The sequence below is a fragment of the Chiroxiphia lanceolata genome, chromosome 3 (genome assembly GCF_009829145.1).
Source record: "Chiroxiphia lanceolata isolate bChiLan1 chromosome 3, bChiLan1.pri, whole genome shotgun sequence".
NCBI classification, from domain to species: domain Eukaryota; kingdom Metazoa; phylum Chordata; class Aves; order Passeriformes; family Pipridae; genus Chiroxiphia; species Chiroxiphia lanceolata.
The window spans coordinates 106,569,708-106,641,796 of NC_045639.1; the positions used below are offsets into that span (position 1 = coordinate 106,569,708).

At 40.8% G+C, this 72,089-nt stretch overlaps 1 protein-coding gene across 1 annotated transcript; it reads right to left on the minus strand.

Moving 5' to 3' along the window:
- Nucleotides 1-17,556: 17,556 nt before the first annotated feature.
- On the minus strand, nt 17,557-25,704 carry OSR1 (odd-skipped related transcription factor 1). Its single transcript, XM_032684469.1, has 3 exons — nt 25,365-25,704; nt 19,289-19,981; nt 17,557-18,781 (listed from the first exon to the last, which is right to left on the minus strand). The coding sequence occupies exons 2-3, from the start codon at nt 19,933-19,935 to the stop codon at nt 18,646-18,648; spliced, it is 783 nt and encodes a 260-aa protein (XP_032540360.1). The 5' UTR covers nt 19,936-19,981; nt 25,365-25,704; the 3' UTR covers nt 17,557-18,645.
- Nucleotides 25,705-72,089: the final 46,385 nt, after the last annotated feature.

Sequence of the window (72,089 nt, forward strand, 5' to 3'; positions counted from 1 at the left end):
CTGAACATTGTGGTTACAGAGTCCTCGAATCCAGTCCAAAGCTGTGGTCTACATGGATAAAGTGCTGCACACACACAGGTTTCTGCTGTTGTTATCACTTTTAATACAGATTTTTTTTTCATCACTTACATGATATATATTTTCTTTTACTAAAAGTAGAATGGAGTGCCCAGAGTAAGGTCTGATCCCAAATGTGAACTAGGACTCGGTCTACAAAATAAAACCCTGAGAGAAGGACATAATAACATATAAAAGATTGCAGCCAAGAAAATGAAAATAATATACTTTCTACTGAGGCTGGACAGACAAAAAAAATAGTATGAAGAAACTGAAACATAGAAAAGTCATGTTGGGCCTCAGGTAATCACATTCAAACAGAAGTGAAGTATCTGGGGAAACTGTAAACTTTCCCTTATAGGAGGTCTCTAAAGTAGATTAGAACTACTTCTGTCAGAAATTAGAGAAATACAGCACTGTAAGGCAGGAGAAATGTAGGTGATTTGTTGAGATCACTCCCAGCTCTGTGATTCTGTAAGCAGTTAGTGTGTTGGTGCTTGGAGGAGGAAATGGGATGCTCTGAGTTTCCATCTTAGAATGATATCTTAGAATGGTGTTTCCATCTCAGAAAGTTTGTCTAGTTGCGTATTGGAGAAAATGTCACTACCTTTGTTTTCATTAAAGAAACTAACAGTGTTTTGGTCAAGATCTTTTTTTTCTCAGTTCCCTGAAAGTATTGGAGCAGAGCAATGCCATCCAGCACTTTGAATAGTGATGATTTCTACATGAGAACAACCACAGGACTAAGTCAACAAAACATCCAGCTGGTCCAGTATATGGTCTCCAGTAGTGTCCAGTAGGAAAATGCCCATGGATGACCAGAGAGAGCACAGTGAACCATCATTCCTGTTACCTTTTTCCTTGCCTCACAAGATTTTATAAACCTTTTCCAACCCATTAATTTCTTTTACTGTAATGCACCATACTGCCTCACATTGAAATACATGATGGAGAGAAACAATGGCTCAGGTCTTTTATCTTTTTTTGTAGGAACTGAATATTTTCAATGGCAATAACACCATTAACTGTAGTGAGTTAACATCGCTTATTAAATATTTGAAACCCTTTATATGAAGACCTTGCAGCCCTGTATCTCATTATTTCCTTTCATGGGGAGGGGAGCTTTGGATTGTGTCCAAATTCAACATTTCATCTTCTAAATGAAAGTCTGTAAGTCACGATATGCCATGGAGGTTGACTACCTACCTTACAAATCTTACCTACCTTACAAATGCCACAGATGAGAAGCCATATTTTTAGGTCTGCATTAAAAAATAGTAAATTTTCAGTACTTTATAGCAGTGGAAGCAAATTTCTTCTTGCAATTTTATTGGTACAGTTACACTCTAGACACAAACTATCCTGACCTATGCTGAGCTGGAAATAAAATTTCAAAATTACCTTTCACATGAACTGTATTTTCCCAACAAGACTATCTCATTGAAGTCTTATCTCAGTGCACCAGAAGTGAAAACTGTGAACCCCTCAGCTGAACTCAGCTCCAGTGTAGTTCCCATCAAAATGCATTTGTGCCTTTCCAAGAGTTTATGAACTTGTACAGAGTTTCTCCAAGTTCCTGTTAGTTCAGCCATTTATGGGCCTGAGTTTCAGAGTTTCAGCTTCCAGAAGCCTCCCCCTGCAAACTCAGAGCTAAACCAAATTCACCAGCTGAATCTCATCTGTTTTTGTATTTATTTATGTGTGTGTATTATTGATTTATTTATTGGTCCTAGAATAGAAGGGGTATGAAATCCCCTGCCTGCTACTAGATTTTGTTAAACACCACCTGCTGAGCCAGGCTTACTGAAAGAATTGCTAAGGCTCATGTTCTATCCTCCTGCAGGAGGTGGTGACCATTTATTTCTTTTCTCCATTTTCTCTCCCCAGCCTTGCAACAGCACATTACAGTGAACTTGCAGTATCTCCTTCTGCCCATGATCTGAGCAGTCTCATGAAGTTTTTCAGCTCTCGAGTTCCTAAAGAAAATTCTGATTTGGCACAGCTTCAAGTTCTTCTTTTAAACACAAACACTATCTTCCTTGCTTTGGCACTCTCCTTGTTTTTTCTGTCAGCCTTTTCTCCTCCCTTCCTCCTTGCTATGTCTGCCTTCCCTCTATCTCTCACTCAATTCCTCAGCAAATAAAGCTAACACTAAGAAATATCCATGTTTACATGGTGATTGTCTTAGCTTAGAGCAATGCTACTGGGCAGCATCATAAATAAAACACTGTTACAGGGTGCTGTCAGACTATCTCTATGTTGCTCTTTCCAAAACTTTTATGGGTTTCTCTCCTTTGGAAAATCGTTTTACTTCTTTTCTATATTTCCATGTGTTCTAATTTTGTAGGTTTGCAATGATGTTGCTTAAGGCTTTGCCTCACTTCTGCATTGATTTTAGGGAAACTCTAGAATTTGAGACTGAGCGCTGCAATCTCCAGCAATGGCAAAATACTTTGGTATGACTTAAAACTTTCTATAGTAACTAGGTGCTCAGAAAAAACATCTGTATCAACATCAGGAACATCAGTGCAGAGAGACCAGAGCTGCGGAACGATACTTCAGGCAGCTCCACTCCTAACACAACACATTCTGCAGTACATACCCAGTCTCCCAAGGAACTCAGAACACAGATCTTGCATCTTCAGGCCTCTGGGTGTAACGGAGAGGAGCAAATGATGTAACTGGACTTTGTCAACCTGTTACACAAAAGTCCTGACAAAAGGAGGCTCTTTTGAGCTTCCCAGTGTTTCTTAAGTGTACCTGACCACGCGTAGTGAACTCTCACCTAATGAAAGAGAACTATTGCAGTCTTTACTCTAAAAAATCCTTGCCTGGTAAAATTAAGGCTGCAAGAAACTGCTACTCTGCTTCTATGGTAACTTTGCGGTTGATCTCAACTCTGTGGGCATTTTCCTCTTTGGTTAAGATAAATGAGGTCTGCGGAAAGCTCTCTGAAGGTGACAGATATTTTATGGACAAAATAGAACTTGCAGACTGTATTTGGTCTTTTCAGATATTTTTCTGATGTGTATATTAATCTACTAGATTAAAGAGCATTAACAAAAAATTACCTATTACCTTTTAAATAGCAAATTATCAAATATTAAATTACAACTATAACCTTCTTGTGTCTTTTTTTTTTCCTTAGGGGCTACATCTACTACTTATGATGGTTTCTTTCATCTACATTTGTATTTAGTGGTGTTCACAGGAGCAACTGATTGCTGCATTCATAGTGATTTATGTGTAAAGGGAAGCACATTCATATTAAGCATGTAATGAGAGCCCTGGAACATTAGTTTACATTTTGCTGGCAATCACAGTGACTTTGGCAACAGATTTTAGATGACCTTGACATTCATGTCTAAAATACATACCATAGCTATGTTCAGCCTTCACGCAATCGTTGATCTTTTAAAACAGTGAACATAAGATAAAGATCTGTTGTGGTTCTCTTCTCAGCTCTCCATAACATTTCATAAATAGGTCAGTTTTAGCATGTTTATATAAATTGATTCCCCTTCTGGGAATGCTGGGTTGTGATAAATAGTTCTTTCCAATTAGTTCAGTGGGGGTTTTTTAAATAGTTAAGGATTACTATTACAACTAAAAATATTTTAAATGTGAGTATCTTCAAAGTCAAGAAAATGTTTTCTGTCTGTTAGTGACAGATGAACTGCAAATGCCTGCTCCTGTTCCCTTTAAAATCAATGTTTTAATCTGTATGCATGTGGATTTCACCTTTTTGACAATACAGAGCAAGATGAAGATTTAGTCCTGCAACACAGTGCCCACTACCACGACTCATTTTAACCATGAGGAAGGAATGATTGAGACCACTGAGGTTCTTTGGTTTGTAATCACTGCACTTAACAGACTTCTACAGGCTCAACCATGTTTTGTCATATTTTGTTTAGAAGTCATTCTGTTGCCTTATGGATTTGTACATTCCTTTAGATGCCAGCCATCCTTTTAATACTAATTAATAACCTTTTTTATTTGATTTTGTTGTCAGGTCCATTTCTAGAAAAAAATTAGCATGGAAAAATCATGTCAGCTGGTGATTTAGTTGTCCAATAACCTCCCTCAGCAACGATTGCCATGAGATGTATCAGAAGAAGATGTAAAAAGTGGTAAGAAATCACACAAGGCAGAGTGGACTCATAGTTTTTTGGCCATTGTTACTCATGTTGATGATTATGTCTTTCTTCAGAATACTTAACAGAATGATGGTGACAAATCCTGTACCTTGACTCCTATTTTATCATATCATTGAAGCTTTAGGGGAGAGAGAGAGGGTCTGAGTGAGTCTAGATCTGCTGCTCACTTTGTGGTGGGTTATATCTGACAGCAGATAGAATCTCTGAGACATGCCAATTTGATTTTAGGTTGTGCATCTAATGCACATGTTGCCAATTACGGTGGTGTATGATGTCTTTCTAGGAAGGAGGTTTTTCTCTCTCCCACCAGGTGAACATGCTAACGACAAATTTTGCAAAAGTTTTTAAATCTAGGCTCAGTCATGTCTTAACAGCCTGCATGAGTAGGGGAATATCATTCGAAGATTATCTCTGACTCTTTAGAAAAAAGGCATTCCTCTCCCACTACTCTCATATCTAGTCTCTTAGTAGTGCTCTCAGACTCCCAGGGAACAGAGCAAAAGCTCCAGGTTTCAGATGGACTTCAGTGTTCATGTGTTTATACAGCTCTGATCAAGCAAGGAATTTCAAATGTCATTTGCGAGTGCAAATGCTAGGACCACACTTACACGGAAACCAGAAAATCCCCAAACAAGCTCTCAAACAAGTGTTCAGACACAAATAGATTCCACCTAGCACACCAGTGGAAAAAAATACAGAAGTACCAGGGAGCTTAGATTAGTGTTCAAGTGGATCTACTCTTAGATGCAGATACTGTTAGATACTGACAACGCATTTGCCTAGGGAGGATGAGGAGCTGATGTTTTCCTAATCCAAATCTTCTAGTCAATGGGAGCAGAGAAAGGAAGCTCTACCTAGCAGAGTGAGGCAAAGCCTTTTCCAGATAAGCTGCAGTGATTATCTAACTGCTGGGTTATTTGTTCATTGAGCAAATCTCACACCTGTTGCTTGTTTTAAGTTCTCTATTCCAAAAAGACTTTCCTTGTTTTCCTCTATCTCATCACTTCTGGAAGCCTCCACTATCGTATACTGCATCAGCCTGGCTCCACAACCACACCAAACCATCACAGATAGGACTCCAAATGAAACTTTCACCAGACTTCCTTTTAGCATGAGGGTGGAAAAGTCAGGATGCTTATCTTTCTAAGGATATATTCATGATATAACACCTGTACTTCCCAGATTTAAACAGTCTCCTGCAGATATCACAAAAGATTGAAATAATCACATCCCTAACACTGTTGGTTTTTTAACAGCATGTGAGATAAGACTTTTTATTTTATAAATGCAAATTTAATTGTTCATTGTAACTGTTTATTCGTAAGTTCTAGTTGGTCTCAATCAGAGACCAGTCCTTGACCCACTTCACATGCTGGCACAAATGTAGCTCCAGAATCACGTTATCTAAGGAGCTAAGTCCATCGGCCATGAGCAACTTGGAGGTTACCCTAAGCCAATACAAAATATTGAAGCTAGGTTCTCTAGGGCCCAGACCTATCATTTGACCTTTGCTATAGGGAAAAGAAAGAAGTTTATGCATGCAACATATAACTCACAGTCTAGCCAGCCTACGCAGACATTATGTCTACAGAATATCAATAAAAAATTAAGTAAAACTATTTGTATTTTCATACAATATAGATGAACATTTGAAAATATCTATATATTTAAGTAAAAACTTATATTGAAAATTCCACCAATTGTAAAGTATTTTATCCCCTATTTTAAAACCAATTTTTGCAACAAAAGCTTGGGTGTGGATATTGACTCAAAAATAAATTCTGAAACATTCTGGCTTGGCTGTAAACCCTTCAGCATGATCATGATTTTTGCTTCTGAATACATGGATATTTATTTGACCCTTGCAAGACACTCACTGCTCTGTGTCTGGAAATAAAGAAAGAAAAAGTAAGGCATCCGGCTTCTGATTTGCTGACATGGGAGGAGCAACCAAGCACCATCCAGCCACCATATGAATACAATAAGTTAAGCTTCACCACTATTGCTGAGTCTAACTCTAAACACTACACTTCCTCCTGCTGAATGACCCCTTTCCACAAGCTCCCAAGTTTCACAAGAAAAAGGGCAACATGCAAACTATGTTCAAGTCCAGCTTGAATCTAACCCAGTTGGAATAAGAGAAGAGAATAAACTGCCACCCACACACAGTTTGCAAGCAGGAAATAAAATTCAATTGCTTTATTTATGTATATTTATTTCTTTATAAGTATCTGCATTCTCTATTACCAGAGAAGGGATGTCTGTACGTTAGTCTGGGGAAAACACTGCAATTCATTTTGAATAGAAATGTTCCTTTGTTTTTTTCATTAATTAATATCTTTAAGCCACAATTTCCATGAATTTTACTGGCACAGTAAATGCAGACACCACATTTAAAGGATAGATATGTGAGTATTTGTAGAACCCAGAATTGCAAAAATATTAATTGGAAATACTACTCACACATCTAATCAGGAAAATGGAACACTGCCAGACAGCCAGTCCAGCCAATGATAGTTTGAAAAACAAATATTGTCTGTCCACAAACAATTTACGTAGCAAAGATCATCTGGACAACATAAACATTATAATACTCTCATATAGCAAATATTTATTCATTAATTTGACTAATTTTGTATTATGCTTTAAACAAATATTCTGAATATATTTTTATTTTCTCAACTTTTGCCAAACTTTGGTTACAGATTGGTGTATCTAAGTTACAGACCTAAACACCAAACAACACAGTGTGTGGCTTGATATGCTGTGCGTATAGAAACATCAGTGCTAAGTAAAAACAGTGGTTGGTTTGACTTAAAGGCTTTGATTAATTTTCTAATTCAAATCCTAGATCACAAATGCTGTTGATTTTGGTGTCTCTTCAAAAGACACGCTATCTAAAAAAATGAGTTCAAGTGGGCAGATATATGATTGTTAAATTGTCGCTGTGAACTCTTTCCATGACAAAGAAATGAAAAAAAGAAAAGGTGCTCAATTTGAAATATTATGAAGTAGTCTGTACCAGAAAGTGGTCAAGTCTTTGGTACAACCAACTCACTATCTTAACGGCAATTCCCATTTTGTAGTAAATTTCCTTTTGGTAAATCAATCCTCCCTTCATATCAGCAGAAAAGGTAGAAGACTTAAACCTCAAATTACTTCCCTCAATTAGTTTGTCAGCATTTTGAGGGATTAATCCTTCCCAACATCCAAAAGTCATAAAACTCTAACTCAAATAGTTGAGAAAAACTGTAAGCACCACCATCTAGGCAAGAAGTTCCCCACAGGTCACGAAATGGTACATGACAGCAACCAAGGAGCCGTGCATGCACCTATTCATACATGCATATTCAGGCAGGAATTACTGCCCTCGGCAGTGCCAATTTCAAGAGTGGTACATATTCTCAACACGATTTGGTAACTCTTGCTTCTGACAGCAACAACATAAAAAAAAAACCAAGATGGATTCACAATATTTTGGAATTCGGGAGCCAGACTTTAGCACGTCTTAACCACTTTTCAGTGCCCAATAATTATTTTTTTTAATCAAAAGTAGGGAGACAGGTTATGAATTCAGGATAAGTTTTAAAGTTCCTTTGTATGCCTACAACACAGGCAGAAGAAAAACTACACTGTTTTAAATACTGTTCAAATATCTCCATAAAGTGAATAATTTCACTCTAAATGTATTTAAGTTATATTTCTGCATTTTTTTTCATTTATGTGATGTATTTTCATGTATATAAATTCACAAATTTTTCTTCTGAAGGCTTTTTAATATTTGAACTTTTTGTAAACTGTTCCCTTTCAATCTGTTATGTAAAATATCTTATCTGTGTTCCAAGAAGTTATTCCATAATGAATTTTTTACTCCAGATCAGGAAAACAGCCTTTATTAGGACTAAACCCAAGGTATTTATGGCTATACTAAGTCAAATGTGTTTATTTGCATTTTTTCTTCCTTTGTATCTTGACACAAAAAAAAAAAAAAGGAGGGAGCTGGGGAGTGAATTCCCCATGGAGATCTCCACCTACTGCGTGAGAAAAAATACTATTTGTATGAAGCACTTCTATCAGTTTGTGGGCCACTGAGATCTTTGATAACCAGTTAAAACAATGAATAATCTTTCCTTCCTCAAAACAAGAGACAGCACATGGGTGAAACAGCATCTGAGAGCTTTCTTTAGATTCTACAACATTTCACTATTGAAGTTATTGAAAGGTACGAGAAAATATATCAGTATTTAATGACAGTGAGATACAAAACTTTCTATGTCTCAGATTGACCTCCCAGTATTTTATCAGCATAAGATCCAAATGTGGGAACAACATACAGTTTACATCACTTCTCTTACCCCAGCTTGAAAACGAGGCTAATTAATGTTTTGTAATACTGCATCTTGCTTTCTCTATAGCTGGGGATTCGTTACAGCAGTTGTGTTACATTGACTCATAGGGTTGAATATCTGAATTAGGATTAGAGCCAAATAAAGAGTTGCTGTGCCACAGCTCCCTCAGCAGAGCAGCAAATGATGCTGAATGCCTGGACACTTTAACATCAGTGAGTCTATGGCATTTGTTTATTCAAAACTAGACTGGGCTGCTGACCTAGTTTGCTCATTAAATTAATGGAAGTTGGAGAAACTAAAAAGAAAATCCTAAAGGGGTTTCATTTCTGTGCCTACTTGGTTGGATCAGTAATTCATTTTGTTTTCATTTCTTTTCTCCTGGCTGTATAACTAGATGAATTTGTTTTAGATTATTTTCCTATTAACTAAAATTTCCCAGAGGTTCCTGGTATTTGCATTCAGCTATTTCAGTAGCAGATATAACATTGCATTGAATACACCATCTACTAAAACAATGAAGTTGTAAGGAAATCAGACACATGTTCTCTACAGATGTTTGACCTAAAGCATATTGGACTTGCCAAATCCACCTTTGGGTCACACTCTTCTCCATCTGGAGATCTACAAACACGGGGCCAAATGCAAGGAGAGTTTATAAACTGGGTACCCTACTAAAGTCAACTAGTAATCTTGAATTTAAGTGCCAAAATCAGTGCTGTCAGTGCTAAGCATTTGCAACCAACAAAGACTTCAGTTGAGACTTTCCGGCACTTTGTATCTCTGAAAACTGAGACACCATGAGTTTGGTGCATACTTAAGTTTAGAAGTTTGACTTTGGAATTCTTACTTTCAAGTCCCTGTTCACATATCCAGGTTTAGCCAAACCTCTCTTGGTCTTTCGTCTTGCATATTCTCTACAGTGGCAGAAATGGGTCTGAGAAATATGCCAGTGCCAGACAGACTTGTATCCAACTTTTCTGCCTCTTTGCTTGGCCATGGGATTGCATGCTCACTGGCATGCCCACCAGAGGGGCTTGTTCTCTTGTTCACTGTTCAGTCCCTTCTGATGCATCTCATTGCTCTCACAGGACTGCCAGCAGTAATGACAGTTTTATCCTCATGATCAGGTTTATCCATGTTCATTCTACTTTTGCTAGATTGCTATTGAGGGGAACTTGCCTACTGCATCCCAGAACAGGCCAGTATGTTCCATCTACCTAGGACATGATAACTGTATAACAGATATTTTCCCCAAACTCAGAAGACACAAAATTCCCATCTGGAAGGTAATAGAAGACCTCAGTAAACTAGACAAGTCTTAAACCTAGTTTAGAACTTGAACTCTGTGCCAGAGGAAAAGAGCAGGAGACTTTGTGGATCACAAGGATTCTGAGTAAGTGGCACCAAGCCACTGAGTCCTCCTTGCTGACTCTTTTATACTGAGTGAAGCCTTTGCAGGAACTTAGTTTTGTTTCCATAATGCGATAATCAAGCTGATACCAGTTCAGTAGAAAGGTTCTGTTTTGGGACATTAGTGAATCCATCTGATTTCCTCTTTCATTTTCCCTAACAGAGGTAATTTCTATTATTATCTTTTATATAGTTTGCATATTTGATTAAGTACATTGGAAAGTTAAGGAAACCAAGCCATTCATTTAAACATTTCCTTTGAGGTGCATGAAAAAGGGAGTTTGATGAAAACACTGTGTCACTATGAATGTTCCTCCTTCCCCATTTTGAAAATCTAGTTTTCATTTTTGCAGCACTTTGAAATGAACTTATTAATCCACCGAGGGAAATAAACAGCTGGAAATAAACATTTCCCAACTGCTGCAGAGACACTATTTCCTAAACCATATCCAAGTGGTCACCAAATAAAAGCATAAGAGAAAACCAGTCCTTGGCCTGACTCTATGTCTGTGTTAATGAAGAAATGAACAGTAGAGGGCTGGATGAATCTTTCTTCTTTAAGGATCATCAAATATCCAGCTTCTTAATTATTTATTGGTTGCTAAGACCAGCAGCCAACACTGTGCTCAGAGCTGTTCAGGGCAGCCTTCACCACAGAGTAAATTTGGCATACCAGTAGTATCCAGCAACTCCCTTGACAGCCAGCCGCGCACTTGAGGCCAGTGAAAGTCAGAGATGTTTCTAAAGTGCTAGAAAAGTTGTTTTCCAAGGGAAGTACATTTTAAGGAAGAACGCAAAAAGAAGTACACAATAAGCAACAAAACAATTGACTGACAGTTTGAAGGGAAGTGGTGGGAAGTGGCACATTCTCGATGGTCTGTGATTTCTCCTTCTGCCACAGACGATGTTATTTTTCATGTCCCTTTCAAGAACAATTTCATCAACCATGATCTGTGTGTACAAAGAAATAGAGGGACAGAAGAACCTGTAAGCCCATGGCCAATATAGTTTCATTCATAATGCAAAATTTCCCATTTGAAGTGGAAAAAAACATCTTGTGTACAATAAGGAATGTTGGTAAAGTTCAGATCAAACAAATTCAAAATAAAAATTAGCTGTCCTGTCACCATGTTTAGTTAAAATTAAACTCTCCTCACAGGAAAAAAAGTATCCTTAAAGCCTCGTGACAGTATGGCCAACCACATTAACCACTGAACATACCCCAGTGAGACCAGCTGAATGCCAGACTGGAAGAGGTACCAGCATGAGGCTGCAGTGTTCACTGCACGCAGCAGAGACAACCAGGTAAGAGTAACTTTGAGAAGAAACATGGAGAGCTGTTATTCTTAAGGTTTGAGAATTCAAATAATAAAGGATGGAAGAGCCTGAAAAAGAATTTTCCTGAGCAGAGGAAGAGTCCTACAGCCCTGTATAGCTGTTTATTGTTGCCATCCTTCCTCGTTCTCTGGCGTGCAGTGTAGTCCTTCCTCTGGATGTGTCTCTGACCAGTCTCGAGGGCTGCGGCAGGTGAGAAAGGACAGCAGGATCATGAACACACTCATCAGTATGGAGTTACTCCCTAAGGGTAGCATTAAGCACACAAACCTCTCCTATCTAATATAACTTTAGATGAGATATGCTTTTACCTACTTAAATATTTCCTTAATGGGAAGTTTCTCTTCTGTTCTCTGAAAATGTACCTGAGACATGTTTTTTAGACTGGTACTGAACTCCTGGAGAATGAATAGATAAAGAGCAAGCCTCAAAAGAATTTAAAAGACATATATAAACTGAAATATCTTCACATACATTTGGAAGAAAGGCATGTTGTGTCTGGACAATTCTTCAATGGAAAAAAATGTTGTTAAATAGACTAATCATTCACCCATAACATGTGATTTGAGCAGCCCCAGTTAGAAACCAAAAGGCCAGAAAAAGAAGAGGTGTCATGATGAGAGAAGAGTGGAAATTATGAGGTTGTTTGAAACAAGCGAAGAAAGCAAGAGGGTGAAGAGATTAATTAATTCAGAGACTTGGAAAAAGACAGGTTTGTGTTGAGTTTCATTCTGGAAGACATGAAGTTGAGCTTGATGCAGATGGCCAAAGGGTAGCAAAAAGAAGTCCAGATTAAAATAGAATTATTAGGTCCAGTGATGTGACAAATAAAACAGTTGCAGTATCATGTAGGTAGATTAAAACAGAGATGAATAAGAGGCAGAAACACAAATTGAGAAATGAGGCAAGAACTCTAACAACACTAAGGAAGCAAAAAGATAAGAAGAAGGAGTATTAACAAATGTGATAGGAGAGGAAAAAAGGAAACAACATTACCTGAGAAATATGAATTGAAGAAGAAAACACAAAAGAGGAAGACTGAGTATCAAGTCTCTAGTACTGGCTGTTGAAAAGTCCGTAACAATTTCTTTTTTCTTCTCTCCTCAGTTTATCCTTAGTATGAAATATGGACAAATAGAGACAGAAGACAAATTGATAAAATTAAACTTAGGAAAATTAAATAGTGACAGAATGTGATAGTGGGTCTCAGTAACGTGGATTTTGTGGCTGCAGCAAAACCATCACTAGACCTAATGCACAACTTCTGTTGTAAAACTAGAATATCTCCACTTGATTCAGCCAAGTCAAATTGCTGTAAAAGAGATGAACAAGCCCATAAGTTCACATTTCAATATTCTACACATATAACATTTAATCTTCAGTATTTTTACGTAAGTCCCATCACCCAAAGATCCAGTAAAGACAGAAGACAAGTTAAAAAACAGGAAAAGAGACATGACACTCATCCCCTGGGAAATAGCTGAGGTGCCTCATATGACCAGAACACACATTGTGCTGCTCGGACTTAGCAATACAGTTCTCTAGCTGTTCAAGTTAACTTGTTCCTTAGAAGATACAATAAGAATAGAGAATGAATAGATGTTGCAAATAATTTAACTGATTAGTAGTGACAAGCTCTGTAGACAAACTTGATAAGCACTGACACTGATCAGTCTGTTGATTTGTTTTATTTTTCAATAGCCACTGAGTCAGGAACCATGATGCTCATATAAACTTCTGTATATGCTTGGTGCAATATTAGACTCCAATAAAGCACAAGCATAAGGTGCAGGGGGAGTCAGCACCAGCAGCTAAGTCACAGGTGGAGGACAGAGTGCACCTCTTTAGTGATTTATCATGTTCTCATCAGGTGTAATTGGCAGTGGAACATTGCGGCCCCAGAGAGCAGTGGTGAGGGAAATGCGGACTGGAAGTGGCAGAGACATATGAGCATGACAGGGACCCTGGAACAGCTAGGTCTGATAAAAGACAGAGCCAAACGGCCCCAGAAGAGCACTGTGTTGAAGCCACTGTTCTGCTCACAGGCCTCCTGCCAGTATACCCACAGGGTGCTGCCCTGTGTCATGTAAACATGTCTTCTGGGTATCCGTAGCACGATGCTGAATTGAGCCACACAGACAAATACAGTGTGTCATCAAAAGCTATGAACATTTTGAGGCAGCTAGGTTGCTGGTTTTCTGAAGTTGGATGCTGAGAATACTTCTGCTGCTCCTTGAGTTTAAATAAGGTAAGCTTGACTATGCAAAACAAGTCAATGGCTTTGCTTGTGTCTCTCAGACTCAGATCAGAAGTGATTCTTCCTAAGTCAAGGGAAGCTTCCTTCACTGCAGCTCTCTGAGCAGTTAATCACATATGTGGCCAAACTCGGTCCTCGTAAAACCCAATTGACTTCATTCAAAAAACTCCTATAAAGATGACTGATGTCATTGGAGTCCCACCAGGGATGAATTTGGCCCATGCCATTCCTCCTGTGTAGTCACTGGATAGGAATGTAGAGAAGAAAAGCATACTGGACTCTAGGACTCCATCTCTCAGCAAAACTGCCAGGGCTGGAAAAGAATTACACGTGAATATAAATTTGTCTTGCACACTCCATTAGATCTCCCAGATCAGCCCCTGCTTTCAGCTGCCCAGGTACGAATTAGAGTTTCTCCTTTCACTACTGAGAGTTGAGCAGGAGTTTCTACATCAGTGTGCCTGGTCTTTTGGGAGCAAAATCAGCAGCATTACCCCCAATTTACAGATGAAAAAACCAGAACAGGGAGCTGAAGTGATTTGCTTCAGATCACATGTGGTGACAGAGGTAGAGAAGGTATTGAAACTTAAGTACTTACGGCTCCTCGCCACTCAGGTCAAGTATTCCTGTGATATATCTTTTTAATTTCCCCCTCCTTTACCAGTCTCCCTTTTCCCCTGCCCCCAAACCCATCCACATTGTCTGTAGCCACACAACTGGGAAGCTGGGATTAATCCATCCCTAGGGAAACTGGGATTAATATACAACTCATACAAAACTTCTAAAAACCTAATGATTTGTGGTCCCCTTTTCAGAGGCACATGCAATCCACAGCTGAACAGTAACTATTTGCTGTTCCAGTGCACATTTAAGAGACACTTTTGCTCTGTTTCACAAGTGTACACTGAAGACCCCATCTGACAGGATTTCTTCCTGCATCCAATAAAAAAATAGGCTGAGTAGGCTGTGCAGAATCAGGCTCTTGTGGAGTAGTAACAGTTTATGGGCAGAAAAAGAATGACTGGAATGCAAAAGGCGGGAAAGAGAGAAAGATGTGCCAACACATCTTTACATTTTCCTTCTGAACTGGAAATGGTTAAAAAAAAAAAATTTAAAAAAAAAATTAAAATCTGTGTTTCCCTTGTAAATCTTGCAGGAAGAGGCAACTAGAGTCAAGTGTCCAGTTTTTGACTCTTGCAAGTTCCCATTCAGTGATGTTTTTATGATGAAAATGCAAAATTTAAAGCAACTGTGAAAACAGAATCAGCTTTCAATTGGCAGACAGAGGCCTAAGTAAGTTTTATTCACCGCACAAATGTCAGATTAAAACACATGCAAAGATAGAAAAGAACAAAAAAAAAAGAAAGGGAAGGTAATTAATCATTTAAATTATTTGTGATCCTGATTCAAAATGCACATTTCCCATCTAATTCCTTTTATTTATTTTAGGGGTTAGTATGACTTATCTCTTCTGACTGTCATGATTTCATCTCTACTTTGCTTTCCTTGGAATCCCTGGATTGATGCTGCCTAGCAAATTTCAAAACAGTGGAGGGAACAGGCGAACTGTTCCCCAGTGCAGCTGAGAGCGTGAGCAGATAGATAGCCTTTGTTTGCACCAGAGCGAAAGTGGCCTTCTGGGAGGAGGAAATACACACACGTATTAGTGTAGTACAAATGACATTAAGAGGTTGTGTGTGCATCCTGTACCCCGTATCCCCACGTAGTTTTAATACATCTGTATTTCCAATTATGTCAATTCTGGGGATTTTTTTCTTTTTAACTGCACATAAAAATGCAGGTCCAAAGAAATTCTTGACAGTCAGATCTCCAGATTTCAGCCTTACAAATAAAATGCTTCTCATGTCCACCTGGGAAAAGTGGTTTGTCCACCCTCGCGACCCCGCAGTTATAAAGGTTCCCAGGAACCAGTAACTGACACGGTTTCTTACCTCGCCACGGGTGTTTCAGTATTCCGATGTTAAGGAGATGGTGGAGCGACCGTGGGAAAGCCTCGGTGAAGTGACTCTCCCGGAGTCCCTTCCTCCCTCCCCGTGGACCCGACTCGGATTTCTGCCTCGTAGTTACGACCTCTGAAAACCTACTAATTCCAAGTGACAGAACCTTTTACCTTCTCCCTCCGCGACAGAACCTCGGAAGCATCCCTGTTCCTTTATTTGGTGCCAGGAGCGACACAAGAGGGACGAGGAAGTTCATCGAGGGTATTCTCTCTGAATCTCCCTTTAGAAGTGCATCGTGGAGGATGAACCATCCAACCCCGTGGGCTGCCCGATAACGTCGTGTCAGTGATCGGGTCTGCGGGTCCCCCTCTGCGAGGGGCGGGATGCGAGATGCGGTGCCCCTGGCCCGGTAGCGGGGCACGCCGGGGGCAGCCGAAGGTCTCCCTCCCGCCGCGCGGCCGGGGACGTTCGGCGTGTTCCACGGAGGGCAAGGCGACGCCTCTAAACCCCCCAGTGGAGGAGCGGGGAGGTGAGGAGGACGACACCTTCAAATCTCCTCCGAGAAACGCTGCCGAGCAAACGCATCCCGGCCCGGGTGGGCCGCGCGGGGCTAGCGCCGCGAAGGGATGCTCCTCGTTCCAGCGGGGCTCCCTGCAGGAGGCGCCGGCGGAGCGGCGCGCAGGACTCCGCGTCCTCCCACGCTAGTCCCGCGCTGGGCTAGCCCGAGCTGCCTGCAGGTTACTGCGGGCTTCACCCTGCACTCCCCGCTTGTTGCTTTACAGATGCCTTTTCTCAGATGCAAAACCAAACGCATTCTCGCGGTTTGGGAAGTGAGTGGTGGGGTGGGAAGCAAAGCCAAAGCAAGCCGGCTTCAAACGTTGCTCATACTCCCTGCCTCCGGAGCTGGATGTGGGTACAGGCAGAACCTCGTATCCCGCGCTCCCCGAGGGCCTTTCCACGTTAGAGGTGGGTCTGCAGCCCGTCCTACAAGTACTTCTACGTTAGTTACGATGCGCTTGAATGGGTGTCCAACAAATAAGAGGGGAGAGAGGTTTCTCCCCTCCCTCCCCTTATATTAAATGAGCTACAACTGTAACTTTTTCCCCTGTCGTTGATAGGATTCTTTGACCAAATAAAGAAATAATTTCTAAAAGCGGCAAGGGGAAAAGGGGAAAAGACCTGCACTGGGCCGAGATGCTGGAGGCAAAACATCCGCGCCCCGGCCACATAGGAGCAGCCAGGCAGCTCCGGCGTCACCCTGGCCTCGTCGCCGCCCTAATTTGGGAATTTTGTAAAGAAGGAGGCTTTCTTATTGCGGGGAGGCACTGACTTGAGGCAGAAAGAAGGTTTAGGGTTTGCCTAGGGGACGAGAAAGGACGGTAAGAGGCGCTTCAAAGGCTCAGGCAGATCCCCCAACACTGAGCACTCTTTCCCTCGTCTCGATCCAAAGAGGTTTCGCAGTGGAATAAACATCTCTGATCTAAGACAGCTGCCGGGAATCAAAGGCCGCCCCAATCAGCGCTGAACCGGCTGAAGATGTGACTGAAAAATGCCCGCTCCTGACAAGCGCAGGGAAAGGGGTGCGAAGGCGGCTCTCCCCGCAGTGCCTCCAGACTCTGAGAGCAGCACCAGTTCACCCATTACTCATCTGATTTGTTTTATAACACTTCTGACACCTAATCTTATCAGCTAATACCCAAGATTTAGTTACCCAAGACGATTTTTTTTTTCCTCACTAGGAGCAAAATTATTTGACTCTCTGCAGATCTGTTTACTTTTGTCAGCCTAAAAAAAAAAAAAAAAAAAAAAAAAAAAAAGAAAAAATGGAAAGGAAAAGAAAAGAAAATTAGGAGGGGTAAAGCTAATGCATAAAGAAAAGATCCAGACTTTCCAAGACTGGTAGAAACAAGTACTGAAACTTAACTAAAAAAAAAAATTAGAAAATAAATAGGTTCTTAATATTGAAGGAGAGGGTTTACCACAGAAGAGACCAGAAACCAAATGAACACATATGTAGTCCATGAAGATTTGCCTGTAAAATAACAATTTATTTTAATACTTAAAAACCACACACAATCCAGTGATAAATGTCAATTACCAATAATCAGCATAAAGTGCCAAACAGCCATACAACTTTTTTTTTTCTTTAATAAACAAAACTTATTGGAATGTCTCTTAATTTGAATACACTGTTCAGAAAGCCAGCATTTAAAAAAATATGCTCTCAAGTTGAGATTTGTTCTCTCACACCAGGACATACGAAGACTTTAAAGTACCACTAAAACCACGTTGTGCATATCGTCAGTCTGATGTACTGCCATCTTTCTTTCTTTCTTCTGTTTTTTTTTAAATAAGTCCACAAGTTACAAACTTCCTCACAGCGCACTAGACCACAAAGTAATTGAAAAGGTCTCCATATCCCATCAACATTGATCTGTCACGAACACCAGGGACCTGTGGGTCTGCATTTTCTACTGCACGATAGGATTCCCCACTTGAGAGACTTAGGTCATTTCCAAACATTAATCTTCCTTCTCCTTTTCTGAAAACAAACCAGCAAAAGAGATTTGCAAGTTGCCCTTCTCTTTGTCCTAATGGTGCTGTGATGAGAAACCACCATTTCAGTTCTTAATTTTCTTCTGGAATTCTCTGTATTTCCTGAAGTGTAAAAATAAGAAGCTTTATACAGTCAAAAAAAAGTATAAAATAAGAGGTTGGATTTTTTTAAGTAATACTTTTGGAAGCTATGATTTTGGGGTTTTTGGGGGGGAGAGGGATTGGGAAGAGGTGTCTTGTGGGGTTTTGTTTGGCTTGAGAGAGATTCCTGTCCAACACATGAGCACCACCTTTTGGCATAAAGTTTATCAAAGCCACATAAGTCAGCTAGCACTCTCTGTATCATTCATGTATATTTTTAATTCAAAATAATCTTTTTACCCACGACTTAGGAAGTTAATTGCTTGGATGGGGGATTGCAGGGGTGTGGATTTTGCCCTTTTTAAAGTACAAACAACAACAAAGCACAAAGTCCAGTGCTCCCATCCTGAAAGTTTTGTTTCTGCTCTGGTTTTGGTGTAAAGTCTGAAGGGGAAGAAAAGTTCGTAGAAGTTGGATATTCAACACTTAATTTTGGCAGGTTTCAGTTCTTTTACTTGCGTGTGCAGTGTCTTGTGGACCGCTAGTGTTCTGGACTGGCAAAATCCTTTCCCACATTCTTGACACTTAAAAGGTTTTTCTTTAGAATGGATATATCTAGAGAGAGAAAAACAATTGAGACATCAGAAATAGCCGGCCACACTCAGCAATGAGTTACCTAAGGAAGAACATGCTGGAGATGTTTTACACCTACTGATGAGACAGAGAGCTGGTGTGCCGGGCTTGGGTAATTGTCTGTCTGTGTGTATGCAAGAGGAGAGGAGGGTGTCAGAGGCTTACAGGGTACTTTTCTTAGGGATAAAGAGTTTCTCTCTTACTTTGGGATCCTCAGGCTGTGTGTTTTCCTGACACTTCTGGATGAACTCAAAGGCAGAGGACACAAGACACAAATGGAGCATGAAAACCTCTGTGGAAGCTAAGAAGGAGGCTGTGAGAGTTGTTTTTGTGGAGTGAGTGAGGTATGTCTTCCAAAGCGAGTTACCTAAGCTCCTCCACCAGCAGTGGGCAGAGGAAAACTTAGAGGGAACACTGTAGTATGTAGATGGGTAACTGGGAGAGTACAAACACACAAGGAAAAAAGGAAAGGAGAAATAAAATAGTTACCTGTGATCCCTCAGGTGATCCTGTCTTCGGAAGGCCTTGTGACAAATGTCACATGTGTAGGGCCGTTCATCTGTGTGGGTTCTTTCATGGATCAAAAGGTTGTAGGACTTGGTGAAGTGCCTGCCACAGAATTTACACACAAACTCCTTCTTGGTTTTGGACGGTAACCTTCCCCGCGTGGGTTTCTTCTCTGGAGAGAGTTTAGTCACCTCAAGCAAAGACCCCAGCCCTGCAGGTGAGCCCTGACTGTCTGCCTGTCCCAGTTTAGAGTGGTCCTCTTGTGTGGCAGCCACTGCTAAGTTGGCAAAGTCAAAGCGGGGTTTGGCTTTGAGGGTCACATTGGTAGCCTCTTGCTTGGGCTGGATGACATGCGGAAAGAGTGGGAAGGTTGGCAGCTGGAATCGTGCATCCACCAGGCTCGAGACGCTGGGCACTTTGGAGAAGGAGGAGCGGGGCAGGTGCATGGCTGGGTACCCCAGAGTCCACTGGTGCAGGTGCACAGCGTGCAGGGCACTGAAGCCGTAGAGGTTGGAGAGGTGGTCGGAGGGCACAGCGGGCAGCCCATTGAATGCTTGCAGGAAGGAGTAGTTGGTAAGCTGGAGGGAAGGATGGATAGGCACTGGGGCTGGCAGGGTTTTACTTCCCATGGTGGCCGCTCAGGAGGAGGATCTTGGGAACAGGGGAGGAAAATATCTGCAAAATAAAGAAGGAGGGGGGAAGAGGGAAAGGTAGATTTATATGAAGATAAATGCAGAGGAAATTTCTGACTCACCCCTCATTAATGTCTTTTTCCAAAGTCATGGGAGGGGGCTGCCTGGGACTTACAGAGGCCTGACCAGCTCTTGGCTACAAGCGTATCCCCAGATTCTCTCTGTCCCAATCTCTCTCTCGTGCACAAAAGTTGTACTCCATCCACAATCATTCACCACTCAACAACATCCCTTGCTATGCAGACTCCAATGATCCTCTTCATGGGACCACCAAGAGATGCCATTTTGACCCACAAAACCCGGGCTTCTCCCATGTAATTTAAAATCTCTTCCTGGGTCACCTCAGCCTTTAGAAAATAGTGGGATACTGCCCAGTATGTCTCTCCACAAAAACTGCCTTTAACCCTGACTCTTGAGGTGATGCTGGGAGGGGGTGCAGAGTTTGCTGCCCCTGGGTTGTTTGGCTCCTTGCAGTCTGGCCTCAGCCAAGCCTCTGAGGCGATGGAGGCAATTGGGTGCTTGGAACTGCATATCCTTCTTCATTCAAAAAAAAGAAAATAATTTTAAGGGAAAAAACATTATGGGGAAAATACCAGCCAACAACATTCCCTCTTGTGTACTGCAAAAAGAAATGGTAAAATGCTGAGTTTGGGTGATGAATCTGAAGTGCCATTTGCTCTCCCCAGGGGGAGGTGCCTGGCTTCAAGCCCACATCCTAATCTAGGCAATCGCTTAATTAGAAGCCTTCAAAAGGCAAAAAGGCAAGGGCTCCAGAGACCCTTCCCATGGGACACCCAGCCCAGAAGCTGCAGGGCCACAGCCCTTTCACTGGCTGGGTGCCACCCCTTTGCTCTGTGTTTCAGGGTCCCGCCAAGACCCCAACCTCTCCTCTGGGCCAGATGGCTACCCGTCTCACCCCATAAGGCAGAGGGGAAAATGCTACAAGGCAGCAGCATCGAGTCATATCTGGTCCTGTCTGAAAATTCAGCCCCTGCTGCTGTCAACCGTTTGGTAGTAGATGCCTCCTGAGGGTTATTGGTGGGGATGCAGCTTCCTCTCTTTGAGGGTGAGAGAGAGCACCCATGGCTTTTGGAGACATCTCTTCTCTGCAGCTCGGGGAGCCTCCTCCTCACTCCACAGTCCACAGGTTATACTCATTTTATGCCCTGGAATTTACCTTCAATGGGGCTGTTTTCTGGCAGAATCCCCATGAAGTCTCCACAGGATGCTCACAAGATCCTCCCAGGTTTGCTGCAGGATTTCTGCAGGATCCCCATAGGGTCTTTGTAAGATCCCTATAGGCTTCCTGCTGAGTCACCGTAGGTTCCCCACAAGATCCTGTCGGGGTCCGCACAGTACTCAGACTAGAGTTCATGCCCATGTGAAAAGTAATACCCCTTTGGAGAAATGGAGCCAGCAAAGTACTGCAGAGCAGCAATTGTCCCTCTGGGCTGGAACGGGGGGGGGGGGGGGGGGGGGGGGGGGGGGGGGGGGGGGGGGATGGAAAGTGGTGCTGGAAGAGGTCTAAAGACCAGGGAAACAAATCTGATTTATATGTAGGCTATTGCCTGGACAGAGGAGCTGGGGCTGGGAGGGTGTGAGACGAGAAGCTTACTCTGAGCAGCTCTGTACTCTGGGTCCACCTTTCACACTGCTTTACATAAATCAGTAGCAGGAAGAGAGGTTCAAACCTTAGAGGAATTCCATTGCAATGACCCAGAATAAGAGATTTTGTCATTTTTTCTTTTTCAATTGGATGCATTTTGGATAGTGACTGATTGAAAAATGCATACGTTATATTCTCAATTCTCCTCCTTTTCCTCTTTCTTTTTCCTTTTTTTTTTTTAATAAATTATTTAAGTCTGATGAACCAACCAGACTGTTTTGTTTTTCTGCAGGAGATATACTTCTACTTAGTTAGTGCTGCCTATGTGCTAAGTGTGTCCGTATCACAGCACAAATGCCTCAGTCAATGACCCCAAGAACAAAGTGCACAGAAAACTCTCTTGTCTGGGTACCTAAAAATGTCTGTTTCTGTCCATCACAGCGGCTCCGTGTCTATTTTCCTATCTAGGTAGCTCTAGATCTCAAGCATGAAACAGGCTATTGCGAATGAAGTAAAGTTCTGGGTTTATACTTCTTTTTTTCTTCATATCCATAGAAATTATTTAATATAGGATATACAAGCATATAAGCAAAAAATCTGCTATGTCAATGTGGGCAAATTCTTGATCAATAACATTTAAAAAATTCTCTTTCAATCAATTCCCCAAACGGAGAGTGGGCACAAATCAAGGAGAAATACAGTTGGGTCATAACAACATCCATTGCACTCACGGAATTTTCTTGTTTGCTGCTTTTTTTTTTTTTTTTTTTTTTTTTTGCTACAGAAGTTCTGTTAAATCAAGAGGGGAAAAAAAGATGAAAAAGAAAAAGAAAGAGAACAAGGCAAAAAAATAAAAAAGAGAGAAGAAAAACAGAAAAGGACGAGGTGGGAGCAGAATTTTCACGTTACTACAAGTTTCTTGGCACTTTTCCAGAAATGTAAACTACACTTTTGCGCTGTGCGACCGGGATAGTCAAAAATACAGATGAAGAGCAGGGTATTTTATAAAGAAGCCCCCTCACTCCGGGACATCAAAGCAAACGTGTTTCACAGCACAGTAACTCTCTGGTCTCCCGCTTGCCCGCAGAGAGATCAGTGTTTCTTTGATTTCGGCGTCACCTCCACCTTTAATTCTGCTTCATGTAAACAGATCGTTATCAGGTCTTTTTTTTTAAAAAAAAAAAAAAAAGACAGAAGAAGACCCCGAGCGCTCTCTATTTGAATTCTCCTATAGAAAAAAACCGTGTGGGTTTTTCTTTTTTAACACAAAGTAGCTCGATGAGTAATTAAGAACAAATCACTTGTGTTCTGACTGAAACAAAACCCACTCATGCCAAGATAAATTTACTCTGCAAAATAGGATCATAAACTTGAAAGACTACATCTGTCTCCAGCTTTCTTACCCTTTGTCCTGTTTGAAGATACGGTAATGCTATTGTCCAGTTGCCATTGTTTTAAGACCGTTGTAATCTTAACCTTCTAGATTAAATTCTACCTACTCTATGTGCCTAAAAAAAAAAAAAAAGAAGAAGAAAAAAAAAATCAACGCAGCTTTCCGTTGGTAGCATAACAAAAGGCGAAATTAAATGGATTTTTGAGTAATCTTGTGGGTAGTCGGTGTTTTTCCTTTTTACATTGAATTATCAATTTCCGATGTGTTCTTTGAAAGGGATATTTGTTACATTAAATACCTGACTCATAAATAATGAGGTTTTCTAATTAGTTCCACATGGAAGAATGGAGGAGGTAAATTACCCTGAAAACTCTGCTTATTTTTACAAACATGACAAAGTAGCGGACATAAAATGATGCATTCTTGCGAGAGCCTCAAACTACTGCAATCAGGTTCATCTGTCAAAAAAGTCCCCCAGTTTTGCCTGAATCTTTTGAAGTCTGGTGCAGCATTTTGCCACTAGGTCGGCTATTTATTTTGTCCCCTTTGAGGGAAGGAAACTTTCCCTTCCTAAAGTTAGAGCGAGGAAATAGAGCTTACAATTTATCTGTGTTTGGGAAACTAATTGGAAAGGGAATAAAACTGCCCTTTCGCTCAGCATTATTCGAGCGTGGTGCTCTTGAGGAATAAAGTGCATTGTTCAGTACCGATTTATTCAAAGTATTAATGAAGTGTGCAAAATCTATTAAAGCAGGTTTATTCGGGGCTAATTGAGCGTGAAAGAGTTAATTGCTAACATTAATGAGGACTGGAAGGACTCAGTCAGCATGTGCCTTGGATATCTCCGCTCAATCCTTATAAAATCATCATTCACATTTTATCACGAAATCGGTGTTGACAAGTCCCCCCAGACCACCATTGCGAGCGCGGGTGAATGAGGTGGATTTTAGTCTCGCAAATAATAATTATAATTAATAACCGGGATCCGACTGCACCAGCGTTCGCTACACTGCCCGGGGTAGCCTTTATCCAAAACAACAGCAAAAATCCCCGGGTCCAGCCCCTGAAGGGACAGCGGGTTACGAGGCCACGGGCCGCAGGGGCCAAGCTCCTCCACCTCCTCCCTGCACAAGTTTTTCGGTAGGTTTGGGGGTATTGGATATGTGTCTTTGTAACCCCCCTCGGATGTAGAAAGGTCCCCTAGCACAGGATTCACCCTCGCTTTTTCCCTAGAGAAACGTCCATGGAGGCACAGAGAAACGTCCCGTGCGCAAGAGCAAATCGTCCTCCCTCTCTCTCTCCTGGCGACGGGGAGGATTTCTCCTCTCTGTACTCCTCACTTCCCACGGTCACATCACGCACGGCTGCGGGTGGGGGTCAAACCTTTGCGGTGACAGCCCCGGGAACAGGCAGCGTACGGCGGCGCATCCGCGGGCCCGGCCGCCCGCAGCCGGGCTCCGGCGCGGAGCTGCCGCAGCCCTGGGGCCCCCGAGCCCGACGCTGGCTCAGGAGTCTGTTTCTCAGCTGACCTCGGATTTACTGAACTGGACCGACTGTGCACCTGTCTAAGACTCGGCCCTCATAATCCCGCCCAGCTCGCGATTTATCGAACAATTCCCGCGGCGCTACGATAATCTCAAAAATGCTAGACTTTTATAGGTTCCCTCCCAAAAGCCAACTATAACAACCATACCCTAATCCTCGGCTTTGCACTGACACTTTATAGTGTCGGCCTCGAGAGAAGCTTAGTCTCTCCCTGTGCTGAACTTGTTTCGATCCATTCAGACAAATATAAACATCAGGTTCATTTCTGTTATGGCCTTGGGAGGAAACAGAGAAAGCTTTTGGGATCCTAAAACACTGAAAATGGAGTTGTAAGAAGAGAAAAGGGGGAAAAAAAAAAAAAAGAAAAAAAAAAAGAAGGAACGTCTCATAAATAAAGAAGGAAGAGAAAGAAAAGGAAAGGAAAGCCGATAATAGAGAGGAGAAAAGCTGGAAGTTCAAGTCTGTAAAGGACGTGCAGGCTTCTGTTTTGCAGCTCGTATGTCATTTTTAGCTCGGGTTAAAAACACAGCTCCTCCGCAAGGGGGGAGAAACAACTATGAAAGGGGAGGACAAATCTTTAAATAGCATCAAAATATCCGAGATCCATGTGAATGCTTACCCCAACCCTCCCCCCGCCCCAAGGAGAACGGTCCTCCTCACGTGAACCACAATTTCCACGCTTCTGCACCATCCAGGGGATGGTGGGAGCGAATGGGGGCAAAGAAATAAAGGAGGTAAAGGAAGTGTTTGGATCGATATCCCCAACCCCCGAGTCCTGGCAAAACAAAAAACCAAACAGAATGAGTTGTTCTTTTTATTTACCTATTCCCGATCTGTGCTCCACCGCTGGCAGCAGTTAAAAGATCCTGGGCTAAATTGGAGCTGGTGAAATAAAATAATGGGGAAAAAAATAGGGGGAAAAAAAAAAAGTTGGGCTAGGTCAGTGTCTGCCCTGGCCCTGCGGGGCACAGCTCTCCCCACCCACCCCACTGCTCCTCCGACGGGTACGGGCAGATCCGAGCGGGGCCAGGTGTCCAGGTGCTCCGGCCGGCGGAGCTGGAGGTGCTCTCCCTGCTCCTGCTCCCGGCGCCGGCTGCGTGCGCTGGAGTGCGAACGCGTCCGGGAGCAGTCGCGCTCAGACTGAACCGATCCCTTCCCTCCTGCCTCCTCCTTATTTCAACCCCCCCTTCCAGCTCCCCCCTCAACCTCCCACCGCACTCCGGGCATGCGCACGCGGAGAGAAAACTTCTGGCTGGGAAGAACCAACTTTTCAACCCGCTTCTCCCGGAGGCGCAGCAACCCGGGGCTCGCAACCCGCAAACTTCTCACCTCGCCCCCCACCCCACTCCCGCAGCCTCCCCCGGAACATCTCCCCAGGGCCCGCTACGCTCGGGTCCCCGCGGCGGAGCGTCTTCCTGGGGGTTGCAGGAGTGTTCCCCGTGCAGCTCCGCGGTGAAGGGGACGCTCCTCCGGCCCCGCCGCTCTACACCGCTCCGTCCTGCACCGCTCCGCACCGCACGGCTCCACAACCCATCGCTCCCGGTCGGCCTCGCTGCGCCCCCTCCCCGCCGAGCAGAGCCGCGGGACGGGACTCACCGGGACCTGCCCTGGGAGCAGGACGGGGAGAAAGGCTGAGAGAAAGAAAAAAAAAAAGTGGGGAGAGGATGGAGGGAGGAATCTGCTCCCGCTGAATGAATTTTGGGGATCGCAAGTTGCTCTGTCTCTCTGAGGAGATCCTCCGAGAGGATTCCCGGAGCCGCTTACCTGTGAGGGGTCCACCCCTGGTTCAGAGTCGCTTCCTCCCCACGCCCCATCATCCCTCTTGATCCCCACTTTTCGCCTCAGAGCCCCTGACCTCGGTGCTTTCCTCCTGTCTCTCCTCCCACGGACGGGGTCGGTCTCTCTCCGCACCCTGGAGGGGTTTCACGGCGAGCGAAACCCCGCGGATTCCCCGCGGCTCGGGAGCCGCAGAGCCTTGCTTAGGTCCGGGAGCGACTACCCGGGCGGTACAGGCAAAGCAAAATAACCCTCGAAAGAAAAAGGTTAAACGTGCTTTATAATTAATCCTGAGGCCATAATCTCCTCGGTTATTTGTTTTTCTATTCATCCATCCATTCACACTCCTTTAGAGATGTGAAGGGGGAAAAATTGCTTGGGTGTATTACACTGTCCCGAGGAGCCAGGGTAATATAATACGCGAGCGAAGACAGATCCGTCAGGATAACACGGTACCGTGCTCAGGGACACGCATATGTTTTTTTATTGTTCATGTCACTCTGGTTGTTACACTGATTTTTTACCATCTCCAAAGGAAAAACAAGCAAACAAATAAAACCAAAATCGACAAACAGTAACTAGAAAACCCTATGTTCATGAACACGATGGTAGCGTGGTGAAGTAAGCTCTAGCACTGCCATTTCATCCCCAAATCCTCTCTACTTCCGCGGAGAGTTTGGGGTCCAGAATTGCTCACTGTTCTAGGCAGGCGAAGAGATTTTCGTTCCCTCTTTTTGTAAACAAGTGGCACTTTTATGAGGCAGAGGCGAAGCAAAAGCGTTTTCTCATCCAGGCTTCTTCAGTTCTCTCGCATTTCATGATCTTATTTTCTTTCCCTCTTTCTCATTATCCCCCTCCCCCCAAAACAAAACAAAACAACAAACAAAAAACCCAACCAAACCCCAAACCTCACATTTTCATTCCGATCAAGAATATGATCATGTGCTCGATGCTGTAAGTTGACATCTTCGAATAAGTTTGCATTTTCAGATACAGTTTCAAGTGCCGTTGTCAGAACACGAATGTCGGATTCCCAGGTGTCCCCAGACCAAGACACAGACGGTAGATATGCTCTTCAGACTGGACATTTCTCTTTTCCTATAGGAAAAATCTTGATATAGCCGGGGGTGAGTGCACTAATAAAACAAAATTCGCAATTCTCTTTAGAGAAGTAACAGATTAGTTGAGACGGTAAACACAACAACAGCAATGATACCTGCACGTGCTGCCTCTAAGTAAACAAAATAAAAACCATACACTTCTAGTTACAAACCCATCATTCCGAAATAAATACTTAAACGTCGAAATAAAGGGCAGTAAATGATCTCATTGTCTACGGGATAAGGAGACAGAGAAAAAAGGTTCCCTTGTGAAAATACTCTATAATTAAAGCAGGTTGTTGAGATATTATTCTATTTCAGAAAGCTGCAGCTGAAAGCTGCCTAAATAACCTGTCGTCTGATATTTAAGTATTTGTTAAAAAACAAAAATATTTGGACTTGTCAACCCACTGGCGATAGAATTGAAGTTTCGGGTTAACTGTCTTGTTAAGTGCATTTGTTTCAAATATGTGGTGTTTAAGTTACGAAGGGTATGTTATTCCAAAACCTTTATCCTCGAATGGATTTGTATGATGTCCCTTGTTAATTTGCATTATGTCAACTTGCAGCGGTGGGCAACCTAATACAGGGAATGCGATACAAAACAACTATTAGCACTGACACGCAGGGAATACACTGCGCTTTTCCACAGTGGAGATCTGCTGTCAATTAGGAATGTTACAACTTCAAGAGAGTCGTAAAAAGTGAAGGCATCTGCTCCCAAAGCTAGCCACATTTTTAGGATTTAAACGTGACAGCGAAAACCAATTCGTTTCAAGGGAAAACTGTGTCGTGACTGGGGGCACCGGAGACCCCATCCCTATTTCCCACCTGTATCCTCTTCCCAAAACCATCCCCGTCCCTATCCTGTCCTACGTATTTGCAAGTCGAAGGCCACCCTGAGCTATGTCCCCTTTTTTCGGGGAACAGCATCCCGGACAGCACCAGGCGTCCACCACACGGGGACAGCCTGCCCGGTGCTCGCCCGCAGAGCCGGGGCCGCCGCCGGGCACTGCCGCCCCGCCCCGGTGCCGTCGGTGCCGGTGCTGGTGCCCGTACAGGGGTGGGTGACTTCGTGACCACTGCGGAGCAGACTCAGAGGGTCCGGGGAGAACGTCTGAGAGCATTTCTCCGTCTCTCCCGTGGGGAGCCCGCTGCGCTTGTCGCCTGCTCTCTAACGAGTTCTGGGTTCAAGGGCTAAACCTCCTCTGCGCGGGTATTACTGGGGATCGCGCCTCCTCTGGTTTACGCTCCCGTAGATGCGGGGCACCCCCGGATGCACCTACACGCTTGTTGGGAGAGGGCTGCACAGCCTGACTGCTGTTCCTCTTCCCTTCCACAGCTGGGGTGCCCTCCTTCACCTTCGGCACCCACTTAACCTTTGCAAGAATAACGATTCCCGGCCCCATCCCGTAGCCACGGGCAGGATAAAACTCCCTTTTGCTTCCATGGGACTTTCTCCCCGCCGGGGAACTGCTCTTGTCCCTTAAAAATTCTTTTACGGAGCAGAAACAACCATGCCACCCGCGAAACATCAGCCGCAGGAGCCTCGCTGAGACTGCGGGAATAGCCGTGTGCGGTGGGGCAAGGGGGAGCTTGGTGTGTTCGGCGAGTCCAGGGGCTGCATCGCCCCCGGAGTCCGGCGAACGCAACAGTGATGGGTGGGGGGATGGCTGGGCAAAGCTGTCTCCGCTCGGCAGCCCTGCAGCTCCCGGCGCTGCCGGGGAAATGGAGCGGGAGCAGGACAGAGCAGCCGGCAGAGCTCGGCAGCGGTTCCAAAGCCTCTTCGCTGTCGGAGCTTCACCGGGAGGATGGAGCAGCCCAGGCGGCAAACACGCAGCGGAGAGCAGGCACAGATGCACCGCAACATCCCCCTCCTGGTCCTCACGCCTCCCTGGGCAAGGTGTCCCCCCCGACACAGGCCCCCAGTTAGCTATCAGTGGCACCTGGGGGATATAGACACATATATATGTGGGGAGATGTATATATATATATATATGTGTATCTTTTCTGCTTTTCTTCTCTTTGCCTGATTTTTCCTCTTCCTTTGGCTTTGGTGACGACCATGGTGAAGGATTAGAGTGTGCGGGCTCTGCCCCTGGTAGAATGGCCCGGACTGAGACGAAAAGGTAGAGTCAGAGAGGGGCAGGAAGGGGCACGATCCCGCGGGACCGAGCGCGGAGCGTGTCCTAGGACTGCGGCTGGCGGCGGGCGCGGGGCCGGGCCCGGAGGCAGTGCGGGTGCTCCGGCACACCCTTTCCCAAACTGGTCCTCCCGTCTCTCACGACCCCTCTTCGCTCTTCAGGTCCCATGTAGCCTTGTTATTTTAATAGCTGCTAATGACAAGAAAGGGAAGAACAACGCGGGTGGAAACTGCTCCCGCGGTGAGAGTAAACGCTCTTCAAATAGCAACTCCCGCCTCCATCCCCCAAAAAGAAAATCGGAGCAGAGATGGATATAACGTTCTTTTGCCAACTTTTGAGCTCTCCTTTTTTTTTTTTTCCCCCCAAACTTCTGGGGCTCCCTGAAAATATAAAACAAACTTTGGAACATCTCCATTTTGTTAGCAAGGGGGAAATCGTTTTTGCTTGATTGCGATGTTGAGATGTGACCCAGCGCTTTAACGTATTGCTGCTCTTGTCTAGAGAGCTACTGCTGCTGGGAAGAGGCCCGCGGGCCCCTAAGTACCAGCTGACCCTCCGGCGTCCCTGTCCCCCCGCGCCCAGCGCAGCCGGCGGGGACAGCCCTGTGCCAGCAACTTCTGTGGAGTAGGAAAGAAAATCCAGAGCACGGAATAGACCGATGGGGGATTTGTCTTCTTCAAGAATCACAATGGATTTTGCAAGAAACTAATTAAGTGCAAGATCTCCCCCCACCCCCAGCCCCCCGGCCCACACACCCCTTGTTTGCAAAGCGGTGTGAAGTCGGTTGTGTAAATGATTCCACTTTAACTTCCAGCCTCTTTAGATCACTAATAATGCCGTGGTGGTGCTGCTCACACTGGTGCAGTGAGAGTCAGCATTTCCATTATAATTTCCTATTTTCAGGAGTTTTTACAGTGGTCATAAAAATTCAATCCAGGCTCTAACTTGGCATCCCAGGGCTCCTCCCAGGAGTCATTTCTTTTTGTTGTATTTGAAAGAGGAAACCATTTATCTGTTTTTACATTGCAAGAGAGCAACAAAGGGAAGCAAAAGCAAGGTTCACAGAACATTTTTGTATTTCATATTTCTTGCTTTTCCTCAGCTTTACAGTTATCTGCCATAGATGTTAAAGGAGTACAGTACATAATAATTAATAACACATGAACAACCAGCAGGTTATAGAGAAACCAGAGTCCACAATCAGAACTGGTTGTATAAAATACTCTTTATCATTCTGAAATCCTTTGCTTTTCTAAACTGATAATTTGTTAGCAATACATCCAAAATGTAATTTGATGCTAGGGGTCACTTTAATTTAAAATGAACCAATCATTTTGGAAATCTGAGACAGTTTCTGTATGGGCTCATTTTTAAGGAAAAATTCTTGAAAGTACAGATGTTTTCACTGCAGATTTGAGGGGTCTATCCTCCAGCCCCCTTTGAGCAAGTATATGTATAACAGTCAAATAATCTTTGGATTTAGGTGTCCCTGAGTATTCATTTATATGATGGATTGCAATGGCTATATGGTTCCCTTGAAACCATTATATTCTATCAGGTCAAAATCAGCTTCTTAAAAAAAGTTCATTTAATACAAGGGTGGCTGGAATGATTTGTGCACATTACATTCATTCACATCCAATTCCCGTATCTGCTGGAAATTGAGTAAGTATTTAATGATCCCACAGGAACTGAAGGCTTTGGTGACATGAATTCCAAAGAGGCCTGTGAGACAAAGACCTTTGTGAATTGGGACACTGAAGTAGAATGCCAGTGAAGCCTGGACATCACATCATTTTGCTGTAGATTATGCCTATGCCACGTGTTTTAAAGAGAAATCCTTTCTCTACTGCTATAAAATATACATTTCTGCAAGCCTGGAAACTCAGCAGAGGTATCCTCCAACTCATCCAGCTCTGGTTTGGCCAGGAAAAAGGATCACCAAGACCAATATCTCATAGAGGTGAAAGAGTTACTTCTAGGTGGTAACAAAAGGTATGTAAAGATTTAGAGTTACATATGTATGCAGAAGTATACATGTACAATAGAAAAGGAAATAACCTTTGTATGTATATGCAGATATAGAAATAGATTAACACAGACAACCTTACAGTATGCCCAATAGAAGTAGGGGGACATGTATTTAAGGGATGTCAGTCACCTTTATATTTTGAAATTTTTTGAATAACATGTCATTTTATACAGCTTGTATTTACTATAGTTAACAGTTAAAGGAGGACTCCACGACTTTCAGTGAATAAAGGCAACATTTGCTTGCCATGGTCTGTCAATCACATGACAGGATTCCACAAGTTTTGTCTTCCCTGGAGTGATTTCATCACAATGACATTGGGCTAGTAACCTCCAGTGGATTCAGCACTTCCTGAAACCAGGGGAAACTCATTTTCTGATGTCATTTATACCTGTAACTTAGTCCAGATGTGTTACTCTTCTAATTAAAGTGTTGCACCTGATTTAGGAGTGTTAGCTCCCAGATTCTTCAGATAGTGAAGGTAAAACCAACCCCTGTTGAGATCTGATTCACATTTCAGAGAAATCTTCATTTTCTTTTGATTGATCATATGCTGGCATATACACAGAGCCAATGGTCCCTATTTTAGGCATCTCAGTTCATATCCTGAAGGCTAGAGGATTGGTATAAGTATTTTCTATTTCTATATTTTTATCAGTCTTTATCTTCAGCAGTTAATGAAGTACATACCTGCAGTAGTCGATGCATCTTACACCTATGCAACAAGAATCTTATTACAATTAAAAAAACCCCAAAACATCTTCTGTGTAAGAAGTGATTGGAAAAGCTTTTCCTAAGACTTAATCACTTAATCAGCAACGTTTCATGGCAACAGTTCAGCATCTCCTTTACGATTATCAAGACTGAAGATAGCAATACAAACAGGACAGGACTCCAGGCTTTATATCCTAATTATCTGGGATATTGTTCTACCTTTGTCCACTGCATAGATCCTGGGAAACAACGCTGTAAGTTCAGTCAGTTGCCAATACTTGTATCCCCTCACCCGAACAGACTGGACACTGGAACCCAAAGGCACATTCAATCCATGTACAGTAGCATGAAGGGAGATTCAACCAGCATTTGTGCTGCAGAACTCTGATGGTCTTCCCAGCACTGTGACCTTTCCATGCCTTTGATACATCAGCTGCCACAAGTGTCCAGCACAGCAAACAGGGAGAAGAGGTGCTGAAGGTTGGCTAGCTCCTGTGCAAACACACTCTGCAGACTTGGACAGGCTCCTGGGGCAGCTCTGTTGGGTGAGGCCTAAGGAGTCACAGCCTATAGCTCAGAAACACGAGTAGTATTTTAAATATCCCGGTCTAGGGCCTTGGAAAGACATCCAAGAAGGGCAGAACCTGGCCCAGTAGCCAATGGGAGTCAATTTTGAAAACAGGTTTCGGTCATTCACTGTTTCAGCAAATATTTGGAACCGCCTCTATTTCGGCTTGTGTATAGTGGTGGGAATCCACTGAGAGGCACATGGGCTGGTGTCACCTTCCACACTACAAACAAATATGTTGTCCAAAGCTGCTGATTCCTACTCCACTGCCCACTCCCTTGGCTGCAGCTCTGCAGCTCATCCGCCAACACTGCTGGCAGGCGCAATGGCCAGCTCTCCACAGGGAACAAGGACGTTTTTAATTCAATTACTTCAGCCCTTGGTCCTCTAAACCACATCTGTGCCACCTCTCTTCTATATCAGGGTGATTGCCGGAGGCCAGTTTGTCCCTAGCCACATGTACTCTGCTGACATGACTGTGTGATGCCGAAGCAGCCATGGAATTCCAGTATTCTTTCTCCCACGGAAAACTACATGACTTTTTATGACTGATTTCAGTGATATTATAATCTAACAAATGCAGTAATGTGTCACTGCAGATTCAATTTCTTGGCTTGTACTCAGTGGAAAGGTGTTATTTTAACACAAAGTGTTGTTTTTAATAGTCCAGAACTGGTTTCTGGCTAAAATATGTAGAAATACTGATTTCGTGAGAGTTTTATTATTTAGAACAACCCTAAAATGGTTTATTTAGGATAATATAAAAGAAACCAGAATTATAGTTGTATAATCACTCACAACAGCTTTGCTGTTTTTATCAGCTTCTAAATATATAGTAGCACTATAGAAAAAAACGGCATTTCTTTTCAGCTTTAACTTTCAAAAAGGGTATTAATTGCCTTTGAAACTACATAGAAATAAAGCTGAGATCAACTAAAAGTCACAAAAGCAAGGGAAGTTAAGAGTCAAGTCAGAAAGACAATTTTCTGCCATACACAGTCATGCTGAAGTGCTATAGATAAAGGTCGTCTAACAGGGGGAGCTTTGTGCCATCAGGCAATCCTTAAGACCAAATAAGCTGCAATACCTTGGTCCAAGGGGAATATTAAGTAGTGACAGAGTTTCAATCCTAACCGAGAATTTCCTGCTATTTGTGATTTGAAGTCCGAACTTTAAGGTTATTTTGAGACAACCTTTTTTATGTAAAACTGTAGGGATAATACACCGAAGAGATGACCATAAAAAAATCTCTTCTTGGAAGTGCAATCCTGAAGAAAACTCGCCACCTGCTGGCCGAACCCCTCCTCGCGCTGTCCTTCTCCAACCAGCATTTGCTAAAGTCGTTATTTACCAGTTCACAGCAGCTGAAATCATCCACAGTTCATGCTCTCATCAGTTAAAGCCTTGATTTTGTGACTTTCTGCCTTGAAGCAAAAATTAATTTTCATGTCTATGTGACACTTTTTTGCACTGATGTTTGAAAATAACACTAATCAAGTGTTTCATCATGAATAATAATCTCTTGAGGCTGAAATGTTTTTGTATGAGTGAGTTTTTTTAAATGCTATTTTAAAACGTATATATCCTCTTTCTTTCCCTTATGAGTACATCAGGAATCTTTGTGGTTTCTTTTATGATATTTGTGTTGCCACAGAGTCTTTTATTTGCTGTTACTACTTTTATTTACTGTTACTAAATAGTAACTGGAGATTTTGACATCTCATTAGAAATAGTTCTCATTCCTGTAATGGGGAAGGGAACACCTCTCAATGCTAAAACTCCCCGTCTTATGACTTACCTTTGTTTTATGCTGACATTTTTGTAAGCAGCACTAGACTATTTAGTAGAGATAACAGATTTTTTTTTTGTCAGTTGTATAAGTCAAGTATATAATGTCTCCTTTTTTCCTTACTCCCTGCCCTGCAGTCAGATAAACTAGATAACAGTTTCCATCTACTCCAATCTACTTTGGGTAGACCATTAGACAATAACCCAACACACAATGTGAACATTCTTCAGAGCTAATATTGGGTTTACAATTTCTTGATGGGGGTTGTGAATGCACAAGTCACAGTAAAACCAAAAAATATTCACAGCCAGCAGGTTCTAGATCCAGCAAGGGAGAAAGTAGTGAAGACTGAGTTCATCCAGAGTTGGTGACCAGTGTCCCAGGAGAGGAGGCAGCACTCAGTGTGAGGCTGACATGTAGCAAGGTGTAGGAATTCATCTATCAATACAACCAACAAAGTGGAGAAGGAAAGGAAAACATGGATAGCTCTCCAAAATGGAAGAGAGCAATAGAGAAACAGGTGAGACTTAAACCCCATTACTCCCAATTTACATTACATTTAAATTTCAATTCAACACTCTACATCACAAAAATGACAAAAGTATTGAAGTTCAAAAAAATTGTAGGAAGCAGGAATAATGGAAGAGTTAAAAAAACATGTATATAACAAAATCTAAACATAATACTGAGAAGCCAAAATAGAAATATTGGCTACAATAGCCAAAAGAATTAAAAGAGGTTCCTCTGAATTCATTTAGAAAACAATGAGAAAGTAGTCTAATAAAAAGGTGATCTCCAAAATAACAATTTCTGCTCAGTGTGTGGTAATAAGGATGATCAGAGAGCAGCAGCAGAATAAACAAATGCAATGGAAGCAACTAAAGAGAGGATGTCACCAGTGTAATGGTGAATGTGAATGCTAAACCCATGCTTTTCTACTGAAGAAAGGGGCAAAAGAGATGAAAGCAGCTATGAATGAAGAGGGGTGGAATTAGGTCAACTGCTTCTACCAAACTTATCTATAGCTTTCTTCAAAGCACTTGATCACTTCTCTGCTCTTACATATCCATCTGTAAAAGGGGGGTAAGAATACTCACCTAACTGGCGGGGATTATGTAAACAAAAATATTAGATATCATATTTCACAGAGGGGAAAATAGCTGCTGGCAGCCTGTGTTTTCTTCAACTTGGCCTTGTCTCAGTTACTGTTATATTTTGTCCTGGTTTAGTCACAATGCAATTTTTAAGCCATTTGAGGAGCTATTGTTTGGAACTGTCAGTTTGCCAAAATTACTTCCTAAATTGTGAATGTTTTCAAAGAACCTTGCTTACATAAAGCAGAGGTAAGCTTCTAAACTACTAGCATCTCTTTGGGGGCAGATTTACGGTAGGACCAGAGTCATGGGTTTCTGAGTTTAAGCGTAAATAAATGAGGGAAAAGCACTGAAGAAAAGCAGAGATTTCAAGTCAAGCTCAATATAGCAATCTGCCTTTTGAGCAGGTGGTAGTGGTGCCCAGAGAACAGGGATGGTTGACAGTGATAGCTGGCTATGGCTTTTACGTCCTTCCACATTTGAACAAACTCCAGCAGGGTCCTGAATTAAAGTGTTTCAGGGTTTGGATGAGAAGATAGAACACAGAAATCAGTTACTCTGTCACAAATTCGGTTGTTGTCTTTTGAACAGTTGCTCTGTAGCAATTGTATACATGCTTTAATTTTCTGCATAGGAAAAACTTGACTTTGATTTCTGACTTTCAAGCTTTTACTTGCAGAATACCCATCTATGTCATAGAGCACAAGGAGAGCACACTGAAGTGGAGCTACAAAACAGCAGAGGCAGCAGCTGCTGTTTGCTCATATCCTGGAGGTAACTTATCTTCATCCCGTCTACATTCAAATGCCAGAGAAAGAAATCCAAGAATAAACAGTAATATAGGTGATACAACATTTGTGGTTGGCCAAGAATGCTTTAGATAAATTCTGTCAGAATAAGATGAATAAGGATAACTTTCTCTACTCTTTCTAAATCTGACAGAAAATATTCAGTTGAGGACATACATCTTGGAGATAGGAGTGGAGCCTCAAAATTGAATCCTACCTCTTCACTAACAGCTCTTCTTTGATCAGACATCAAGACTACTTCTGACTGGTTACTACCCTGTTATGATTACTACCCTCTCCCAAAGAAGAAAGGCAAAGCTGGAACCAGACAATACTGCTTTTCACACCTGTGGATAGTTATCGAAGACAGGTAAATGCTTAAATTTCTTGATGCTCTTTAGAAGTTGTGGAGAGAGATGCTCTGGAGAAGTTTTGAATAACGACTCAACATTATCCTTACAGAAGGAAAATAACTTAAAGGTACAATTGAGGCCTACAGTTAAAGGAATGAACTGAGGCTAGAAACTGAACTTGAGTGGTTTTCCTGAGTCAAGGCAGTTTGGTCTTCTGCTCTCTGGACAGTTTTGTATCTTTGTTATGATTTAGTCTCAGTCAGCAACCCCCACAGTAGCTTGCTCACTCCTTGCCAGTAGAATGAGGGAGAGAATTGGAAGGGTAAAAGTGAAAAAACTCATAGGATGAGATAAACACAGGTAATAAGTGTAATAGGTAAAGTAAAAGCCTCAAAATTAACAAGTGCACAAGAAAAGTAAAACAAGGAATTAATTCCCCAATTCAATGGGCAGGCAGGTGGTCAGCCATCCCCAAGAAAGTTGGGCTCCATCACACGTAATAGTGATTAGGAAGATAAAACACCATCACTCTGAATGCCATCACATCCCCTTCTTCTTCCCCTTTATATATACTGCCCTTCTTCACTTTACATACAGAGCATGATGCCATACGGTATGGGACATCCCTTGGGTCTCCTAGGGTCAGCTGTCACAGCTATGTCCACTCCCAACTCCTTTTGCACCCACAGACTCCTTACTGGTAGGATGGGGTGAGGAGCAGAAAATGCCTTGGCTCTGTGCAAGTATTGCTCTTCAATAACGAAAACATCTCTGCATTATCAACAGTGCTTCCAGCACAAATCCAAAACACAGACCCATGCTAGCTTCTATGAGGAAAATTAACCCTATTCCAGTCAAAACCAGATCAATTGTCTTCTGGTGGATTTCTTATGCATAATTGTAAAGTTGTTGAGAATTACTGTGGAGTTTTATTTATATTTTTATCCCAATTAGAAAGCCGCTTCAGATTCTAACATCCCACATCTTACATCTCATGGGCAGTTTATTATACCTGTATGTTCTGTGCCAATTTAAACTGTTTATCTTCATTGATATTCCTCTTTCTTGGGTTTTGTATTCCAAGGTAAACAAACTCTGTTCAGAAAGATGGGTGCTCCATGTCCAACTTCCTTTTGGTGAACTTTCTCTGGACTCCCTCATTTTAAATTTGTGGTCTTAATGGTGGCTTCTACAGCAATATAAGTGCCAAAGGTATTGGTACACAAGATATACGGGCATGCATATACGGTCACATTTATCCACACAAATAGGCTTGGTTAACATATATCATCTGAAATATAGTCCCCTTTGAAGCAAGACTGTGCTATTCACAAACCAGACAGTTGTACAATTTAGCTACTTTTTCCAATTCAGTTGACCTGAACAATGTTGGTTACAAATCTGCTTTCTGAACAGATACATCCTATCAGTGCACACCTCAGTACTTGTAGCCTTGCCAGCTTGTGCACAGGCCAGCTGAGTGTCTTTCCTCTCAACAGAGATCTTCTTGAAGCTCTCTCATCTCTCTCTTGGCTCAAGGGAGAGGGTTTACCAAGGAAAGAGAGTATGGAAAAGGTTATAATTTTCAAATATGAGATCCTTATTGTGGTTGACTGTACCTAAGCTCCTTTTCTTCCATTGAAATCCAGACAGTCCTGTCCATGCATTGGGACTGGTCATGTTTCCATCTGGGAGCCATTAGCCTCTTCCAGTAATGTTTGCCATGAACACTGTAAGGCTAATTCAAACCAAGAGGACAACTGCACCTGCTTCCTCTCATCCAACAGGGCAGCTGATCATCCAGATGTTCGTAGCTGTGGTTGAGTTTAGATGTTTTCTATCCACTTCTCACAGGAACTAACAGTATTGCATTGCAGTGACCATACAATCCTGACTTCCTGTCTTACAGGACTATAGTATCCTTTTTGCCTTTCTTGTCATTGTCAAAGATCTTCCCATTATGTATCTTTTTTTTTTTTTTTTAAATAAAGACTGCATCTGTACTTTTTTTGGTTTTTTACTTAGTACTTTAGACTTTTAAAGCCAGTGTTTAAGTCAACTGTTTCTAGATTTAGTGGAACTACTGTACTGCTAAAGGAGATGCTTGGGAATAATTGACTGAGCTTAACTTTTCAGATCAGATGAAACTCCTATATCTCGCACTTCATGACAGTTTACATGTGGATTCTGAATGGAAGCTCTTCCTAATCTGGCTTTATTTTAAATTATTTGATGGATGGTATGTTAAGTTTTTCATCTGGCAATGAATTGCACACAAGCTGTTTGCAGTGGAGACTGCTTTGTGTTTTCACATGTTCATTAACTTTCTGATCATATATTATTGTTCTACTTTGACTCAATACATTGTGTTAGAGCTCTCAGCATGGGCATGTAAGCTGTAGACATTTTTATAGGACCCCTACTTTCCCCAGATTTCCATGAAAACAGAATCTCAGTCTCTAAAACATTCTTACAGAATATAACATAAAAAATGAATAAGAATCCTTAGCTAAATGCTTCTTCTCAGATATTATTTTTACGTTACTTGTACAGCCTGATTTTGACTGTCAGGTTGAAGGTTCACTACAAGGTAATCTTCTACGGTGGAGTTTTCCTTCGGTCTCTACAACTTTATAAGGGTAGTCATCACTGTATTACACTGGACTTAAATTTCATGTGTAATGGAGTCTGTAGATACACAGTGAGCATTTCCCACTCTGATATATGTATAGGATTTACTATGATCTAAAAAAATAGATGATATAGGGAAATTAGCTAAAAGATATTTTTTTTCCAGTTTATATTTACTTGGTTGTTTTCTTTCTTGAGTTGAGTACCAGGAGAGTCATCCCTGGTAATCACCAGTAATTATAACTAAAATAAATCTATTTTCTGAGGAGAAAGTGTGAAAAGCAACAGGGAAGAGCACTGTCTTATCCAGTTTTAAAAATCTGCAATGTAGGAGTTTGCCTCTGGAGTAAGCTGCCTTAGAATCAGTGGGAAGAAGCAATCCCAGGCAATCACAGAGTGTTATTCATCTAACTAGTTTTAAACCCCATTCCTTTATCATCTGCTGCACACGAATACGCTGCTGCTATATTTGGCACAGAGTCACTTTCTCACATTGCTTGTGGCCTTTGGGGCTCAGGATACAAGATGGTAAAAAGCATAGCCCTATCCTTTCCTCATTTGATCCATAACTCCTCAGTCGACGCTTCCAGCAAGCTTTGCCAAGTAATACCAGTGGGTAGGGTGTAGCCTTTGCAATGCACAGTCCTGTCTGGTAAGACTTGGTCTGAACCCACCAAATCTGTTGTTTCACGTTTAGTTTAGTAAGAGTGACGTTATGACTCGATGACTTCTGTTAACCATATTTTTCCAAATAACGTATGAACATGCTTGAACCTTTTAAGTTTTATTAAAGATTAATGATTTGAAGAGGTTTTCTTTTTGAAAAGGATCACTACCACCATTCATTCATCATGAAAACAGAACTAATCAGTGTAAGGGCAGAATGTGTAGAATTCATTCTTGAAAGGGCTATGTGTTGGGGATGGCAGGATGAATGGCTCTTGTCAACCTTCTTTGCCAGGCCTCATAACCAAAAAGAAAAATTGTGCAAGTTCAATTTCCTTCCTGTACCATCTGTTCATTGATTATGTAGTTGTCTTTTAAGCAGGTAGAGAGTTCCTGGAGGTATGGATTTAGAGGCTTTCTTGTTAAGAGACATTAATTCCTATCTCCTATTCCCTCCTGGAATAGGTGTTTCTCACATTACAAAAACAGTGGGAACATGAGTTTTGCCACCACCACATCACAGGAAACAAGGTGTCAGAGGGAGGGGGAATCTCATACTGCGTTCATGGCAGGTGAGAACAGCCTGAATGTATAGACTGTAGCCATGACTGAGGTTTGGAGCTGAGTCTTGGGCTACGCTGCTTTCACTAGCCCAGCATTCAATGTATACATCTCCCAGCATATGAGTCACCATATACCATTACCATACCATTCATTTAGGGTCTGTGTTTAGTCCCATTTAAGGTCAAAGTATAACATTTCTTACAAATGTTAGAAAAGGAGGACCAAAAGGAGGGATTTTCACAGTTCTCAGAAAATGGTTCCAATATCTAGTTTCATAATCAAGCACCATTTGTGGATGTACAAAGGTACCTTTGGTTGTTGGCATGTGTGTGTGCGTGCATATATGTATATGTGTGAGTGCACAGAAGAGTAACACACATTGTCTTCTTTCACTGTCAGTCTAATATTTTGGGTACTTTCACATAGGGTGGGAGCAGAAAGTTCAAACATCTTCAGGCTGGGGTGGATCTGAAGCAGTGTCTCAGGTACAAGCAATATAATAAAAGATGTTTGCCCAGTTCCCATCTATTTTTGAAGAAAAGTGACTGCATCAAGCATAAGTATGCTCAGATTATCTACATTTCATGATCTAGGTATTACGTCTATAGGCTGGACTCAATACTCAGTAGTCCTATTTAAGATACTGTGCATGTCTTGGTTACCTACAGAAGCACTCTGAAGTGAAACATTGTTTTACCTGCTTCTTGGAATTAGGAAAGTTGGAATCATTCTATGAAATCCAGAATCTTTAGATGAGGTTTAGGCAGACACAGTTATCTGACTCTCAGTCTTCACTTGTTTCAGGAACAAGGAGGAAAAGCTTTTCTCTCCTCAATTCTAAGACTATTTAGACTTGTGTTAGTTTTATTATTTGTTCCCTTCCTTTGCTATTTGCATTTACGCGCTTGCTATCTCACAACAGCTATTTTGTTTCTCAGCATTTGCCTTCAGTGGACTATCTTTGGCAGAGGCAATGAAGATGTGGACATATTAAGGAGGTCTGTGGTGGGAGCAGAGTCAAAGACGATTAACAGGGGAGTTTGTGCAGAGATTTCAAAGCCAAGTTTTGACAGTAAAAGGGTTTACAAGGTGAATTCTCTCCATCAAGCAGGGCAGTTGCTCCCCACGCCACTGTGCACTGCTAGAGAGAAAGTGGGGGAGGTTTGTATTTTCATTGTGTATTTAGGCTGTTTGGACAAAAATTCTCAGCCTTGGCCACATTGATCTTCATCACTGGTCTACCCTGGCCTCCAGTAGGGAGGTCTGGAGACACACAATTCGTAACGCTGCTGCTTCCTTTGAGAACACACACAGGATCACCATTGAAGAGAAAAGACAACGCAGAAAGAATTGTATCCTGCCAATACCATCCAAGGAGTCTTTCTGCTGTGCCTTTTGCAACCTATCTTGTCTATCTCTCATTGGCCTCTTTAGCCACCAGTGTGCCTGTGGCAAATGTGGGGAGAGCCCTTCCCAAATCTTCGTTCACGAAGCCTAGCCGTGATGATGATGATGGACAAAAATTAGCATACCCTCCAGGGCTGAGGGGTGTAGGGGACAAATTGTGATACTTTTCTGCTGTAGCCTGGTTGGACAAGACTTGGAATAGAGGGTGGCCCATACACATTGTATCATGGCTGAGGAGTGTATAAACACAACATAGCCAAACCCCATGATCTAAGAAGATAGGTTCAGTGAAAAGCTCTTCACCTGCCAGCACTGAAGTTTATAGGCTTCTTTGTCTTGGGTCAGTGGCTTTATTAAGACTTCAAATATTGCAGGGTAAGTATTTTTTAACTTACTTCCAGCTGCTGGGGATATGCTTATTTGTAACATACTGATTTTCCAGTAAGAGGGGAAGTTCAAAGAGAAACTTTAAGGAAAAAAGTGATGAATAATCCAGAAAAACAGTTAGATATCTAACTGACAATTTAGACAGTTAAATCCAGCTGTAACTCCAAGGTGCTTGCATACATAAAATGCCAGTAAAATGTGTCTTCTGCACACATACACAGCTCCCAGCCATTCTTTAATAAATATTTTTGGAGGAGAGTCTAGAGATTTTTCAAGTTAATACACAGGCTACAACCCAAACCAGAACTTTTTATCAAGCAAGCTAGAGAGGGAGCCTCAGCCCACATTCACCTACAGAGCAAAGGTGCCACCTCCCTGGAGTGAGATACTGTGATTCAGATTCCTTTTATAAATCAGGAAGAGAAGAATACATGGGGCTCTCACTGACCAAATAATTGGTCTAATCTCTGCCCTAAAGATCAGAAGACCATTGGGATATTCCTTGTGAGAAAGACACAACTTCAGGAGAAAGTTGTAAAGCCAGAGGATGACTTAAACTACAGATGGAGTCGAGCAGCAGCTGAAAACTGAAAACTGATAAAACCCCAGGGATTACTCTACCCACTTTTTCTATGGCAGAGCCCAGCCATCGGGCTTCTATTTTCCCTCTGTTTTGTGTGCAATTACCTTTATCCCCTTCCTCAGAAAAGCAGCCCATTCTTGTCTTTGAAACGATACCTCTCATTTGAAACAAGCGTCTGATAATTCTCAAATTGATGCTGTGATATGGAGGGAGGCTGTAATTTCCTGAAAGGATGGAAGGAGAAATCAACATCTTCTTGGATTTTTTTTCACTAGTCCAGGCAATTATAAACAAAAGATAGTGTTTTCTAGTCACTTACTTGTGTATATCATCACTAGGTATTTTTTCTGGGGCTAAAGATTCCACAGAAGAGGAAATTACTTATGGTTAAGGTCATACAGTGCATGTTATCCAACATTAATTAGAAGAAATATTGCTTAGGATATGTAAAAACCTAAGTAATAGCAAAATTCATCAGTACTGAGACACATGACTCATGGAAGATCAATGAATTTGCTTTTATGATATATCCTTTATTATCTTAGCTCAGAAGCTGAAGAAAACACTTAGAAGCTGTAAAGCCCAAGGAATCTAAAGCATCAAACTTCTATGTGCAAGGCACTAAATGAATCCATAAGTATATGGATTGTACATGATTTTGGGACTAAAGGAAGTGTAGATCATATTCAGGCTCCTTTAAAAGTTGGACTGATTTTTGAAAAATTTCTTCCAGGTACCTGCCTGTTTTCTCAGCTCTTCATTAAGCAGTATTTTATATTGTTGTTTTGAGGGACATGTCTAATGTATGAATTCTTCTCAGAGAGAGATCAAGTTGAATTAAATCTCTTTAGACCAGATGGAAAAATTGGACAAAAGCTTAACTAAGTACTTCACATACAAACAGCATTCTCAGTGCTGGACCATGGTATTGGTGCTGATTGCCCAATTTCTTCTCCAGAGATGGAGATATTCTTGGTGCTGGGTTTCTCCTATTCTGCTAACACAAATAAAGTTCTCTGCTTTCTTGTTTATCTCGTTGTAGGTTCCTCAGTTTCCCTGAAACAGGAGTTTTGCTTAAAATGTTCAAACAAGAAGCCACATTCTCTGTTGATTCCTTCTGTGGCATTTTTGGCTTTAAACTTTCTGTCTTTTAGTTTCCCTGCTGTAAAAGAAAGGTAATAAAGTTTAGGGTTTTTTCCTCCCTAAGACTATTTTGAGGTCTATAGTAATTCACAGAGCAATTCTAGTTCCCCCAAGCTACAAATATTTTGGCTGAAAGGGATGTGTGATTTTCAGAGGTGCTTGCCCAACAATTTCTGCATCTTGGACTCCTGTGAGGTGTGTCATGTAAAGCACCAAAATATGGACATACATTGACATGAAAAACTTGTAAAAATTGCAGCTTTTGCCATTCCTGATGGGTGTTCGAAAAGAAGATATATCCAAATCACCAAAAAGCAGCAATCTTCTTCTATATAAAAGAAAAATTTATATTTCTGTAATAATAGTGATCTTCTATTCTTCTTCCATTTGAACACTTATGTTTAAATTGACAAATCCTCTGCAAAATAAAATTGATCCCTGCATACACTAAGCATTACATGATTCCCTTCATAATGCATAAATTACATGTGCTGCCAGTAATGCTCCAGCAAAGCTCTCACTGGTAAGATATTATTTTAACTGAATACACCCTGTGAGGGGGAAACCTCCATCAATAAACAACAAGTAAGAATCACCCATACAGAAAATGGTTAAAAGAGGCAGAATTGCTGTAAGACAGAATCAGAGAACACACATAATCCCAGTTTGATGCAATTACTCTAACATGACTTTAAAATAAAATTAAAGTTAACAGTTTAAACTGATGTTTGAGGGGTTTTAAAAAGATTTAGTTTCCCTTGGAACCACTATGTTATTTGAGCCACTTGTAATCTCAGGGCACAGTGCTCATAACTTCTCTCAAGCACTGTTACTACTAGATTATGCCCACAGGTTAAGTTACAAACGTCTAAAAACCTTAAAATTATTAAACCTAGATTAAAGTGTTCAGAGAATATGGTGTTATTTTAGTCTCCTGCCATATCCTACATTTACTATAAAACTGTTATATTGGCATTCTAATGAAATGTCATAAAGCAAGTATGTAAGGAGGTGTTTTGGGTTTGTTGCAGTTCGATGGAAGCCAGGTTAACATGGCAACCAAAATGTGTAACAGAAACACTTAAATGTTTTTCATAAACTGCAAACCTTGTAAGAGCCTAAGAGAATGTTGACTACTGGGCAGTGCATGACTGAAGATTACTACCATACATTCTTGATGTTTTATCTTAAATACCTTCTACACAACTCAAAACTTAATTATCTGAAGTGAATAACCTACTTTCTTTCAGTCACACTCTTACCCACCAGAGTCCTTTGACCTCAGTAGCCACATTCAAAGAAAAAATTATTTGTTCCTTGAACATTTGGAACAAAGTTATTGTACTCTGTCTGATATTTAGAAAGTTTAGACAGAAGGGACCTACAGGATCCTCTGGGGTGTCTTTTTCTTGTGATTGCCCACACCTTGAAGAATACCTTATTCTGATGCTTCCACAAGGGATATGCAACATTGGCAAAGTTCATAATATCTGTAATGCCTCACCTGCTCCCGTTATTTTTTTCTCTGTAATGCACATGTTCTTTATTCTGGCAGACAGATGTTTCAGAGTTCTTTATTTAACTTAATAATAATAAAAAAAAGTCTCATTATTAGACCTCAGTTATTGTTAACAAAAATAGAAGGGTTCAATGATGTTTGGACTATAGCTTAAAATTTTACCTCCTATCATGCTCACAAGGAAGATAAAGACAGTTTACCTTGACTAGAGGTTGTCTCAATGTTCTCATCTGAGACACATGAATTAGTTCTTTATTCTTGTTATCAAGGAGTAAATAAGTCTTCTCAGGTTCAGTTCTGAGAGAAAGAAAATTACTCAGTAAAGTTCCTTTCACCTAATGAACTCCAGATGAGTCCTTTAAAAATGCTCAGTTCAGTCACTTGTGATAAGGCTGTTTTATTTCTCAGTATCAAATCCTCCACTAAGAGTATGGGTGGCTCAATAAGTATATTCACATAGCCTACAACAATATAGAGAGGAAACTATACAGAGGTGTGAAGGAAGAGTAGGGGAGAAAGAGAGCTCTGTGAAAGAGAAATGCACAACCCCTGCACTGTGAGGGGATGTGTCTTACACAACTCAAACCCTCAGCTGATTGGAGAGGAAAATGCAAGAAGCTACTGTACTGTCAGAGTTAGTGTGATCATCTACAGACTAAAAAAAAGTATGTAGAATAATAGCAAAAAAAGAGACATACAATTGACCAGAGAATCAGAAAATATACTTTACTTTGTTCAGCAAGGTTTGGGCAGTCTAGGGGGAAAAGTACTAGAAATATTTCATTAGGGGAGCTGACATCTCAGTGATCAATAACAAAAAATCTTGAGGAGTAGAAGGAGGCCTATTATAGAATCATAGAATATGTTGATTTGGAAGGGACCCATCAGGATCATCAGGTCCAACTCCTGGCTCTTCACAGAACACCCCAAGAATCACACCATGTGCCTGACAGTGTTGTCCAACACTTCATGTACTCCGCCAGGATTCATACCATGACAACTTCCCTGGGGAGTCTGTTCCAGTGCTCAACCACCATTTAGGTGAAAAAATTTTTCCTGATTTTCAACCCCTGACTCAGTTTCATGCTGTTTCTTTGAGTCCAGTCACTGGTGACCAGAGTGAAGAAACTGGTATCTGCCCCTCCTCTTCCCCCCACAAGGAAGTTGTAACTGCAATGCGGTCTTCCCTCAGTCTCCTCTTCTCCAGACTGAACAGAACAAACTACTTAATCTGCTCCTCATACAGCTGCCCCTCAAGGCCCTTCACCATCCTCATGGATGCTTTCTAATACCTTAATTTCTTTCTTATATTGTGGTGTCCAAAACTGCCACAATATTCAAGGTGAGCAGAGCAGAGCGGGACAATTCCCTCCCTTGACCGACTGGTGATGATTTGCCTGGTGCCCCCCAGGACATGACATTGACCAGGACCCAGGGGTTCCTTACCTCAGCACTGTTCTCCAGCCTCTAATTCCAAAATGTCCAATGGTAGTAATAATAATAATAAAAATAACTTAAGACATAGTTAATTAAATGATTCAAAAATGCAACTTAGAACTGACTACAGTTTTCTCTGAAGTAATTATGGATTTAATAAAGTAGGCTCTGCTGAAAAAGCATGTAACAAAACATCACAAAATATTTAAAACTTTTTCTTTGTGCCTATTCACCCCCTCCAAAATATATCAAAATCCCTACTAACTGTTTTATTTTGAGACAATATTTAGAATTTGAGAAATTTAAATTTTAATCTAGGATACAGATCTTTCAAAGCTAAAAGAAATGTATTTTTCATTTGAATAGTATGGTGACCTATCTGTTATCCATCGTGTCTTGACAGCTTTCACTTTTGACAAAATGAAAAAAAAAACTCGAAGGCCAAAACACTTGAAAAGGAATTGTTGACCCAGTCTCAGTTCCAACTACAAATGCCAGCAGCACAAATGAAGAAGAAATATAGGCAAATTACTTCAAAATGCCTATTAATCACTACTCAACTTGAGCGAATTCTTACTGAAGTCCTACTCCTGCACAGGTCCTACTCCTGTATTGCCTGTCTGCCTGATGATAGCTGAACTTTGCCTCTGCTCAGAAATCTTCAGTGGTGCATAGCAAGAAAGGCACAATTGTTGTGTAAATGAAAAGACGAGACTGAAGCCAAGTATCATGCTCCAGTCAGAGCTTTTAAAATCTGAATGAATTGAATTCCAATTATTTGCAGCACAAAGCAGAAAACGAAAGTGTTAAGCCAGCATCTGCAAGCCAATCACATCACCAAAATAGAAGTAGCTGTAGGAATACTATTGGAGGAAATACGTTATAAAGGCAAGGCAGGGGCTACTTCCTGTTAAATCTACTGTACTTGTTTCCAATAAAGCAGTGGTGAGGATGATTAAGAGTCCCATCTGTGCCTCATGTTGTCTTGTGGAAGTGGAGTGTGGAGTGTGCCGTTAAAGCTTGTAAGTCTTTAACGGAGAACTCAAGTTTGCTGGCACTGGTGCGCCTGGTACACCACTTGGATCATTAACGGTTGAAGTACATTGCATTTGAATGTCCTCTTTGGGTAGCTCAGAGACATCACTCTTTCTGCTGGTACAGTTGTCAGAACTTGTAAGCCTTCTTATTGCCAAAATGTCTCCATTTCACAAACCATGAACCTCTCTGATACAGTTGATAGAACTCACCATGTGAGTGACACTTGAAAGGTCTTTTAACACAAGACCTCACCATTCCCAAGAGTTAAACAGCTGAGAGTCAAAGCAATTCCAACATTTTGCTAGCTCAAACAGCATAGGTGACTTAGTGGAAAAGCAGTGGTTCATGGCATGTTGAACAGTTGAGAGCACTTACAAAATTTTCTCATAGAGGCAGGTGAGAAAAGGACCTTGAATAATGCAAACAAAAGTGTAACTGTCAGAGTTTGGCTTTAAAATTTCATTAAATGTTGATTACAAGGAAATCAGTGGCTGATTCTTCTATAAACCTCACCAAGAAATGCTGATGAGTTTGGTATAGATCAGGAAAAGAACTTATTCTATCAGATAGGAAAAAATTAAACATATCAGAACTTTTGCTGCATTCTCCCATATGTAGACAAACTCTTCAGTTTTAAGTAATTGAGACGATTTTCCTCCAGTTTCTCATAGACTAAAATTTCCTGTGTGAATCAGGTGGAACATGAATTAGCCCATAACCTTCAGGGTCCTCATGAGAGAGCTATTTACTTCAGATAAATAGTTGTGTTCCTAAGGATAAGAAATTCCTTAACATGAAAAAATATTAAAAGAAATTTTCTGGAAAACTGCTATTTTTATGGACACAAATTTTCATTTTAATAAATCAGTATTTTCCAGCAGAACAAAACTGGCAAGGTGGAAAATTTTCCATCTAGTCTCATATAGATGCTTTCGATCTCTCATGTTAATCCAGATTTAGAGATATTTTCGTGAAGATGGAGTCTTGAAAACAAACTGCAAGAGATTTTAGAAATGTATAATGAGTTTTGGTCATGCAGAGGAAGTGTGAAACACACTGGTAGCATTTATTATTCTTAATGAGATTAATATTAGCTATTGTCTTTAGAAAAGTTTAATTGGATCAAAGGGTGTTGACAAAGGTCCTTAATTCCACAGTCTGATTAAATTCCCCAGAAAACTCTGTCTTCTGCTTAGAATAACTATATTGTTCTTGGACTTGAAGACTGAGGCTCTATCTCAGCCTTCACCCCAGTGTGCAAACAACTGTTGATACAATAATGTTGCTTCAGTCATATTTTGAAGTAACAGAAATGTACTTCAACAAAACATGATTATAGAATCATACACCTCAAAGACACTTCAGGTAACCACCTAAAGCATACCTCTGCCCAAAGAAGAGTCACCTATATCTATGATATTCTCTAAGATCTGCAGCAATGGAAACTTCGCAACCTCACAAACACCAAGGCAGGTAATTTTTTGCTTCTATTGACATATCCTCTGCCGCGGCCCGGGTTCGATTCCTGGTCAGGGAACTCCCCTGGGCAGATGGAGCTCGTCAGCCCTGTAAGGTCATCCATCTAAGAGAAGGTCACTCTAAACAAACCTACGTCCTGAGGACCTCACTGCCACCATCCAAGCTCGCTCAAGCCCAGCAGATGAACTTTAGGATTAAAGGGTGGGCTCAGTTCAGTGCACACTGTCTCACCTAAAAAATCCACTGCGCAGGTTTGAAGGGTAAAGGCCTTTCCCAAATCTTCGTTCGTAAAGACTGGTCATGATGGATGGATGGATGACATATCCTATTTTTTCTGACCTGTGTTTTATTGGAAGGACCGATAAAGATCATGTTCCAAGTTTGGAACTCTGGAGGGAAGATTTTATTTGCTGGTTCAGCCATCCCCTTTTCAATATGACTTTGGGTAACTCTCTCTCTGCAATATTTTATTTCCTCAGTAATATAATGAAGCAGTACCTCCCTCTTCCACCAGGAAGAATAAGAAGGAGAAATATCTTCAAGGAGATAGACACACTGCCAACAAGTTTCCAGTAAAGTTGCAAGACTGCCCTCTCCCATAAAGTCAATCTTCCCATTGCTCATCAGTCCAGGATAGTGTCAGGAGTATCAACCTTTGAGATTCTTTGTTATTTGGGAACCTGGTTCTTCGGTCATAAAGAAGGCTGTTTTAGGCCAATGACTTCAGGATTTCCAGGCTGTTTCCCTACTAGTAATCTAAACTCATGAGAGCTTGAACACAAGCATTTTTCCATGACCATACACATAACTTAACTTCTGGCATGATGCCTGCCCTGGTTCTGGTCCACACTTAAGAGCGCTCTTCCTCCCAGTACCCAGGCATATTGTGAGGGATCTCATCAACCAGAAGTTGCTCTCAACAGCATGAGTGAGACCAGTTACTCTGGGAATTCAGCCTTAGAGGAATGAACTTTACCAGGACACTGAAATGCTGGACAACAGGCATTGTGGCATTTTATTTACTGGTAGAGATGTAGTCACAGGACTGAAGGCCAGGAGTAATCCAACTTGGCTCTAACATGGTGGCAAGGGAAATGCATGGTTTGCTGTAGCATATTGCTTTATTTTGAAAGTTCTTTAGGCACTACACTATCCTATGTAGTCAGTCAGGACAGACAGGTATCTCAGAGAGAGACGCTAAACACATAGTGTGAGCCTTAGCTGGGTGAGCAGCTGTTAACATCAGGTTTAACTTAGGTTACCAAATCACATTTAATGTAGCTAGCAACTGTAGTTAGGAAACAGGAAGATCAGAGCATAGCAATGTGCTTCAGCGTGAGTGTTTCTTGCCCTGGTTTGGACCCAGACTGGGCATGTTAGTTTTGAATTCTTCCACGATCAGAGGTATTTCGCAATAGATAAATCTGAAATAATTCACTGCAGAGACCCTTCCGCACAGAAGTCTTGCCAGCGTCCTTATTACACCTGAGTGATACCAACTAAAATTCCTCCCTTCATATCAACTTTAAAAGCACTGCTTCATGGGGAAAGAAAGCCAGTCTCTCAGATAACCAAGTCCCAAACCACTCAGGTCTTTATAGGTTAAAACCAACACCTTGAACTCAGCCCAGAAATTTATTGGCAGTCATTGCAGATTTTAGAGACTGGGTTTTTTTTATGTCTTCTCTGCATGATGCTCCACTTAATAAACAGGTGGTTGAGTCGCGCACACTAGATTCAGTTGCCAAATGGCCTCAAGATGTAGCCTCACACGGAGTGCATTAGAGTAATCTAACCTTGTGGTAAGAAAAGTACGGATAACTTGAGCAGGGACCACATGTGACAGGAAAGGTTCTGCTCTTCTTGCCAAACACAGCAGGAAGGAAAGAAAACCCTTTTGGTTGGCTGTGTCTGCTACCACAGAAACAACAAGCTGCCCAAAATCTTCTGTGTGCTCCAGGACCCAAATGCTGAAAGGGAAGCTGGACCTAAGTTCTGAGATAAGTCACTTGGATTCTTCAGTTCTCTGGAGCAGGAGGCTGGAAATTACGTGACACATTCACTTAAATTGAATAATGGAAGTTTTCATGACTAAATGTAAAATGAACGATGTAGCCTGTAATATAGTCCTTGTGTTATTTATTCTGATACTAAATGTAATTTTATGCTGTTCCTACAATTTCCATGTGGAATGTGCTTACTATTTTGAATTCATAAGAGCACAAGTTCATCATTGAAGTGGGAATAAGGTTTGGGAGAATGTGTGTGGGCTGCTAAGGATCAGCAGGATGGTGGTGTGAAGTGTGGCATTACGGCATTAACAGACCTTTCCGGCTAAATCAACTAGCTGTGAAATAGTTAAAAAAACGTAGACATCTTAACTGTCACTTGTGTTATCCAGCAAATTCTAAGTGAGGGAACTACGTTGGAAATCAACATTGCATCAGTACATTTCTTTTATATTTTCCCCGCTGCTTGAAAGCTGAAATCAATACCTTAACATAATAACAAAGACCAAGACTGGTGGGAAAAATTCAGATTCTCCAGCAAAGGACCTCAGCTAAAGAAGCATGAGATGACTAAACCCTAGACTGCCATAAAACTGTGAATCAGTTGATTGGCAGTATTAAAGAAGGGTAAAAACCTGAAATAAATGGAGTTCTCACTTTACCTTGCCCAACTCTTTGAGAGTTTTTTGTAAATTCTACTTCATCTCATTCTCAGGTATGTGTAAGCTTCTAAGAGTAGCTTTTACTGGATTCTGGCCATCTTAATTAAACAAGGATGTAAAAACAAGTAGATTTGAACCAAACACAAATTTAAGCTATGTCAAACTGCGTTATTGTTGCAAACTTTTTAGGTTGTGTCATTTTTTTTCAGGTTGTGTCTGTTGTTTTCAGGGATACAAACAGTTGTTCAAACGTTTATTAAAAAGACAAGCTTCCTTATTCCAAATCAGAGGGAATATTTGCTAAAGTATCTATGCAATGTAGAAACATACATTTTGTCTGCTTATGTGGTTTAAGTGTTCTGATGTCTGTGCCCTGTTGTCTTTATTTCTGTCTTTTTTATAGTGTATACTGTAGAAAACAGACATGCAAAATATAGCCCTTCCCCTGTTTTAATCAAAGTACACTGGAAAGGAAGTCAATGGTAAAAAAAATATCACATAAAGTCCCAATAAGTTACTGATACTGCCCAATAACTGATTTTAGCCACAAAGAAAATGAAGAGTGGCTAATGAAGAGGTCTCTGTTCACAACTCTATTTATCCGAGGGACCTGTTATAAGTGTTACTATAGGTCCACTCCTCCCGAGAAAGCTCCTCCTTTGAGAGAAGGCTATTTTAGGACTGCTGAAGGACTGTTCAAATTCTGGACCTGATCTGGGTGGGGATGGGGGCTGACATTGTTATCAAGAGCCTACCTGCAGGATACTTTGATAAACTCAATTTATTCTTTTATTGCTGTGAGTATTACAGCGAAAACAGGATTTGCATGTCATTTTTATTATAATTTGGTTTCCTGTTCAGGCTAAAATAGCTTTTGAAACTGCAGTTGATCCACTCATGAACTAGAACAATGTCTTGTAAAACTGTGCTAGGCTTAGGTTAGTTTTCCTTATTTGAAACACGTGCAGAAGTTTATGGTTGTGCTCTAGGATTAATACAGTTATAGGCTGGGTTAAATCTAGTTGGAACTGCTGGGTGTGACCGTCACTCTTCATTTAAGATAATAGAAACAGGCTCATTTATGATGCGATAGCAGTATTTGAGCTGAAACAAAGGCACACCCAAGACCACTAAGGAATTTGAAATATCTTGGAGGAAGGCTTTGTTGGCTATTATTTAGAAGGGTATTTGTGTACATGTAGCTATTTGTCAGGGAGAGAGAGAGAGAAAGAAACAATTGAAGTGCAGATAAGCTCGTATTATGAAGCCTTTCATGGCAAAGTTAGGGTGAAAGATCCCTTTGCATTTCCCTCCTATCCTTTCTGCTTGGTCTCCTCCATGCACCTCTTCTGCTCCTCTGGACTTGATCAGCTATGCTGTTTTACTATTGCTGCTATTTTTGTGGCTGTATACACATCTGTATACTAACTTATTTTGAACAAAAAAAAAAGGTATTTATTCATCCTCCACCCTGCAACCAAATAACTTCCCTGTTTGAGAGGATTGCCACAGAGACAGTTGCACTGGCACAAAGGGAATTTGTACCAGGGTCAGAGAGGGAGTAGACAGCTGGATGAGCTGTCACAGTCCAGAAGTATTAGGTTGAAAATCTTGGCTTAAAGGAATTGTAGCTGGATTGAACCTGATACAACTTTGGGGTAAAGCTGACCTTGATTTGAGAGACTAAGGAGCTACACTGGATGATTCAGTCCTTTCAGCTGCCCTGGTAGCTTCTAGAAGCACCTGGACAAAGACATCCCTGAACACTGTCTGTTCCTGGAGATTCTGGTTTGTTTACACTTTCTATTACATGCTGCTTCTAGTGCACCTGTCTTGCTTCTGCTTTCTTTTCCCATACTGGTGCTGTCCATATACAACAAATCAGAAGGTCCCTCTGTTTCCTTTTCTTCCCTGTCTGCACCACTTTGGAGCTAGAAAGCTCTGCCCTCCCAAAGGATCTCTACCTGACGGTCTCCCTCCCTCACTGATGGTAGGCAGGTCCAGGAAACTCTGAGAGGTGGCCTACAGACAGCTTCAGAGAGTTTCCCTGACTTCTCTTAGGTACTCAGAAAAGATAGATTTCATAGAGTCTTTAAAGGAGCTCAGAATTACACAAAACTCCTAAACTGTCAAAAGTATCTTACTCTAATGTGACTTTTCTTTCAAGTAACAAGGGATAACATTTACAGCTCACAGGTAATTAGTTCAGCTCTGCTGTTGGTAAGCACTAGGAGGACCTACGGGGAGTCCCCATGAGGAAATAGGAGGAAACTTGGTGACAGATGTCTGTATTGGTCATTCTAAATTTGCACTAACAAGAACTCCGTGTGCTCACTGAATCAAGAATCACAGAATTACAGAATGTCTGGGGTTGGAAGGAGTCTCTGGAGACCATCTAGTCCAACCTTCCTGTTAAAGCAAGTTTGCCCAGAGCAGGTTGCACAGGGTGATGCCCTGGTCGTGTTTGAATATCTCCAGAGAAGAAGAAATGGGCAAGTTTACATCACAGTACAGATTTGTTTCAGTTGATTGTCGATTGATGCATCTATCACTTTGGGTTTGCATTGTTTGCAAACATTCTGGAGCAAAATGTTGTCCCAAATAAGTATAAGCCAGTCTCAAAACTGGGCATGAATCCATACCATGGGGAAAATGATTGGGAATGTATCTCAGAAAAAAATAAAATAGAACTATTAGTTTTAGACATCACAGTGTGAGATGTTGTGTTATAATTAGCTACACTGATTCAACAAATATACAATAAATCTTCCTCAGATTACTTTTATTTCAACTAGAAAAACCTTAGCAAAATTTAATGTTTTCCAGGGACAGAGAAAACACAAGTCAAACTTTATAAGTAATTTCAGTGATCAATTAGCTCACAAAAGACTAAAATTTCCACTTTGTTTCAAGGTTGAATTTAATTGTATTTATTTTGAGTCACCACTTCTGATAAGACAAGGAGCCTTTGCTATTAAGTATCTGTTCATCCCCTCACATCAAACTTGATTCTTGCAAACAGTCTCATTCACAGGTAATATAGATGGACCAGAGTCCCCAAGACTCAGCTGTAAAATATCTTTCACCATCCTATAATTTTCTGTCAAACTTCTTTCTACCTCCACAATTAACGCAATTAACACAACTTAATTTCGACTCAAAGCACAGCATCCCAGCAGTGGTTCCCATCACCACAACCAGAACTAGGGTAACATCCTCTAGCTTCCTCCAGATTCCTCTCCTCACACATACAATAATGGTATTATCCTTTTTGTTTCAGTGCTATACTGGAGATTTGAGCTCAATTCTTTATCCTTTACAACTCACAAGCCATTAGCAAAAGTATTTCTTCCCTCGTCTGTAAATACAGTCTATTTCTACCGAAAACCATTTCAGTTGCCTGCAGCTAACCACAGAAAGCAAATTATTCAAATTAACTGATTGTCTTTGTTATTAAGCATTCTTTCCTATCTATGTAATCTCTAAATAAGATATATGACAATTCTGTGTTTTCCTCCAGTTAATCAATAAAAACATTAAATGGTGGATGACCATGAACTAAAGCTTGTAGGACTTCATCAGAGATGTCTCACAAGTGATTCCTTGTTCAAAATTTTGTATGGTTCCTTAACCAGTGCTTCATTTAATGGAGCAATACTCTGAATCCACCACATATACATTTCTTAGTCAAAGTAAAAGAAAATGCCAAGTCAGATACCCTACAAAAATCTGTATCAACGTTATTATTCCTGAAAGTTTAATTTCATCAAAGATATGAAAGTACAGACATAATATGAAAAAAACACCAAACAACATGTGTTTTCATTAGTTTTTCATTCTGATATTCATGTCATTCTTTAATTCTTTATTAATGAAATTACAAATGTTGTATTTCATTATTCTCCCAGGGACTAATGCAAAGCTGACATTCTTATGGTCAAACTTTTACAGTGTATCCTTCTTTTACACCTCTAAGGTTTCTTTAGTGTTTGAAATAGCTCATGTGTTTCCTCTTTCCCACTTGCAGATGTGGGCATTCTCACCTAGTGATTTATCAGCTTCCTGCTTTGCTGTAGAACTGGAAATATTTTCAGCACTGCCCTTTGATAAGAATTTGTCCTCCAGCTCTATATTGAATAAAAAGTTGGAATATCCATTGAACACTGCTTCCTTTGTGTCATTAGTAGTAGTTGGAATAATATTTCCAACTACCTAATGGCATGGACACTCACAGGTTTTCCTTGGTGCCATTACACTTCTCTCATTTGGCAAAATGTTCCTCCTTGCATTCTTTGACTTCTTTCATAATTTTTGTCACAGTTCCTCATCTAATACTATACTTTGCTGCTGGTTTTCACTCTATTTCTCTTCCTTCAAGATGAATTTTAATTTTCATATTTGTCACAATTTCTTTTCCCTATTAGATTTTTTTTCTTTATCACCATTAACATCTCATAATTTTAGGGTTGTGAATCTGTGATAAGAGGGAAGACTTTTTAAGCATTTCCTGATTATCTCTTCTTTTTTGAACATTGTTTTCTACAGGTGATTTAAATACCTCATTCTTGTCAATTTTGTAAAGTTAGCTCTCCTGAAACACTAGGTTGTAGCCACATTCAAATGAAAGCAATAATGAATATTTGCTTCAAGGTAATAATAAGATTTCACCTCTACAATGACTTGCTTTGTTTATGTCAAGATGAGAGCTAGGTAATTCCCTTTTTATGGATGCACAATTTTTTTCAGATTGTTACATCTTACTTCCAAAAATTCTGACTATTTAAACAGACAGCACGAAGATTCAAGTTAAAGTGTTAAAGTTGTCCAGGATAAAGCAGCTTATGTTTTCTTTTTCTGGCATGAAAGAGATATGAATAAACCAATCATTCAGTTTGCAATATTGTTTGTGTACTACACACTGTAATTTTCTTGTAAGGACATGGATTTAGTAGCATGTACCATTATTTTTCTATGTGGCATAGAAAGAGGTGGGTGGAGATCACCACCTCCTTTTGACTTTTGCTCACTAGTCCATTTTAAGTACATTATAACACCTAGGCCTACCCTAAGGCTGAGTTCCCTGGACATTTCTTCCTTCTTCTGTCAGAAAGGGAGAGGAAGCAGGGCCTACACATTTGCCTGGGATTTCACTATGGTGGGTAGCCTTAACTAGCTGGACATCTCCAATTCAGCAGAAGATGCAGACATTGTATGACAGTGAGTTCCGCTGTTGTGTTGTGAGTGGTACAGAAAAAATTTGTCTTGAGTATCCTACCTGACAGTTTCTTCTAATACTTCTATTTTTTTAATTACAAATGAAAATAATTCCTCTTCTAATGAACACATCATTTTATGCACCTGAATTTCACATAAAACGTGATTTTATGTCCTCTCTCAGCTGGTTTTTTTTTTTCTACATTCTCTGTTTCATTACATGATTCCATATCTCTGATCACTTCTGTTGCTTTCCTTTGTATTTACCTTAGTTTCCCCGTGGATTTTGGTGGACGCTGGATCAGACCTAAATTCAAGATGTGAATGCAGAGTACATTTTTGCAGTGACATGCCAAAGATTAGTGTTTTATCTGGAGGGTCACAAATTCATTTTAAATACATTGTAGTTTAATGCCCCTCTTCCTTTAGCTTTTGATGTTCTCCTGACTCACCTGAAAACCACATTATCTCTATTTTCTCCTTTTCTTCCATGCACAGAGATCCTCTTTGTCCTTGCCATAACCAGCTTATAGCTCTAATAACAGCACTGAGACAGAGCTAAAAGCATTGGTGGGACCCGATTGACTCCAGCCAGAGTCATTCACATTAGTTGTCCTTTCTAGAAGCAGGATGCAGAAATTCTCAGGCTGGTTCTGGAGAGAAGTAACACAAATCCAGCAAAGCTTTTCTCCCTGGGCTTTGTGCCACAATTCTTTGTAATGGGATCTGCTTTGCTCAGGAGAAACTACTGCCCAAGAAGCCTGATTCAGTATAGCCTCTCTGATGTGGCTGTTGCCAAAATACAGCAGTAAGCTTTGCATTCATGTTTTGAAATATTTTACATTAATTCTCACCCCAGTGATTTTGGCTTACCCACCATCTGGAACACCATAGAGAAACAGTGATTGGTAAGTGAAATACGTGCCTGGAAAGCTTTGCATTATTAACCTTATGTTCTGGGTAAGTTCCAGGTCAGATAATTACATTCCACCCACCATAAATTCTCCCTGTGATTCCATGTGGGTATGTGTTGAGGGACAAAATAAGGTTGATGACTTAGGCGATTATTTTCTTCAACCTTACCCAAATGGAGGAACCAGGTTGGGAAAACAGTTATGCAGATTATTCACAAATTCCAATATTTGATAGGAGGCTTTACACTTCACATGCATTTCAGATCAAAGGTACTTTAAAAAAAGTAAAATTAGACAGGTATTTTACTGGTTCCTACTAACTGACAAAACGATTTCATTCATTCTGCAACACAAATTGTGTTTTCTCCTAACTTTCATATTTTTTTCCCTGTAAAATTTTGTCAAACTAGTTCTGTCAGTACCAATTTATCCTGTAATGTATGGTGGATTTCCAGTTCTCAGAGACTTATGCTGTCTCCCAATTCGTACCTAATACAATTATCATTCATTCTTTTTGGGTATTAGCATTAAAGAGGTGTATTTTCTTTTTCATAACAGCTTTGCGTATGTTCCACATTAACATTCCAGTGCTGCTCAGTAAAAATAGTTGGCCATCTGCCCACTTTTTAAAGTAAATTTTTTGGTTTACTATTTTTTAAATTTGGATTTCTAATTATAGCTAGCTATTCATAAATAGTTTAGCAGAGCTTGAGAGAGTGTTAAACACTGCATTTCTGAACCTTTTCTCCCTAATAAGTAACTATAACCAGGCTCTGACACACCTCAGCTATCCGTATACCTCCAAAATCCAATATATTTTTGTAATTTCCCCTTCTTTGTTCTAGAGTTCGGTTTTCTCCCTAAAATTGCTAAGGGGAAATATCCCTCTGACCCTGACAGCAAACTATCATCCTTTCTGTTCGATGTCTCCCAAAGAAACCAGCTAATGTCTTCAGCTGGACCTGTGGGCCATCAGCTGGAGAGCTACAGGTACTATGTCATCAGAGAGCTATTCCTTGATGATGTGGTCAGTCTTCCTTCAGTTTCTAGTAAGCCAGTCTTGGCAGGTTCATCTTGCCAGTGTGCCAGCTCATACAGCTGTAATTATAATTGAATCCACAAAGTTAGATTTAGTCTTCCAAGTCCATATATCACCCTTAGTTACTGCAGTTTTCTGCTACTTAAGCATAATTAATTTACAAACTACTGTTCACATTATATTTCCAGTAGCTTTCGAGACATGTGGAAGAGTGTGGGTTCACAAAAACCTAACCAACCACACACATAAAAGAGAAAAAAAATAGAGCAGACAATATGAAAGGATATAAATGCCTTATGCTATAATATTTCAGATGAACGCACCACCATTCACAAGGACACAGCTAAAGCTGGGCAACAGTCCTTGGGAGTGTTAAGCCAGATACCTCTGTACAATTCCAACTCAATTGTCAGGATAAAAACTGCTCTTCCTAGAGGTGACAGTGGTGTGAAAGAACAATATTATGTGGTGGTGAATCACATCTTAAAGCTTTTCTCTGGGACACAAATGCTTTGTTGTGACCAGCAGGGAAATCTGAAAAGCCTGCAGTGGTCCAGAAGTTATTTTTTGCCAGTGTAACTCCCTTTGAGGTTTACACTGAAATCCCTGTTGAACAAGTATATTTACAGGAAATATTTTTCCAGTATCCAAAAATCAGCTAACCAATATTAGTTTGTGTGTCTTCATTCTTAAGTTTTTAAAAACACTACTCATGTAATGCACAGATATAGAGGCATATTTCTATATTTTTTTATTGTTTTTTTCCCTTAAAATTTGTCTTTTTTCAAGATATGTTCTCCAGATTTATCCCAAGGAGGAACTTTTCTTTCATAATTTTCTAGAAGGATTTTATTGCTTTCCATAGTAACAATAGATTATAAAACAAGTTTTGAGAGAAAATGATTTGTGAGGGGAGAGGAAAGAGAAAAGAGAAGAGAAGAGAAGAGAAGATTTGAGAAGAGAAGATTTGAGAAGAGAAGATTTGAGAAGATTTGAGAAGATTTGAGAAGATTTGAGAAGAGAAGAGAAGAGAAGAGAAGAGAAGAGAAGAGAAGAGAAGAGAAGAGAAGAGAAGAGAAGAGAAGAGAAGAGAAGAGAAGAGAAGAGAAGAGAAGAGAAGAGAAGAGAAGAGAAGAGAAGAGAAGAGAAGAGAAGAGAAGAGAAGAGAAGAGAAGAGAAGAGAAGATTGAGAAGAGAAGATTTAGAGAAGAGAAGAGAAGAGAAAGAAGAGAAGAGAGAAAGAGAAGGAAGAGAAGAGAAGAGAAGAGAAGAGAAGAGAAGAGAAGAGAAGAGAAGAGAAGAGAAGAGAAGAGAAGAGAGAGAGAGAAGAAGAGAAGAGAAGAGAAGAGAAGAGAAGAGAAGAGAAGAGACGAGAAGAGAGAGAAGAGAAGAGAAGAAGAGAGAAGAGAAGAGAAGAGAAGAGAAGAGAGAAAGAAGAGAAGAGAAGAGAAGAGAAGAGAAAGAGAAGAGAAGAGAGAGAAGAGAAGAGAAGAGGAAGAGAAGAGAAGAGAAGAGAAGAGAAAGAGAAGAGAAAGAAGAGAAGAGAAGAGAAGAGAAGAGAAGAAGAGAAGAGAAGAGAAGAGAAGAGAAGAGAAGAGAAGAGAAGAGAAGAGAAGAGAAGAGAAGAGAAAAGAGAAGAGAGAGAAGAGAGAGATCTGAAAATCACCAGCAAAAATCTCTCATGCAAAGAATTTAAACTGTTTGATTTCAGATATTTTGATATGCCTTCTCATTGTAGCTGATGTGCTTCAAATTCATCTCTACTTCTGTATATTGCACACGCAGCCTGGATATTATTTCTTATGATGTCCCATGTCTGAGGACTTTGATAAGAAACCTTGTTATAGTTCTTCACAAAAAATGTAGTTTAACAAAGGAGTAAATTTAACTAAAACATAAGTTTAAGTAAGTCTAACAGAGGAAAAGTGGGTATTAAAGGCAATCACATGAGGATTATGCAATCCTCTTTTTCCCCCCATTGTTTATGATTTCTTCTGACTATCCAAAATGCTAGTGATAAGACCAGCAGAAGTCTCCAAAACATTTCACAAAGAATCAGATGAATAGAAAGAAGAAGAGAATGTGATTGCAAATGAACAACAGTTTTTCAAATTTTATAATTCACAGTTGAAACTAAAGGCAATTCCTGCACCAAGTTGCTGGTAAAACAATTTTAAAATAGTTAATATACAAAGATCAGAGATATATTGCAGATCTCTTTTACTGCTATCTTAAATACTGACAACACACTTCAGAAACTGGATCCTTTCTTTTAACAAAGATAACAAACTATGAAGATTTTTCCTACTGCCAAGCTCACTCCAAGGGAGCAGGACAGGTAACATGCTCTGTGTGGAAAAACTAGAATGGCAAAAGTTTTTTTTGTCTATGAAAATAGAAGGTAAATAAGCAGCTATACTGCAAAGCTTGTTGCTTGACTCTGAGTTAGTAATTTCACAAGAAGTTAGAGTGAGTTTATTTAGAATAACCTACCAGTTTCTGGCATTCCAGTAATAAAAATATTTTATTCTGTATATTAATTGTTAGATCATATATGATCCAAAATGTTTCATTTAAAGCATCTGTAAAATAATTGCATTATAGTGTAGTTGCCTGTCAGAAAATGGTTTACACAGTACTGATACAGGTAGCTGATATGAGTGGGGGAGGAGAAAAATGAGACGTCCTAAGCTACTTCTCCTTCCTAGTTCAGCATCTCAAAATCTTGAAGAAAGTTTTGAGGAAGGTTCTAAAGACAGTTGCTGAGTTAGTGTGTCATTACAATGTAAATTTGCAAGTCTAATAGGTATGGAAGGAAAAAAAAGTGTTGGGTTCAGGAACTAAGGCATGCAGAGGAATGGAGCCTTAGTGCTTACATCTGAGAAGAATAATGTGGAAGCATGAAGCTGTTGGGATTTCCTGTCATCCTTTGCTCTCCCACTCTTAATCTCCTGAACTGTTTTAATTTTGACATAAGACTAATTCTAGCATGTTCTTTCGATCAGTCTGAAGGACCGTGACACTACTCAAATTTTAAAATGGTAGCCTCAGGCACATTTTCCTCTCACATCACTCTCTGCATATTACACTGCTCCTTGGCACATTCTTCATGCTGCAAATTCATGAGGAGCTATCGATGAAAGTCCCACAGGGGCTGGGGGTCTCCTTCAGTGTGAACTGCCGCTCTAAAATATCCCATTGTCCACCTCAGTCACTGAAAAGAGATTGGGCTGGAAGTGAGGGTCTCAGGCTAGATATTTTGCTTATTGAGATCAATCAGAAACCATACAGACATATGTTTGTAACCACTCAGTCTCAACCATCAGCAAAACACCATCTTTTCATTCTGCAGTCTAGCAATAGATTGTGAATCTCTTTGCTGATTGATCCATCTTTAATAAATTTTCAGTATCAACTTTGTGTACAATCTGATTCTTCATTGTCATAACATTTTCTTTTTATACAATGCTTCAGCTGCATAGATGTTATCGAATTTGCTGTTTTAGAGCAAACACAGGCACATTTCAAATAATAAGATTTTCCTATTTCCTGCTTTAAAGTCTCATTTGACTGTGTCAGATACCAAGCTGTTGTTTTGAAGATTTTTCTTTAACATGTGTATGACTTACTTGCTCTAGTTTTGTAACAGATGAAGTGCATTTATAAACCTCAATACCTGAGCAACTGTAATGTCTTAGCAATTTCATAATGAAATTCATATGGAATTTAGTATCCCAAGCCAGATTTGTGTCAGAATCTTTAACATGTTCCAGTTGCATGAAATACTAATTAAAGGCACTCATTGTTAACTGATATAAATAGTCCCCACTTAGCCCATTATAGGTATGGGTTGTAAAACAAACAATTATGTGACAGATGATACATGTTAACACAGAGAAATTCTGTAATGACATTTCTGTAACACTGTAACCTCTTCAACCACCATGTGTTCCACATTACAGGCTAAAGGGGGTGCTGATTGCAAAGGTGACGTACTTTCCAGTTTGTGACTTTTCTTCTAAGAATAGAAATGCCTTAGAGCACCTCAGAATGATTTACATCACAAATTTAGTTCAGGCAATGAAATCATTAATGCAAGCTTGATTTTAACTGCTCCATGTGTTTGCCATTCCATGCACCAGTGCCAAACAGTTAAATATGCCTACCCATCAAACAATACCCTACCCAGAAACTGCCTTGGTAATCCAAGCAAACGATTGTTTCCTATTTACCATTTCTTTCATCCAATACCCATTTTCCCATCACTCTGTACTATGAATAAAATTATTTGGACCAAACATTTTGGAATGTATATATATATTATTTTTTTTTAAAATATGTCATCAAAACTTCAAGCTAATCATGGGATAGAAGCAATATCCTGGTATTTGGATAAAATACACAGATTATTCAATTAGTAAAAAATGGAGTCTGCCTTTCCACTAGCCAACATATTCCTGTAACATTAGAAGCAGGTGGCCTCCTTACTCAAAGCACAAACACGCAGAAGTTGCTTGGTGCATTTGCCCTGCCAAAAAATATGTATTTTCACATCTGTGAACTTATAATCCTGTGTTTAACCCTTGTAACTACAGAGTATCTAAAGCAGCAGGAGAAGAAATGACCAGGGTACATATCTCCAGGGTGACAGCAAATGAAGGAAAGGTGACAACAATCTATGGACAATACTTTGAGTTATTTCAACCATGACTTTCAAAAGGGACAGCTAAAGACGAGCACAGGGTAACTGACCTCATTTTTTTAAAATAAGACACTCATACTCATGTAAACGCTTGTTTAGAACTCAGAAAACTCCAATTTTAACATCAACTTTTAGAAACTTTTGGCCTTAGTGAACAAGACAAAACTACTTGTTAGCAGATACCTGTCTCCAAACGTTTTCTTGTAGATATATATTTCACCAGGACCAATCCACACTGATCTACAACATGTACTAGACAAAACCAAAGTTTTGGTAGTATTATAATGATTGATTTGCTGCTGAAAGTGAAAAAGTTAAAGCATGAGAGAACTGATGATGCAAAACTTAAATGTTAGGGGAAATATCTTCGTCTTACATCACAGTTAGAAATTGGCCTGGATGGAAACCCTGGAGCTCTTCAGTCTTGTCCTTGGAGGCACTCTTTATCTAGGTCTGGATCCAAACTTTTTGGCTTAGAGCTATTACCTGATAAAGTGTGGAAACTCCTTTGTGACATCTCACCCGCACAGTGGGCTGGGGGTTTTCCAAGTCCACTGGGCTGTCCTCTCCGATAGTTCAGTTTCCACCCATTCAGTTCAAGAAGAGACTGAAAAATAACATCTAATTTCGTGTCCTATGACTCAAAATTAAGATAAATTAAGGCAAAGTCTGTGAAAAAATTGAAATCTCTGAATGTAAATTCAAAACACAAAGACATTACAATCTGGAGCTGTCTAAGCATTCTGTGAAGACTGAGAATAACACTAATATCTCTGAGGGTAATTAAAAGAAAAAAAAAGGATAGCACTGTTAATCCCATTTTAACCCCTGCTTAATCTTACCAACCTCAAACAGACCAACCTGAAATTTTACCTAGCAGTCGGTGGTCTTATTCCAGAATGCACATTTGTTTCTGGAACATTTGAAGCCATTTGGATAGGACATTTGAATGATATTATTGTCCAAAAATGGGGATGTTCTCACTCTTTGGACTTTTTCCTAACTCTTTTTTTGGTTTTTAGAACACAAAAATGATTTACCCTAGAAATGTCAAACTTGATTCAATGCTTGCTTGGTGAAGAGACATGCCTTTGGAGCCTGTTAGAGGGCTTAGGTGGGTAATTGTGAAGTTATTGTTAGTTTTTTTCCACACTCATGGCATAGAGTACATGGCCAGCTCATGTTAATAAATACCTGTTGAGTACATGTGTGGTTTATAAAGGCTTGATTCAAAGCCCACAGAAGCCAATGAAAAGACTTCTCTGGCTATAAACAGACTTGGAGTCAGGCAGTAAATGTAAATGACAGGATGGAAGAGAATCTGTCGTGGAGAAAGTAGAGTGGGAGAATCACGTCTCCTGCAACCCTTAGAGTCTTCATGGGTAGAGGGAGGGGAGAGAGAGTGGGAAGATGCTCACCGTCTGTGGACATCATGTACTGTAGGGGCCAGAGAATAGAAAAGGGAAATAGACTCTTGGGAAAGGGAAAATTCTAGGGTCAGAGTGGGGTTAAAAATTTTTTTAATTAAAACAACTAATGCTGATTAAATATGTCTGGCTTTCTACACCATTGGAGAAAAGAAAGAAAGAAAAGAAAGGAAAAAAAGAAAGAAAGAAAAAAAGGGAAAAAAAGAAAGAAAGAAAAGAAAGAAAGAAAGAAAGAGAGAAAGAGAGAAAGAAAAAGAGAGAAAGAAAGAAAAATCTATATAAAGTTCTGTCATTATATGACTAATATAAAGGTGTTCAATTGCTCTTGAGCAATAGAGATGCATTTCCCATATTGGATCTGTCTCATATGAGGGCACATGTTGATGTGGGGACTGTTGGATAATTCCAACAGCCATCTGTGAAAGGAAATGAGCAGCAGATCACCCTCCAATCCAGCTGCCTGCCTAGCCCAGCCTCATCCTGCCTAGCACTGGAGTCCCTGGGAGCCCCTCTCATCATCTGCCTGAGAACTATTCCCAGGTTCTCCTTCCTTCATCTCTCCAAGGCATTCTTATGCATCTTATGGGTCCTGGATTTTGGTAGACAGCTGGGAGGGTCAAGAAGCTTGTGTGCTAGTCCTGACAACACACAATTGCTCTACTTCCAGGAATCAGGCAAATGTCTGCTGAATATAGGCTGTGAACTATTTCCACTGCAAAGTAAAAATCCTTCACATCTCATCTGTTTTTGTACAAAGCAGGAACACTTTTGCATGGAGCCTGTGTATAAAGTCTATCTCTTTGCATATCTCCCAAAAAGTATGCATCTCCATTCATGGCTTAATGTGTACAAAAGGTCTGCAATACCTCCCACCACATTTGATTTCTTCATTTGTTTACTCTATTTTCTTTCCATTTTTGAATACTTCTTTTAAGGTGGCAAGACTTGTACAATGATTTGCCTGAACAAGTTTTTGTTTTGCTGTGGGAGTGAAGTCCAGTAGTAGCTAGCTGGTAGTTTGCCACATAAAGTTGAAAGTTCAACAGGCACCTGTGTCACATCTCTCCCTTTTTTGGATTGAAATGGTGTTATAGGAAAGGTGTGTTTGCTTTTTCTTTTTTGGTAGGACTAAAAATGGAAGGGAGTGTTGTCTGTGAGAAACTTATTTCCTCATGTATTGAAGTAGGCAGCTGGCAGCCAGATGGCATCAGGCCATTAGGAGGTCGAAGGCCATTGGACAACTGTGTGGGATTTGTTTCTCACTCGATGTGTTTGGTTTTAAAATCATTTATTTCTGGAGTAAGTCATAGATATGGAAAGGGTTTTACCTAGGGGACGGTTGTTTCCCCATCCAGTTGAAACCACAAACAGACAGAAAGCTGGTCACTTGCCAAAGTGAAAGGCCAAAGGCAAATTGTCCCATATTTATCCTTTACTGGGTCAAAACTCGAAGTTGGACGCTGATGGCAGTTCATAAATATTTCACTGCTCCAATCAACAAATGAGATAGAAGGACATCGCATGTCAAGAAACTTGTTGACTCTTGCAGAGCAGATAGCCAGCTGGCATAAGCACTGCTATTGCCCTGTCTCAGAGCTGAAAGGCCAGAGTTGTATGGTGCCAGATTTGTTCCTGGTTTAGCTAAAATAACCCAAGAATCATGTTTATGTTTTGATCTTACTGTGGCATTGCCTGTGATCCTCACTGGTCATGTGATCCTCACCTATTAGTAACAGGAGACTCTGAAAACTCCAGAGAGAAATTCTGCTTAAAGGTTTACAATTCCTGCTTCATTCAAGCTTCCCATTCATCTCATATTTTATCCTCTTTTGTGTTTGTAAGTGCTTTGGGAGTCATCAAGAGATGCTTGTAACATAGTGTATGGGATTTGATCCCATACTCACAGCTCTGGAGAACTGTGGGTCAGATTCTTTGTAAGTATCAACAGGAAAAAACTCACTGACATCATTGAAAACAAACCCTCACATATCATGCAGGTAAGGTTTGCATCCTGACCACAGGAGCAGTGGGTCAGCCTTTTTATTCTGAATTAGTCAGTGACTGCCTGTGGCACCTCCTCCTAAATATTTGGAAGGGTTAACACTTCAAACTTCTGCCCCTTGTTTGGACTGGGAGATAAATGGCCAAGAAAGAATCAGCTATATGCTTTCCATAGAACATGCCAACAGTTGACATTCTGGCTCCTGGTTCTCAGGATGGCTCACTGCCCGGCATCCCTAGTGATCCAGAAACACACTGTTTTCACAATACCTGAAGCAGCACAGTTAAATTTAGATTCTAATCAGCCTGGCAGCCTGCCTGCATAAAAGTAAGGGGTTACAAACATGCCAGCTGATCCCTTGTCACCAGCACTGGCTTCTGGAGAGCAGTTCTCCTTCCAGAGAGCACAAATATTCTGAGGAGATGGGTTGAGTAAGGCTGTGGGTTTTCAGTTACCCATGCAAAGAAGCATGACAGAACAGATTTCCTTGGCCTCACACATGCTTTATAACTCCGTTCCAGGGCAACGCAGACAGTGACAGAAGGAACTTCCAAAGACTCGGTGGTGGTCCAGTTTGGTGTAACCTAAGAAAGTCATGCTCTTCAGCTCTCTGCCCCCAGGTCTCTACCCAGAGGTTTCCTCCCCAGCAGCAGTGGAGGCAGAACAGTTGGAGTGTTTGGTTCCCCAGCAACTGCAGTTGACTGTCTGGTATATCAATTTGAGTCACAGTCGAGTTCAGTTTGTGTTAATGAGCATGATGATCTGCGAACTCTGCTGGCGGCGGAGCCGGCAGCTCTGCTGCTGCTGCTGCTGGGGAAGGAGCAGCCACCAGCAGTGCTGAAGGTGGGAAGGTAGGAGAGAAGAGGTCAAGCCTGACTTGATGGAGGGGGTGTAGCTCCCTCATACTTCATCAGGGTCCTGCTTGTTTCTGTTAAGAGCAAATGGAGGGAAGGCAAAGAGAAGTGAGATGTGGATGTGAGGGTTCCTGCTCTTGATGGTCAGAAAAGCTGTATGGAAACACAACTGGAAATAAACTGATTCACACAGAGGGTGAAGGAAAGGAGAGAGGAAGAAAAGGCTGAGTAGAAAGCTGTAATTCACTTTTTAACTCCTTTTGTCTTCTCTCAGCACAGGGTATATCACCTTTCAGTTTATTTTACCTTAAACGTTTTAAAACTTTTTTTCTTTTTTTTTAACCAGAAGCTTTGAAATGGACAAGATGCTATTTGTCCTTTCAATTCTGACCTGTAAAATCCCTATCTGGTCCAGCTTTGTAAGTATCATGACTGCAAGTGAAACAATATCTCCAAGTTTTAATACCTTATTGACCTGGAAGATGTGACTTCATTAAACTCCAGAGACAAGAAAGAGCATATCTATTGAAGGCTGTTAATGAGTCTACTCCATCTGTTATGTCAGATCAGTTTTGAAACTCAGACTTCCAACAGATAAAAAGATTCAAAATACTGATATATTAATGCAAACTACAGAAGCTAAGCTTCCTCTCAAAGGTCAATTGGAGTCAGGTCTTTGTCTAAACAAAGAACAACAACTACAGAGCACAACAAAAGTGGGGCACTTAAGTAGCTCAATCCCTACAGATATGTAGGGCAAGTAAGTTGATTGATTTACAAGTTCATCTCTGCACTTCAGAAAAATATCTATGCTTCTTGAATTTCATTGCACTTGGTATTAAATTTTTCATCAAAGAAATGTGTTAAGAACTTCTTCCTATGACAGGTACTACGCGTAACTGTGATAAATCAGTAAATAACAGGACTTGAGAATAGGAAGCAATACTACTGGAGGCTAAAGTGTCTGCTAGAGATTCAAGTGTTAGCACAGGATTTATATTTATGAGTTGCCACAAATTATCCTGATCAAAACCACTAGACACAACCTCCTCTGTGGTCCCTGAAACTCCAGCAGCTTTGGGACTGCACTGAGACACAGACTTGGATTGCAATCCAGGAATAAAAATTGTGGCTTGGATCTCTAAGCACCAAGAAGGACTGACTCTCGCGTATCTGTGAGTGAATGGTGCAAGCATTTTACTTGTCCGTGTCTTCCTCACACTCCCTGCTATCTGTGTCAGCTTCCTCACTCTACCCCCTGGCATGAATTCACAGAATGTTTTCATTCACTTATGTCCCCAAAAAGCTGATTTTACATTTTTGGTCAAACATATGCTAACCCATTTTTATAAACAGCAACATGAACTGCTGTTCTATTGACTAGAACTCCCAGTTGCAGGCAAAAGGACTGTATGTTATCTGACTTGGTTACTAACCAGTTAAAAATAGATATTTGCTCCTTCTGCATTTACTTAAGTTTTCTCTCTATTAGCTAATGTGTATTGATGGAATCTCATCAGCTCTTTCATGACCATTTTGAGATGTGTCCTTGCCAAAAGTGTTTAACTACAGTCTTGCTCTCCAAACCGATGTATAGCTGAGCTAAAAATGTCATGAGTTGGCTTTAAAACGAAGCAAAAATGAAAATTGAGTTTTGCTGCCGCATTCACTTCAGATCTCAAGATAACTTCCATAAAGGGTATAGGCCAGATTCTTAGCACTTTGAAAACTGTGTAGGTCCACTGATTCCCATGAAGCTACATTATTTACAGCAGCTGAGAATCTGGCCTAAAAAGCTCGGGGCTATATATCTATCTTATATTATGTTAAAGTCCCTTGACCTCTTACTTGATTGCCTTGCCTCCAGTGTCTGATGCTAGTGTAGGTAAATTATACCTCTGCTGGCCACTAAGCTTGCTGTTCTAGCAACATTAATAACCTCAAGGCTTCCAATTTGCTTACCAATGCTTACTAGACCTCCTGTGCAAGCCTCTGGGGCTGCTCTGACAATAATCCCAATATATATTGTTTTGAATGAAAATAAACTTTATTGCAACTTGTGCTGGAGGCAGACCCATGAGCCTATGCTCTAGAATGCCTACTAGGCAGCTGTGTAATCATTAGCAATACTATAGGGAACACTACTAGGATCAGTTCAGAAGAGTTCTTCATCCAGCTGGGACTATAATTTACAATGCCACCATCACTATAATAACAAGGTAGCAGAGGGAAAACACTCTGGTAGGGGTGGCAGTGAAATTCAGCCATCTCAAGGTGTGGTCTTTGGGACAAAACCTTTAATTGGCAGAAGGTTCATTAATTGTTCTGGTAACCTCAGACTTTCATCTTTCATTAAATCTAAATCTACAACCAAAATTAACTTGAAAAAGCATTCAAATACAAAGGACAATGCCTCAACTTTCCATGCAGAACCAGAGAGATTTTGATGTCCTGGACCCTTTTCTCTAGCCCTTCTGCTCTACCATGATACTCACTCCACCACACTGGACTTGCAGTTCTTCTTCCTGCACAGCCAAAGTAGTAGAAGCAGTATCAACCTGCCAGGTTTTATTTCTGTTTGGCATCCAGACCATCCTACCTTTTCCATTACCTCGTTTTTATATGGCGCGTCTGATTTAGATCGAATCAAGTTTGATTGTAATTAGACCCAACTCACACAGGTTACTACTGGTCACTTATGAAAACCTAAGTTATAGGCTACTTTAACAACCAAACACATGATACTGGAGAGGCAAAAATTTGAGTATGAAATCTCATGTGATCACATGAGGTAGTAGGCTGATCCCTAACCGGATTAACATAGACCTCAGAGCAGGGTTTTCCTTTTCTGCAAATGTGCTATCTGCATTCACTGTTAGTTTAACCACACACCCATTTGGGGAGATAATTAGATGAACAAAAAATTTTCCATTTTGAAAATATTGAGTTCTTTCACTCCTCTGTCTTTCAAAAAGTCTCCTGAATTTCTTAATAGAGTACAGCATTTCAAAGGCAAAAACTGTGGGGTTTGAAAGAAGGGCTGCTGCTTTTAATCAAAGGTTAGAGCAGGCTAACTTGCTATTCATAGGATTAATGGGTTTTTTGTTGTTCCCAGTTTTGTTAAAAAACTTCCATAAACTTTTCCTAGTAGTTTGTGATCCTCTCTGAACTCTCCTGTGACCCCTAGTCATGACCCATAGTGTGAAAAGTACTGTCAACATCTAGGAAAAGTCAAGGCAGAAGGAGTAGGAACACACACAGGTGTAGTTCAAGTTTTAAGATGTACAAAATGTCTTGAAAAAGTCACCCAGCTTTGTCACTGCCACCACATATCTTTTCTTAGGTGACTAATTTTCACAGAATCACAGAATATGCTGAGTTGAAAGGGATCTATCAGGATCATCAAGTCAAACCCCTTGCCCTGCACAGGACCATCCCCAAGAGTCACACCATGTGCCTGAGAGCATTATCCAAATACTTCTTGAACTCTGTCAGGCTTGGTTCTGTGACCA

Excerpts from the sequence above, each read along its gene's own strand:
- OSR1 (XM_032684469.1), bottom strand. The coding sequence starts at position 19,935 with ATGGGAAGTAAAACCCTGCCAGCCCCAGTGCCTATCCATCCTTCCCTC. Across the intron at positions 18,782-19,288 it reads GATCACCTGAGGGATCACAG|ATATATCCATTCTAAAGAAA; the intron begins GTAACTATTTTA and ends TTCTCTCTCTAG.